At 41.9% G+C, this 72,089-nt stretch overlaps 2 protein-coding genes across 3 annotated transcripts; one reads left to right on the forward strand and one right to left on the reverse strand.

Annotated features, from left to right (window-relative positions):
* Window positions 1-1,959: 1,959 nt before the first annotated feature.
* Window positions 1,960-51,541, reverse strand: pla2g4ab (phospholipase A2, group IVAb (cytosolic, calcium-dependent)). Of its 2 annotated transcripts, none has more exons than XM_014123555.2 (18): window positions 50,995-51,541; window positions 49,320-49,469; window positions 45,378-45,459; window positions 42,039-42,187; window positions 41,801-41,917; window positions 41,372-41,409; window positions 30,265-30,409; window positions 28,749-28,885; window positions 27,432-27,654; window positions 27,226-27,340; window positions 24,862-24,999; window positions 24,653-24,742; window positions 16,755-16,820; window positions 11,644-11,886; window positions 11,029-11,213; window positions 10,644-10,833; window positions 4,680-4,837; window positions 1,960-3,942 (listed from the first exon to the last, which is right to left on the reverse strand). In XM_014123555.2, exons 2-18 carry the CDS (start codon window positions 49,350-49,352, stop codon window positions 3,805-3,807), a joined length of 2,247 nt encoding a protein of 748 aa, XP_013979030.1. In that variant the 5' UTR covers window positions 49,353-49,469; window positions 50,995-51,541; the 3' UTR covers window positions 1,960-3,804. The 2 variants fall into 2 exon arrangements, with proteins under 2 accessions (XP_013979030.1, XP_013979031.1); XM_014123556.2 differs by lacking the exon at window positions 50,995-51,541 and adding an exon at window positions 50,565-50,583.
* Window positions 51,542-54,809: 3,268 nt separating this feature from the next.
* ptgs2b (prostaglandin-endoperoxide synthase 2b) lies at window positions 54,810-60,814 on the forward strand. The gene is made up of 10 exons (XM_014123554.2): window positions 54,810-54,941; window positions 55,297-55,413; window positions 55,523-55,666; window positions 55,857-56,000; window positions 56,533-56,714; window positions 56,939-57,022; window positions 57,131-57,377; window positions 57,958-58,244; window positions 58,471-58,618; window positions 59,542-60,814. Exons 1-10 carry the CDS (start codon window positions 54,878-54,880, stop codon window positions 59,952-59,954), a joined length of 1,830 nt encoding a protein of 609 aa, XP_013979029.1. The 5' UTR covers window positions 54,810-54,877; the 3' UTR covers window positions 59,955-60,814.
* The last annotated feature ends 11,275 nt before the right edge of the window (window positions 60,815-72,089 follow it).

Consider the following 72,089-nt stretch of genomic DNA (forward strand, 5'->3'; position numbering starts at 1 on the left):
TGATATGTACCACACAGTCTGACTGACCTGATATGTACCACACAGTCTGACTGACCTGATATGTACCATACAGTCTGACTGACCTGACATGTACCACACAGTCTGACTGACCTGATATGTACCACACACAGTCTGACTGACCTGATATGTACCACACACAGTCTGACTGACCTGACATGTACCACACAGTCTGACTGACCTGATATGTACCACACACAGTCTGACTGACCTGATATGTACCATACAGTCTGACTGACCTGATATATACCATACAGTCTGACTGACCTGACATGTACCACACACAGTCTGACTGACCTGATATGTACCACACAGTCTGACTGACCTGATATGTACCACACAGTCTGACTGACCTGACATGTACCACACACAGTCTGACTGACCTGATATGTATCACACAGTCTGACTGACCTGATATGTACCATACAGTCTGACTGACCTGATATGTACCATACAGTCTGACTGACCTGACATGTACCACACACAGTCTGACTGACCTGATATGTACCACACAGTCTGACTGACCTGATATGTACCACACAGTCTGACTGACCTGACATGTACCACACACAGTCTGACTGACCTGATATGTATCACACAGTCTGACTGACCTGATATGTACCACACACTGTCTGTCTGACCTGATATATACCACACAGTCTGACTGACCTGATATATACCACACAGTCTGACTGACCTGACATGTACCACACACAGTCTGACTGACCTGATATATACCACACGCAGGTTGATGCCTGCAAGTGTGCAGAGGTTATTGTAAATCTAACATAGGTTATTGTATATATTTATTTCATAGTAAATCTAAAATAGGTTATTGTATATATTTATTTCATAGTAAATCTAACATAGGTTATTGTATATATTTATTTCATAGTAAATCTAACATACGTTATAGTAAATTGTTCTCCACAATGATACTCGTTCTATAGTTGATACACAGTACACTGTATGATGGTAGAGGCCTGTGTGTGTCTGGTTGCGTGCGTTCCTCCAGAGCAGCCCTGTCTTGGTTACTGGGGTGCACCACAGCCTGTCTGTCTGTGTGCGGTGAGAATGACTCAGCACATCAAGAAGAAAACATGCAGGCACATACATGACCCTTACGTGTGGTGTGTTAGAATAACATAATAACACGCCAATATGAAAATCATTCTCACCTCACATACATTAAGAAAGACAGGCAGACAGCACTCTAGGGCGACAAGGCTTTTGAGTGTAGCCTTCAAAGGCCTTGAAGGTTTCTGAATGGCTGTCTGTGTGTCTGCCAGGCATGGCTGTGCTGTGCAGCTAGGCTACAGTAAGCGGAGCACGTTAAAGTCAATCCAGAGGGCGTTAGGCGAGTGGTTTTCATGCCAGAGAGGAGGCACCCTCAGACGTGCACCGCAGCAAACTATCCTAAGCACATAATTAGTACTCTCACATGATGGGAATATTACTTTTGCATGATGATTTAATTGGAAAATGTAATGATTTACTGTGCGATGTGCTTCAACAGGTCTCTAACCAGCCTGTGGGTGGCTACGGTTATGTTCTGTAGCTGGAGGAAGATTCTGCTAAGAAACTGCCTGGGCTTCATTTTATGAAGGTTTCAGGTGGATTATTTTACTGTGGCCACATTGTCCTTGTTGTGATGGGGTTTCCCATAGTAGCAGACCTATGAAAAAGACACAGCCAGATCTAGGTCATTTCCTTTCATAAGCCTAAAATATGTTTTCCAGTCCAGTGAAAGTTACAGTGTGTGTGTGTGTTAAACCTCTGATTTCCGGGATCTACATGGTCGTGAATTCAAGCATCAAGTTGCCATTTTTATAGTGGAAACGTTGCATGACATGAATAGTGTTAGCAAGTACTTGTACAACCTGGATTTCTTTCCCTTTTCCTAGTCACAATAACATGTATAGTGGGTGTTGGACTACTGAGAAAGAAGAAAACGGGGGACTTTTATTCAATTACATGTACGTTGTACATAAACATGGTGTATGTTATTGGTTAAAATAATAAAAATGACATAGTAAGAAAAGCAGAAGTGTATGACTACACTACTTGGATATTCTCAGTTTGAAATCCTTTTAACACTTTATTTCCCATAATTGTAAAAATTGCAAAAAAACAAAAAAATAAGACTGTAGTCCATATTAACTGTAGTCCAAGACAGCTTTACATGAAAAAAAAGACAAATATTTCCTACTCTCCATGTACTCATTCTACCTAAGAGAATAAAATCCATTAAATAAAAAGATGCCACACAGGTGTCCTGAAAAGATCAAGCGGTATGACTGTCATTGCTTGTGCGACGTTGCACAAAGTTCAGTATGAAATGCAATTCAGTATGAAAATAGCCAACAACAATATGACAATCTCTGGGAGACTTAAAGCAGTGGAGGCTGCTGAGGGGAGGACGGCTCATAATAATGGCAAGAACAGAGCGAATGGAATGGCATCAAACACCTGGAAACCAAGATTTCTTGGAAACCATGTGTTTGATGTATTTGATACCATTCCACTCCAGTCATTACCACGAGCCTGTCCTCCCCAATTAAGATGCCACCAACCTCCTGTGACCTAAAAGTAATAAACAATAAGGTTAAAGGGTCAAAGAATGCAGAAATATTAATTTGCACAAAAGAAAATACACAGTAAAAACACACAAAAAACAAGTTGCCAGCTAGAAGTAACTGAAGTTTGGGCTACTGTGATAAAAGATTTCGAAAATCACCTGTTTTACATAACATTGTTATAAAAACTAGGCTTAAATGTGAGCTCAGGCAGACCATGGTCAGCAGACAGTGTTTTCTGTTCTGTGTAAAATTCCACAGCACACTGGATACCCCTTGACCCCTGCAAGTGTAGGTGTAGTATGTCAGACAGTTCTCTTCAGACGCTGCTGCAGGTGTAGGTGTAGTGTTTGAAATTCCATTGTGTGCCGACAAGAGCCGTGAAGCCATCACACCACACCCTCTCCAGGGTTACACCCCACCCCTCTCACCCCACCTCAGCACAGACACACCAGACCATATCTGCGGGGAAGAGTATGGGAGGATGGTGGGGGTGAGGAGGGATCACGGTGGGAGGAAATTACTCTGCCCCCAAAAAAACTTGGTCTGAGTATATAAGGGGAAGCCTGAAATAACACAGTCAGGAAAATAAACACACTCTAACGTGAGAGAGGACTATAAAGGAGGCAGACAGAAAGGCCGTTTCTATGGTGTTGAGTGTTGTTTGTTGTTGGAGCCACTCCCTGCGTTGAATAAACATAATTGAGATGTTTGAGGAATCCAGACAGTTGCACTTGGCGGTGTTTTAGTAGTTGGCATCGAACAGAACCTGATGGTTTAAGGACGCCTCTTCTTCTATGGTTTCCATGGTTTCCTATGAGATCACTTGTTTAGATCAGTAAGAACTGTTTACAACTATACTGTAGGAAAACCCTCTACATTAAAAACACATAATACATACATGAGTAGCACTTGTAAAAATGGAAAGTCAATTAAGGAGCCTAGAGTTTAGTTTACTGCTATTTTAACATCTCTTCAGACTTTATATCACTCAACTTTAGGGTCCATAACAAGTCTTTGTCATGTTGTTCAGTGATATCCACCACTGGTTTCCATGTTTTACACCAAACCCTCTTCATTCACATTAAATGGACAAAACAAACCAACAAAGTTTCCCTAATGAAAATGTAAAAATATTGGAAAATCTCCACTCTCCAATGGCACAGTTTCGTCTGATAGCTTGACCTTGCTCTTCCCAGCATTCCGGCTCTCACTTCAGGGGTTTCTCCCGCGTCTCCCGCTTCAGGAACATTTTGTTTTGGATCTCATTGAGTGAGAGGGACACGGAGCAGCGGGATGGATTCTCCTTCCTGTACATGATGCTCTCCTTAATGGCCTCTTTTATCACCTGGTCAAGAGAGATGTGGAATGGATAAAACACTCTGTATTAACCTACACAAGTGGTTAGTCAAATGACCGTTAACAAGAAATCATAATTAATTTAAATGTGGTTAGAGGTTAGATAAAAAACAATCAGCATAGGCCTACACAGATGTTTGAAGTTCCATGTCCGGGGGACCCCTAGTTACTGACAGATAATTGAGCAAACATTGATGTTTCTGGAATGTTTTACATACATTACATCTGCCTGGCTGAACTGACATTTACATTGTTGCAATGTTGTTTTACATACATTAGTTCTGGCTAACCAAACTGACCTCTTTGTTGAGGGTGGTTTGAGCAGGAATCAGGAGCAGGAATCAGTATCTACCTACATACAGTACTTCTGTCATATCGAGAAACCCCTTTAGTCATTGGCATATTAGTTCTGACCGACTGAACTGACCTTTTGATTCGTGGGATCTTTTTAGACAGCCACACAAAGTGCATAAGAGCCAGAACAACTGAATGTCAATTTGACCTTGATGTTGTAAAACACACCAACACCATAACACACCAACCCCAGAGAAAACTAGTATGGCTCCAGCATTCAAATTGACCTTGATGTTTGAACATTCCATATCGACATACCCGTTTTTAGAGCTCCTAATTTATCTAACTCTTCCAATGACTGTCTGACCTTCTAACATATTTAGAAATGGAGGTACAGTAGCCAGTGGTGAGGCAGTTGAAGGCTGAACGTACCTCGATGTTGTTGAGCGTGTTGAACTCCATGAGGTCGTGGAGCTGTGTGAAGGCCTGGTTGGAGTACTGGAAGTTAAACGTGGAGTACGGCGTCTCAGGGTCGTCGAAGATGTCAAAGTCAGCCATCTCCTTCTCCTTTTCTGTCTCACGAGGAACTCCTTCAAACACACAGCAACAGGATGATATGTACTTCAGAAAGTATCAACACCCCTTGACTTTTTCCACATTGTGTTGTGTTACAGCCTGAATTTAAAATGGATTAAATTGAGATGTTGTGTCACTGGCCTACACACAATACCCCATAATGTCAACGTGGAATTAGACATTTTTACAAATTAATAAAAATGTAGAGCTGAAATGTCTTTAGTCAATAAGTATTCAACCTCTTTGTTATGGCAAGCCTAAATAAGTTAAGGAGTAAAAATGTGCTTAAAAAGTCATGGACTCACAGATAAGTGTTTTTAACATTATTTTTTTAGGACTACCTCATCTTTGTACTCCACACATAAAATTATCTGTAAGGTCCCTCAGTCGAGCAGTGAATTTCAAACACATGTTCAACCACAAAGACCAGGATGGTTTTTCCAATGCCTCCCAAAGAAGGGTACCTATTGGTAGATGGGTAAAAAAAAGGAGACTTCAAAATCCCTTTGAGCATGGTAAAGTTATTAATCACACTTTGGATGGTGTATCAATACATCCAGTCACTACAAATATACAGGAGTCCTTCATAACTCAGTTGGCAGAGAGGAAGGAAACCACTCAGGATTTCACCATGAGGCCAATGGTGACTTTAAAACAGTTATAGAGTTTAATGGCTGTGACAAGAGAGAACTGGGGATGGATCAACAACATTGTAGTTACTCTCCAATAATAACCTGAATGACAGAGTGAAATGAAGAAAGCCTGTGAATACTTTCTGAAGGCACTATATGTCCTTCAGGATGATAGTGACTATGACTAACTAATAATTGGCCATATACCATTCTTTCCTTGTGTGACAGTGATAGCTAATACTAGCCTATATCATATGACTCATTGAGAACTATGGATGTTTCAGCCCAAGCTCCAGGGTGATGGTGAGCTGTCAACCCGTTTTAACAAACGATGGCTAGTCATTTTATTTACATGGCAATTTCTCCTCCACTCGGGGCAATACGAGTGCCTGTTAACATCTTATCTCTTAAACCGTGAGTTATGGCTCTGAATGTCATGGGTTCAATAGAACATCCCTAAAAGATGCACAAAAAACAATATAAGATTCAGAATGGTTGACTCTTTCCTTTTAACAACTCGGAATGAACGCCTTAACTTAACCCTTGAGGTTAGCTTCGATTTCACTGTTGAGTTAGAGCTGGGACGATAAACTGCAAATGATTGACACCGACCATACCGATCACTTATCGCAGGAATTTTGCTGATATCGTTCATTGTGATAAGTAGTCTGTACATGAGAAATGTGAAGTTTGAAATGAAATAAGTTTGCTAATACGGGTGATTGTTAATTGGACAATTGATGGCTACAACCATAGTACTTTACAACCATAGTCCGACGGGCCCCGACATTATACATCGAGTCAGGGCCGGGTATGGCCTGTTTTTCCATCAATAACTAGGGTACGGGCAAGGCTCGGGTATCACTAAATCGATTACTAACATTTTTAAGCTGAGCCATTTGCTTGTGCTCTGCTGCGCAACACAGCCATATCTGACTGAGATCGAAGATCATAACATGGTGTCAGAAGTGCTTCTATCTCAAATATATTTCACAGAAAATAATAATGTTCCTCGAGTTTTGTCAGAGTTTAGTGGTAAAAAGTAGATAACCACTAACTGCTTTCTCATGTCTCATCATTGAGCAGAGCAGCCCAAGTGGAGCCGTTGCTTTGGATACTCACAGACGCAGAGCCACCATGAGCAGAGCGCATGCAGAGTGAGCAGCGCACAGGGAGCGGGTGACAGACAGAGAGGAGCAGCTAATGGATTTACTAACAGAGGAAGTTATTTCTGATTTTGGGTTTCGGGCAGGGTCTGGCAGAAGCAATCGGGCATGGGTAGGGCTTAACATTCATGCCCATGCAGGGCTCTAACTGAGGACGTGGACTAGACAAAATGGCCACACACTACGTAATCTGTTGCCTGCAGGTACAGCAACTATTTCCGTCTGCCTTACGAGGTTGGGTTGGGTTGTTAAAACATGTCTTCTCATGTATTTCCTAATTCCATGAATGAATGATCACTAAATGATGACACACTTGTCACTGACTCTACAGGGAAATACCAGACCAGTGATATGGCCTACTCTCTCTCCTACACAACACAAATACAGCAGAGGATATATACATGTGAGTGTCCCTCGTTCGTGAGGCCCTAAAACACTATAATTCAGTGTGTGAGCTGAGGAGAGAGGCCTGGCCAATGTCTATGTGTGTCCCTGTCTTCCTATGGCCGATGATGTATACCCTGTTTACACACACTTCGCTCCCAGCATAGCAAGAGATTCCCACCATAGCACCTGGTCACAGATCTTCTCCTTATGAGTCACCCCACCAGGCAGCTTTTAAGATACCAATCCCACACACAACCCTCTTTTCTAGCATAAACCTTCAACTTCCTTAGGAGCATATTCCCTATGGGCAAACACAGTCAGTAAGGAGCGTACTCTTATGTATGGAATACACTACCGTTCAAAAGTTTGGAGTCACCTAGAAATGTCCTTGTTTTTGAAAGAAAAGCACATTTTTTTTGTCCATTAAAATAACATCAAATTGATCAGAAATACAGTGTAGACATTGTTAATGTTGTAAATAACTATTGTAGCTAGGACTTATTTTGAATGGAATATCTACATAGGCGTACAGAGGCCCATTATCAGCAACCATCACTCCTGTGTTCCAATGGAATGTTGTGTTAGCTAATCCAAGTTTATCATTTTAAAAGGCTAATTGATCATTGGAAAACCCTTTTGCAATTATGTTAGCACAGCTGAAAACTGTTGTTCTGATTAAAGAAGCAATAAAACTGGCCTTCTTTAGACTAGTTGAGTATCTTGAGCATCAGCATTTGTGGGTTTGATTACAAGGTGAGAAATTGCCAAGAAACTGAAGATCTCGTACAGCGCTGCGTACTACTCCCTTCACAGAACAGAGAAAACTGTCTCTAACCAGTATAGAAAGAGGAGTGGGAGGCCCCGGTGCACAACTGAGCAAGAGGACAAGTACATTAGAGTGTCTAGTTTGAGAAACAGGCGCCTCACATGTCCTCAACTGGCAGCTTCATTAAATAGTACCCGCAAAACACCAGTCTCAATGTCAACAGTGAAGAGGCGACTCCGGGATGCTGGCTTCTAGGCAGAGTTCCTCTGTCCAGTGTCTGTGTTCTTTTGCCCATCTTAATCTTTTCTTTTTAATGGCCAGTCTGAGATATGGCTTTTTCTTTGCAACTCTGCCTAGAAAGCCAGCATCCCGCAGTCGCCTCTTCACTTTGCACACATTTCTAAAAACCTGTTTTTGCTTTGTCATTATGGGGTATTGTCTGTAGATTGATGAGTAAAAAAATTATTTAATCCATTTCAGAATAAGGCAAAACGTAACAAAAATGTTGAAAAAGTCAAGGGGTCTGAATACTTTCCGAATGCACTGTATTATGTTATTTTATGGCTGGTTAGGACACCTACATGAGTGTCAAAAGTTTATTTTTGTTTGAAAGTTTGTTTCTTAAGTCCTTTGTTGTTGTTGTAATGAATTATGTATATTGTGATTTTTTTTCTTCATAATGTATTTAACATTATGTTAAATATCTAGCAGAAAATACACTTCATGACACTGTCATGAAGCATTATGACTATCCTGTGTCATGTTACTTGGACTAAGTAAATACACTTTATGACATTGTCAAGAAGCATTATGACCATCATAATCATATAAGTCAGATAGGCCTAGTCCTGAAATCTTTTTCTGCATTTATCCTAGTCATCAGCAACAGAACATTAAATAAAGGTTAAAAAAACAGTATGCTAGGGCTGTCCCTGATAAATTGTTTCCATATACAGACACATCCTATGTATTTTTATCAAATCAACTATATGCACTGAGCTTGTCTGATGCTTTAAGAAAATTGTTTGATTAAATAATTAAGACACACAAATGACTAGAGGATTGCAGTTGACTAGCATATCATTACCACATCAATAAACTGGTTATATACTCGATAAACTGGTTATAAACTCAGGGGCTACCGAGTGGCGCAGTGGTCTAAGGCACTACGTCACTACAGACACCCTGGTTCGAATCCAGGCTGTATCACAACCGGCTGCGATTGGGAGTCCCATAGGGCGGCGCACAATTGGCCCAGCATCGTCCGGGTTTGGCCGGGGTAGGACGTCATTGTAAATAATAATTTTTTCTTAAGTGACTTGCCTAGTTAAATAAAGGTTAAATAGAAAAATCAACTCACAACGTAACACATTACATAAAAATGGATGCACACGACGTGACAAATAAACTTGAAACGGGGGAACGTTTACTGGTTGCACAGGAGGTAAAGGGGAAGTCAGATGTGTGGAATACATTTGACTAGTTGTGGAAAATACTGGAGATCAAGAAAAATAAGGTAAGGAGCAAGCGCTTCGTACATATTATGTGTGCCAAACAGCTGCTGTTAGATTACAACAATTTTTCTGACCGTTTGGAACAACGTAAACAACACTAAATAAATTGTAAGCATACTACAGAGTCTGTTGTAACATTTTTTTTTTTTTTTGTAAAGCCTCTATTACATCAAAGTCAAAAACAGTCGCATTCATTCGTTAATGAAATTTCCCGAAATGGAACAGTTTAGGCCTATTTATTGTTTATGGTAATTATTATTTTATTTTAAAACTAAAATGCTTGATTGCATTTCACGTCATGAATAACTTGTATGCTGTGTGATGACATGAACAAATAAATGATTGATTGATACAGTAGCCTATATAAGTATTGAAATATAGGCCTACGTAAGTTACGTTATTAAGACTAAAGAGGATGCTCTCTTTGGCCTACAGCTCAATGGTGGTTCAACAAGACTGCTATACTAACCTTACTAATGATAATGACATTACTTATTATTATAATGATGATCATAATAATAGTAATAATAACAATAAGAAGGAGATCAAGGAAAAAGGATGGTTATTATTATTATTATAAATTATAATTTGGAACAGTGTAAACAACATTAAATACATTATAAATAATACCAGAGGCTGGTCTAACAAAACAAGTGTAAAGCCTTTATTACAGCATAGCAAAGATTAAAAACAGCAAGAGGATTGCTGCTCACGGAATCATTAGACCACCAACCAAACAGTAAAACAGGCAACAGAAGCAGGATGTGTCTTATTTATGTAGATATGGATGATTTATAAAGCCAGGCACATTTAACGGTTAGGCTATTGGTTATAGACCTAATTAAGTTGGGGTTTCCTCTCTCCTCACTTTTCTTAGATAATTAAGGCAAGGATTGTTTTCTCATCTCCTAACTCCACTGCTGCCTCCGCCACATTGTTCTCAACACCAATATGCTGTTTAACTTTACCATTATGCACATAGCAACAAGCGCCAATTCAACAGCGCACTGATGTGTTTCAGAACCGTGGATAGCGACCATTTGTTATAAAAACTGTATTTGTATTGCACCATTGTACATAATATAAGTCTAAGACTGATGGACTGTGCCATCCCCACGGCCTCCACAATGGATCAGTCCACTCAACCAGGCACGTATCAGACAGGTGTCTTATACACCATGATTTTCTTTTTCTTTTTTTTTCTTGTATACCAGACTACTGCTCGACTAAAGAAATCTAATATATTTCCCATACACAACCTGTACAGACATGCATATGGTATACACAAGAGTTGTGGACTCGAATAACAGTGACTTGGTCCTACCTCAGTTATACAGTACACATACAGTACTTACCAGGGGCTTTGAACGTCCTGAAGTTGATGTTGACCAGGACAAAATGGATGACAGTGGGGCAGTTCCTTTCCCCCTTTTTTGGCTTGAAGACGTAGCACTCTTTCAGGCCCTCGCGGTCAAACACTTTAGGGTCGATCTTAGGGAACGGCAGTTTGTTCATCCGGGCCCACTTCTCAGCCAGCAGAAGCTCCTATATACCAAACACAAGTCAAAAAGCTAGCCTCTTGATTACTATTGCATAGTTCAATTATTAAAACTTTTATCTTAACACCTTAATAATTACACAGAAATTGCTCACAAAAAAATTATCAATGATAAAATGAAATAAACACAAAGATTTTAAAACCAGGAAGTACTGGCAGGTAGCGCTTGTCATCACAATGACCTTGAAGGGCGGGCTGGAGTCGCTGGGGCGAGCTGAGAAGTCAAAGGAGATGATGAGGTCGACGCCACGCTGCGGCCGCAGGATGAGGGGGTACGGGAGGTTATAGGTCAAACCACTGTCTACTATATGGATCTTCTTACTCTTCACGTCCAGGGGCTCGTAGATATCAGCAAACTCATCGGGGTCTGAGAACGTTATGGAATACGATGCAGAATAAATACAGAACGTGTTAAGGTAGAAATGTTGTGTGGATGGGTATGTGGAGGTGTGGGTGTGTGTGTGTGTGTATGGTCATACTATAGCGGTTTCCATTTGTACACAGTCTGGCATTTAGTAACGTTATTGTGCTGTAACTGTACTGTAATTGAGGCAGTTTTATTATGCACTCAGACTTAAATAAAATCACCACCATAACCTTTCAATAACTCCACCGTAAGTCTATTGAATAGTACACAGCTCCAACAAGAGCTCTATTGCCAAATTCTACTGGATCTAGAATCTGCTTTATTTAGACTGTAACAACAGTCATAGACCTGTCAAACAGGTATATCTGGAATATAGAATCTAGAATGTGTTACATCTAGAACTCCTGGATCACCAGATTTGACATCTGACCTGTGACAGCGTCCACCTCATCCTCGACGGAGGCGCAGGAGTTCTGGTACATGAAGTCTCCGAAGGTGGAGAAGGGCATGTTGGTGTTGAGGTTGAGGCCCAGCATGAAGTTATGGACCTTCCCCGCCCGCCCCTCCCGTGTGTTGAACAGTGAGGAGTCGCTGAAGAGGGAGGTGATCATTCGCTGGACCCAGCTGTTCTGGGCGGTGCGGTGGTACTCATCATCCGGGTTCTCACTGCCTCCTGGAAAGGAGAGATATTGAAATCAGAAAAGATGCAAGGGAGAGAGAAGGGGACAATGTTGATAAAGAGAGGCACATGGGATGTACTTGTAAGCTTACAGGATAATTGGTAGCTAGAGGTGCTTGATAGTCCTTGATCTGAAGTGCACACCTGTAGATCTTGACTTTTCTCCCTGGCACTTACAGTTGAAGTCGGAAGTTTACATACACTTAGGTTGGAGTCATTAAAACTATTTTTTCAACCACTCCACAAATGTCTTGTTAACAAACTATAGTTTTGGCAAGTTGGTTAGAACATCTACTGTGTGCATGACACAAGTAATTTTTCCAACAATTGTTCACAGACAGATTATTTCACTTATAATTCACTGTATCACAATTCCAGTGGGTCAGAAGTTTACATACACTAAGTTGACTGTGCCTGATGTCATGGCTTTAGAAGCTTCTGATAGAATAATTGACATCATTTGAGTCAATTGGAGATGTACCTGTGGATGTATTTCAAGGTCTACCTTCAAACTCAGTGACTCTGCGTGACATCATGGGAAAATCAGCCAAGACCTCAGAAAAAAAATTGGAGGCCTCCACAAGTCTGGTTCATCCTTGGGATTTCCAAACGCCTGAAGGTACCACATTCATCTGTACAAACAATAGTACGAAAGTATAAACATGGGACCACGCAGCCGTCATACCGCTCAGGAAGGAGACGCGCTCTGTCTCCTAGAGATGAATGTACTTTTGTGCGAAAAGTGCAAATCAATCCCAGAACAACAGCAAAGGACCTTGTGAAGATACTGGAGGAAACAGGTACAAATGTATCTATATCCACAGTAAAACGAGTCCTATGTCAACATAACCTGAAAGGCCCCTCAGCATGGAAGATGCCACTGCTCCAAAACTGCCATAAAAACGCCAGACTACGGTTTGCAACTGCACATGGGGACAAAGATCGTACTTTTGGAGAAATGTCCTCTGGTCTGATGAAACAAAAATAGAACTGTTTGGCCATAATGACCATCATTATGTTTGGAGGAAATTGGGGGAGGCTTGCAAGCCAAAGAACACCACCCCAACCGTGAACCACGGGGTGGCAGCATCATTTTGTGGGGGTGCTTTGCTGCAGGAGGGACTGGTGCACTTCACAAAATAGATGGTATCATGAGGGAAGAAAATTATGTGGATATATTGAAGCAACATCTCAAGACATCAGTCACGAAGTTAAAGCTTGGTCGCAAATGGGTCTTCCAAATGGACAATGACCCCAAGCATACTTCCAAAGTTGTGGCAAAATGGCTTAAGGAGAACAAAGTGAAGGTATTGGAGTGGCCATCACAAAGCCCTGACCTCAATCCCATAGAAACTTTGTGGGCAGAACTGAAAAAGCGTGTGCGAGCAAGGCGGCCTACCAACCTGACTCAGTTACACCAGCTCTGTCAGGAGGAATGGGCCAAAATTCACCCAACTTATTGTGGGAAGCTTGTGGAAGGCTACCCGAAACGTTTGACCCAAGTTAAACTATTTAAAGGTAATGCTACCAAATACTAATTGAGTGTATCTAAACTTCTGACCCACTGGGAATGTGATGAAAGAAATAAAAGCTGAAATAAATCATTCTCTCTGCTATTATTCTGACATTTCACATTGTTAAAATAAAGTGGTGATCCTAACTGACCTAAGACAGGGAATTTTTACTAGGATTAAATGTCAGGAATTGTTTAAAACTGAGTTTAAATGTACTTGGCTAAGGTGTACAGTGAGGGAAAAAAGTATTTGATCCCCTGCTGATTTTGTACATTTGCCCACTGACAAAGAAATGAGCAGTCTATAATTTTAATGGTAGGTTTATTTGAACAGTGAGAGACAGAATAACAACAAAAAAATCCAGAAAAATGCATGTCAAAAATGTTATAAATTGATTTGCATTTTAATGAGGGAAATAAGTATTTGACCCCCTCTCAATCAGAAAGATTTCTGGCTCCCAGGTGTCTTTTATACAGGTAACGAGCTGAGATTAGGAGCACACTCTTAAAGGGAGTGCTCCTAATCTCAGCTTGTTACCTGTATAAAAGACACCTGTCCACAGAAGCAATCAATCAATCAGATTCCAAACTCTCCACCATGACCAAGACCAAAGAGCTCTCCAAGGATGTCAGGGACAAGATTGTAGACCTACACAAGGCTGGAATGGGCTCCAAGACCATCGCCAAGCAGCTTGGTGAGAAGGTGACAACAGTTTGTGCGATTATTCGCAAATGGAAGAAACACAAAAGAACTGTCAATCTCCCTCGGCCTGGGGCTCCATGCAAGATCTCACCTTGTGGAGTTGCAATGATCATGACAACGGTGAGGAATCAGCCCAGAACTACACGGGAGGATCTTGTCAATGATCTCAAGGCAGCTGGGACCATAGTCACCAAGAAAACAATTGGTAACACACTACGCCGTGAAGGACTGAAATCCTGCAGCGCCCGCAAGGTCCCCCTGCCCAAGAAAGCACATATACATGCCCGTCTGAAGTTTGCCAATGAATATCTGAATGATTCAGAGGACAACTGGGTGAAAGTGTTGTGGTCAGATGAGACCAAAATGGAGCTCTTTGGCAGCAAGGAGGAGGAATGCTGCCTATGACCCCAAGAACATAATCCCCACCGTCAAACATGGAGGTGGAAACATTATGCTTTGGGGGTGTTTTTCTGCTAAGGGGACAGGACAACTTCACCGCATCAAAGGGACGATGGACGAGGCCATGTACCGTCAAATCTTGGGTGAGAACCTTCTTCCCTCAGCCAGGGCATTGAAAATGGGTCGTGGATGGGTATTCCAGCATGACAATGACCCAAAACACACGGCCAAGGCAACAAAGGAGTGGCTCAAGAAGAAGCACATTAAGGTCCTGGAGTGGCCTAGCCAGTCTCCAGACCTTAATCCCATAGAAAATCTGTGGAGGGAGCTGAAGGTTCGAGTTGCCAAACGTCAGCCTCGAAACCTTAATGACTTGGAGAAGATCTGCAAAGAGGAGTGGGACAAAATCCCTCCTGAGATGTGTGCAAACCTGGTGGCCAACTACAAGAAACGTCTGACCTCTGTGATTGCCAACAAGGGTTTTGCCACCAAGTACTAAGTCATGTTTTGCAGAGGGGTCAAATACTTATTTCCCTCATTAAAATGCAAATAAATGTCTAACATTTTTTACATGTGTTTTTCTGGATTTTTGTTGTTGTTATTCTGTCTCTCACTGTTCAAATAAGCCTACCATTAAAATTATAGACTGATAATTTCTGTCAGTGGGCAAACGTACAAAATCAGCATGGGATCAAATACTTTTTTCCTCACTGTATGTAAACTTCCGACTTCAACTGTAATTGATCAATCAATCAGTCCACACACCTGAATACCCAGGTATAATACTATCACATACAGTATATACTGTAAAGTAGGTATATTCAGTCTGATAGTACAAGGACTGGAGTTGTGACTGGAGATGTGCACCTTTGCCCTTTTTACTTACACATGACCAAGCACCTTCCTTCTCTATCATCTCTCTCTCTCTCCCTATAATCTCTCTCTATCATCTCTCTCTCTATATATAATCTCTCTCTATCATCTCTCTCTATATATAATCTCTCTCTATCATCTCTCTCTCATCTCTCTTTCTAATCTCTCTCTATCATCTCTCTATCTCTCTCTCCACAACACTAACACCTGCCACCTAAAAACAGAGATTGATCACCTCAGAGGCTAGCCACCCACACATTCTTGACCCACAACAGGTTTAACAGAGACAAAAAAATCCTCAGAGCCATTATCTACCAACCACACCCACATTAAAAAATACTACAGTTAACTATAGAATACTACAGTACTTACTATAGAATTCTATAGTAAACTGTAGTATAATGTAGAATACTATACTACACTGTAGTATCCTTCAAACATGTAGTACTTGAAATGTTGTATAAAATGTGTAGTATACTGTAGAATACTATAGTACATTCTACAGTATTATCCACAAAAAAAGCACTCAGGTAAATACTACAGTAATGTCCGCAAAAACACTAGACTTTTTGAACAATATTAAATACTACAGTATTTCATTTGAATACACCAGCCCATTCCCCTCCCCCATCACAATTTGTGCCAGACCATATATTGTGTTCCCTACAGGTTGTAGAAAAGAGCAGAATCTCTGAACTATCTGTTCAGACCCCAGTCCTAACTCCCTACAGGTTGTAGAAAATGTGCTCTTCTAGTATTTCTCCAGTAGGTTTCATGAAGGAGAAATAATCCACTTCTATGTCAAAGATAAAACAAAAACACTACATTAAATACTATATTACAATCTGCAAAAACACTACATTAATTACTATATTATATACTACAGTTTTATTTTACTACAGTATTTATACTATAGTTAACTGTAAATACTACATTATACAACAGTAACTAGTACAGTATTCACTATAGTATTTATACCATAGTAAGTATACTATAGTATTTTTACATGTTGGCACAGAGACAGCCACGCTAGCTACATCTGCAAAGAACAACCACTGACAGCTAGTTGAACCTGATGCAACACGGTTGGTTTAATTGCCAGGGGGTGAAATTAAGTCTGATGCACTCACCTCAACTTATGTTCCAGCATGATGCATAAATACATAAGAATGTGTTATAATTAAATAAAGGAAAGAGACGTAACGTATGAAAAATGCAGCGTCGGGGCGGTGACTTCCCAGAAGCAGTTTAAATATGTCAAAACAGAAGCTGATGCATTGCAGAGATTTGTTTCAACCATTAGACCATACACTTCTTCAGGATTCTGTTTATTTCCTATGAATCGTTATGCTTCATGGGTATTGTAGTCCTCACCTTTCCGAGGCTCCTCGTCATTGTCCATACTCTCCTCCCCCACGATGTGTTGAGGTTTTATCTGTTCTGTGGGAAGAGACAAGGACATCTTCCTCAATCACACTTTCACTGACATCCAAGTCTTCAGTCACCATCTCAAAAACGTAGAGCTTATCATGGCCTAACCGGTGTCACTTATATTAGGCTGTCCAATTAGCTTTCAATTGTTTAGGCCCTACCTTTTTATAAACTAATGGCTTACATAACAAACACAATAAAACAATCTGCGTATAACATAAATCAGTCTGTTCTTGGAATGTGTGTAGGAGTATATGTGTAGTCACTGCACTTGCAAGCTGGTATGTACTGTATTGTTGTGTAGGTGTGGGTGTTGGTGAATTACCGGTATGTGTGTGTGTGTTGGTGAATTACCGGTGTGTGTGTATTGGTGTGTTAAAAGGTAAAATCAAACCTCAACAGCCCATTAACCAAACATCTTCATAAGCCTTTATAAATAGTGACAGGAAGCTGAACATAATCTTTGTTTCCATTGAAGGGAATCACACCCTCATCTGAGAAACCCCAGGAGAAAGTTATTTTGGGAACCGATTGACGGGTGTGATGTGAGTTGGCATCAGGTACAGCTGTCACTCGCGTGTCACATAAAGCTGCGTAATAGGAAACAGACTACAATGGGAGGTGCAGTTGGCCTGCGTTGTGCAGAGCAGACACGACACATCGGAATGGGGACTGTGGGCTAACACATCAAATTGGAACTAAGCCTTTGAGATTAGCACAATAAGTGCCTCCAGGTATCAGTCACTGGGACAATGCTGTATGAGCTGCACTGTAAGTAGATACTAGAAAGATGTACGCAGGGCTCTTAATTAAAAATGTTCAATGGTAGCAGTAGTGCTCCCAACTTTAAAAAGTTAGGTGCACCAGAAAATATAACCTATATGAATTCTAGGTACTTCTGAAGCATACACTACATTACCACAAGTATGTGGACACCTGCTCATCGAACATCTCATTCCAAAATCATGGGAATTAATATGGCGTTTGTCCCCCCGTTGCTGCTATAACAGAATCAACTCATCTGGGAAGGATTTCCAACTAGGCAAATCAGTTAAAAAAAAATTCTTATTTACAATGATGGCCTACCCCGGCCCAAGCCCTAATGACGCTGGGCCAATTGTGCACCGCCCTATGGGACTCCCAATCACGGCCTGGAGTTGAACCAGGGTCTGTAGAGAAACCTCTAGCACTGAGATGCAGTGCCTTAGCCCACTGCGCCACTCGGGAGCCCTATGAACATAAACAGGGCTCTAACTCCTCTAGCTCCACAATGAGATGCAGGTCAGGCAGCAGGTGGATAGCCAGCCTGCCAGCTTAGTGGAGTCTGCCACTTGCACAGTCAGTGTAGTAAGCTCAGCTATCCCCATTGAGACCGTGTCCGTGCCTCAATCTAGATTGGGCAAAACTAAACATGGCGGTGTTCGCCTTAGCAATCTCACTGGAATAAAGACGTCCTCCATTCCTGTTATTATTGAAAGAGATTGTGATACCTCACATCTCAAAATAGGACTACTTAGTGTTTGATCCCTCACTTCCAAGGCAGTTATAGTCAATGAACTAATCACTGATCATAATCTTGATGTGATTGGCCTGACTGAAACATGGCTTAAGCAAGATGAATTTACTGTGTTAAATGAGACCTCTCCTGGTTACACTAGTGACCATATCCCCAGCATCCCGCAAAGGCGGAGATGTTACTAACATTTACGATAGCAAATTTCAATTTACCAAATCAAAATGACTGCGTTTTCATCTTTTGAGCTTCTAGTCATGAAATCTATGCAGCCTACACAATCACTTTTTATAGCTACTGTTTACAGGCCTCCTGATCTGTACATAGCGTTCCTCACTGAGTTCCCTGAATTACTATCGGACCTTGTAGTCATGGCAGATAATATATATATTTTTTTGGTGACTTTAATATTCACATGGAAAAGTCCACAGACCCACTCCAAAAGGCTTTCGGAGCCATCATCAACTCAGTGGGTTTTGTCCAACATGTCTCCGGACCTACTCACTGCCACAGTCATACTCTGGACCTAGTTTTGTCCCATGGAATAAATATTGTGGATCTTAATATTTTTCCTTATAATCCTGGACTATCAGAACACCATTTTATTACATTTTCAATTGCAACAAATAATGCCTCCGAAGTAGGAGTTGGGGCAGTGTTATCCCAGTGCACCGGACCCCTCCAAATCTGCGGCTCTGCGCTTTCTACTCCAAGCAGCTGAGCCCCGCCTAGAGGAACTACGATGTAGGGGACCAGGAACTCTTGGCGGTCAAGAAGGCTCTGAAGGCATGGAGGCACTGGCTGGAGGGTTCCAAACACCCTTTCCTGGTGTGTACGCACCACCGCAAACTGGAGTACATCAGGGCAGCGAAGAGGCTAAACCCGAGACAGGCCAGGTGGGCTCTATTTTTTGCCAGGTTCCAATTCACAATTTCCTATAGGCCAGGCTTGAAGAATGTGAAGGCGGACACCCTGTCCCGCCTCTATGACGCAGAAGAGAGGCAGGGAGAGGAGACCCCCATCATCCCTCTATTCCGCATCATCGCGCCAGTGGTGTGGGACGTGGACATACGGTAGGCCCTGCGTACGGAACCCGCACTTGCACAGTGTCCGGAGAATCATGCCTACGTGCCCACAGGTGTACTGGACCGCTTCCTTTCCTGGGCGCACACGGCGCCTGTGCCAGTTCATCCTGGGATTGGCCGTACCATCGCCTGCCTAACAGAGAAGTACTGGTGGCCCACCTTGGCTAGGGACATTCAGATTTATGTCTCTTCCTGCTCCATCTGTGCTCAGTCAAAGACACCCAGACACCTCCCTTATGGTAAGCTCCTTCCCTGGCCGGTTCCACAACAACCATGGTCTCACCTCTCGGTGGACTTTGTCACTGACCTTCCCCCCTCCCAGGGGAACACCACCATTCTCGTCGTTGTGGACCGGTTTTCCAAAGCTTGTCGCCTCCTTCCTCTGCCTGGGCTTCCGTCGGCCATGCAAACCGTGTTGGCACTCGTCTTCCGGCACTACAGGATCCCGGAGGATATTGTGTCAGACTGTGGCCTACAGTTCACCTCACGTGTATGGAAGGCATTCATGGAACACCTGTGGGTCCCGGTCAGTCTCAAGCTAATGGGCAGGTGGAGGAACCTGCCTACCTCCCTGATCAGGAGGTAGGCAGGTTCTTGAGGTGTTACTGTCAGGATCGGCCAGGGTATGGGTGGATGTTCTACCTTGGGCGGAGTACACGCAGTTCATCTTGATGGTTGTACAGTCGTCTCAAATAAAACTGTGAAGGACCTCGGTGTTACTCTGGACCCTGATCTCTCTATTTACAAACATATCAAGACTATTTCAAGGACAGCTTTTTTTCCATCTAAGTCAAATTGCAAAAATCTGAAACTTTCTGTCCAAAAATGATGCAGAAAAGTTAATCCATGCTTTTGTCACTTCTAGATTAGACTACTGCAATGCTCTACTTTCCGGTGATGGGTTCAGATTTCTAAACGTTAAATAATATTAATCATTAGTTATGCTAGAGACATGAGGGGTGCCATAGTCGAGGGTAAATGCCAGGAGTTAATGGTTATCTGTAGGAAGGTCATGGTGGGTGCAATTAAGCTTGGTATGTGCTGAGTGCAGGAAAAACGATTGCATGTGGCAGTATTGATCAATCAAAAATATCCAATGTATTTATAAAGCCCTTTTTACATCAGCTGATGTCACAAAGTGCTCTACAGAAACCCAGCCTAAAACCCCAAACAGCAAGCAATGCATATGTAGAAGCACGGTGGCTAGGAAAAACTCCATAGAAAGGCCGGAACCTAGGAAGAAACCTAGAGAGGAACCAGGCTATGAGGGGTGGCCAGTCCTCTTCTGGTTGTGCCGAGTGGAGATTATAACAGAACTTGGCCAAGATGTTCATAGATGACCAGCAGGGTCAGATAATAATAATCACAGCGGTTGTAGAGGGTGCAACAGGTCAGCACCTCCGAAGTAAATGTCAGTTGGCTTTTCATAGCCGAGCATTCAGAGTATCTCCTTATCTCTGATAAGGGGAGAGAACCGTGGATAAGGGGGTCGAGGTCATATCAGGTCACGTTAAGGGAAGTGGAACCATTTATTGCCCGTATCACTTAGTTTCCTGACTTGCAATAAAGATACAATGTTTAGCGAGAAGGAGAAGACTCCACCCAAAGTGGGATACATTTACCACCACTATTGTAAACATGCTTTTGTCGATTCCGCTGTTCGATCCTTTGGGAAGAATACACTTGGTTTAAGCTTTCATAGTGTTCATCGAGTTCTTTGATAATTAGAACCTAACACCGACTACCCGGATAAAGCACTAAATACACTTCAGTTAGTGCTAAACACGACTGCTAGAATCTTGACTAGAACCCAAAAATGTGATCATATTGCTCCAGTGCTAGCCCCTCTACACTGGCTTCCTGTTAAGGCTAAGGCTGATTTCCAGGTTTTACTGCTAACCTACCTATCTCTCCGATGTGGTCCTGCCGTACATACCTACACATACGCTACGGTCAGAAGACGCAGGCCTCCTTATTGTCCCTAGAATTTCTAAGCAAACAGCTGGAGTCAGGGCTTTCTCCTATAGAGCTACATTTTTATGGAATGGTCTACCTATCCATGTGAGAGACACATACTCGGTCTCGACCTTTAAGTCTTTATTGAAGACTCATCACTTCAGTAGGTCCTATGATTAAGTGTAGTCTGGCCCAGGGGTGTGAAGGTGAACGGAAAGGCACTGGAGCGACGAATCGCTCTTGCTGTCTCTGCCTGGCCTATTCCCCTCTCTCTAACCCTATTACGGGGGCTGAGTCACTGGCTTACTGGTGCTCTTCCATGCCAACCCTAGGAGGGGGGTGTCACTTGAGTAGGTTGAGTCACTGGCGTGATCTTCCTGTCCGGGTTGGCGCCCCCCCTGGGTTCGTGATGTGGGGGAGATCTTCGTGGGCTATACTCAGCCTTGTCTCAGGGTAGTAAGTTGGTGGTTTGAAGAAATCCCTCTAGTGGTGTGGGGTCTGTGCTTTGGCAAAGTGGGTGGGGTTATATCCTGCCTGGTTGGCTCTGTCCGGGGGTATATTCGGACGGGGCCACGGGGCCCCTCCCGTCTCAGCCTCCAGTATTTATACTGCAATAGTTTATGTGTCGGGAGCTAGGGTCAGTCTGTTATATCTGGAGTATTTGTTCTGTCTTATCCGGTGTCCTGTGTGAATTTAAGTATGCTCCCTCTAATTCTCTCTCTCTCCCTCCCATACCGGAGGACCTAGGCCCTGGGACCTTGCCTCAGGAATACCTGGCCTGATGACTCCTTGCTGTCCCCAGTCCCCCAGGTCGTGCTGCTGCTCCAGTTTCAATTGTTCTGCCTGCGGCTATGGAACCCTGACCTGTTCACCAGACGTGCTACCTTGTCCCGGACCTGCTGTTTTCGACTCTCTCTCTCTACCGCACCTGCTGTCTCTAACTCTGAACGCTCGGCTATGAAAAGCCAACTGACATTTACTCCCGAGGTGCTGACCTGTTGCACACTCTACAACCACTGTGATTATTATTATTATTTGACCCTGCTGGTCATCTATGAACGTTTGAACATCTTGGACATGTACTGTTGTAATCTCAACCCGGCACTGCCAGAAGAGGACTGGCCACCCCTCAGAGCCTGGTTTCTTCCTAGGTTCCTGGCTTTCTAGGGAGTTTTTCCTAGCCACCGTGCTTCTACATATGCATTGCTTGCTGTTTGGGGTTTTAGGCTGGGTTTCTGTATAGCACTTTGTGACATAGGCTGATGTGAAAAGGGCTTTATAAATACATTTGATTGATTGATTGATTGATTGTATGCTGTAGTGTTAAGATCTCCCTTCAATGGAACTAAGGGGCCTAGCCCAAACCATGAACAACAGCCCCAGATGATTATTCCTCCTCCATCAAACTTTACAGTTTGCACTATGCATTGGGGCAGGTAGCTTTTTCCTGGCATCCGCAAAACCCAGATTAGTCCGTCGGACTGCCAGATGGTGAAGCGTGATTCATCATTCCATAGAACGTTTTTCCACTGCTCCAGAGTCCAATGGCGCGAGCTTTACACCACTCCAACTGACACATTTGGTGATATAGGCTTGTGCGCAGCTGCTCGGCCATGGAAACCCATTTCATGAAGCTCCTGATGAACAGTTCATGCGCTGACGTTGCTTCCAGAGGAAGTTTGACTTGGTAGTGAGTGTTGCAACCGACGACAGACGATTTTTACGCGTAACGCACTTGAGAGCTTGGTGGTCCCGTTCTGTGAGCTTGTGTGACCTACCACTTCACGGTTGAGCTGTTTTTGCTCCTAGACGTTTCTACTTCACAATAACAGCACTTACAGTTGACTGGTGCAGCTGTAGCAGGGCAGAAATTTGACAAACTGACTTGTTGGAAAGGTGGAATCCTATGATGGTGCCACGTTGAAAGTCAATGAGCTCTTCAGAAAGGCCATTCCACTGTCAATGTTTGTTTATGGAGATTGCAAGGCTGTGTGCTCGATTTTATACATCTGTCAGCGAAGGGTGTGGCTGAAATAGCCGAATCCACTAATTTGAAGGGGTGTCCACATACAGTACTGTTGTATAGTGTATGTTGTGCCCAAGAAACTAATACAGTATGTAACCATGTAAATACATGTGTTTATTATAAAAAGTGTTGATACAAATACCTGTCATTGAAATTAAAATGTTATTTGTGGAATGTTATGTTTCTACATCATGTAAAAGCACTATTTTCCTATTGAGATGCATTACATTGAATCTTTTTAAGAGCGTCAAGTGCACGTCATCTGTCATTCATTAATTGCTATGATCCTGTACCTTTCTTTCTGTGCCTCCAAATGTTAGGATATGCAGGTAAAGTTACCAGGTTGTTAGCTAGCTAGCCAATGAGGTAACATGACCGAACAAAGTGTAAACGACATCGATGCGCAAGTAGTTTTATAGAACGGCCCACGACATGATTTATGAATGTAAAATGAGGCTAATAAAAACATTAAAAGGTAGGCCTATTGATAAAACAGATCCACTTGCCGTTCGTAAGAAGATCGCATAGCAGCATGTTGCCAAATATATTTATTTTTCTTTTATTATATATGCCTAAATTATAATCATATTAAACGACAAGTCTCTCCTTTTCTGACGTGACTGGTTTATTAGGCTGTAGGTAGGATTCACTTTTAAATTGTTCGATAGACAATCAATCTTGCAGAATGCACGACCAGTGTTTGGCACACACTATAGGCTATAGTCACTACAAAAGATTGAAACATTCTGCCCACATCTCTACAGAAATGTGATCAAATTTGCTGCCCTTGTGCTTTCTTAGAAACTGTCATGGCCCAGTTCAAACATCTCCAAATCATACAGAAAATGAGGGCGTTCTTGTTATTATAAAAGGTGAATGGAGGGTGTTTTTCAGGCGGGATTGTAACACTTGTTTACCAGAGCAGAAATATAGTATGGCTCTGATTTATCAATGAAACATCTTTACGTATATATGTTGCATGCGACAGTTTGATAATTCCCAATCATTTGTTACACACTCAAATCCTAGAATCTCCAAGTACGCCAGAATGAGGCCCCATGTGGCATTAATTCATTGTATTGGTCGCACTTTAGAGATTGGTCACACTTACAGCCCTGGGTATACGTGCTGTATTACTGTGGAGGAGACCAGGATTTGGTACTATATCTACACGGGATGCATGACTTCATTGGGGTCAGGGTTCAGACAAGAGGTTGGGGTTAGGATTGGAGTTAAAAGGGAAGTGTGTGTGGTTTCTTACCAAGCTCTTCCTCCATGGTGCTCCCCCCGACTGTGTCTTTCACCCCCAGAACTCTGTTGAAGAGAATGGAGAAGGCACTGCCCCACACCCCTAGAGAGAGAAGCCACATCAATATAATGTAATGAATCATGAATATCGTGTTTGACAGCTTATCTTGAGTAAGTGCCATGAGGAAGTGCCAGGGATATTCTGTGTGAGTGTTTTCCTACCCATAAGGAAATGTAGTGGGTTCTCCTCATACCGCTTCACAGCGGTTCCCATGAAGAATTTGCTTCCAAAAAGGTCAGGGGTCATGAACGTTCCGTACTTTGCCATTCCAATCTCATATGGGCTGAACTCCACCCAGTCTGTGAAAAAAACAACAGCATCCATGAATCAAAATCCAAACAGTGTATGTATGTCACTAACTAACGCTTTCATTAGGAGAGCACACGGTAAGTACAATGTCATTGGGAAAATGTGTACGCCCTTTCACAAATCTGCAGTAAATATGCATTTATATGTGTATGTGATGGAAAGAGGGCAATCCAGGTTTACAGTAACAGTACAAGTCCAGGTAGACCCTACATGACTACTTTAGTGACACATCAACATGCACACATACTTTAGTAATGTTTACATACGGATTTACTCATCTCATATGTATATACTGTATTCTATTCTACTGTGTGTTAGTCAATGCCACTCTGACATTGCCCGTCCTAATATTTATATATTTCTTAATTCCATTATTTTACTTTTAGATTTGTGTATTGTTGTGAATTGTTAGATATTACTGCACTGTTGGAGCTAGGAACACAAGCATTTCACTACTCGCCACTATAACATCTACTAAATATGTGTATGCGACCAATACAATTTGATTTGATTTGACATATATTTACTATTAGGCACAACACAACACACTGTTTCATACATTACATGTTTGAGTACCTCAGAACAACAATCACCTTTCAGCCTATTCTTGGAAGTGGAGTAAGGAGGATAAGGTTACCACTGTGTCAGCTGGCATTATTTTAGCCTTTCTCTAGAATGGGTGTGAAGGTATTTCCTTGTCACACCAGTGTTAAAAGATGGGGGATTTACAGATAAAACGAGTACCTGACTAACTGAAGCAAAATTCTATTCCAGTTCATCTGCAAAATTGTCACACCCTGATCTGTTTCACCTGTCTTGTGCTTGTCTCCACCACCCACTAGGTGTCTCCCATTTATCTCCTGTATATTTATACCTGAATTTTCTGTTCGTCTGTTGCCAGTTTGTCTTGTCCCTTCAAGTCCTACCAGCGAGTTCCCGTGTTTCCTGTATTCTAGTTTTTGTTTTCTAGTCTTCCCAGTTCTGACCTTTCTGCCTGTCCTTATCCTGAACTTGCCTGCCGTCCTGCACCTGCCTGACTCTGATTTGGATTTTGACCCTTTGCCTGCCTTGACCTACCGATTGCCTGCCCCATGTTCTGTAATAAACTCTGAGACTCGTACTATCCGCCTCCTGTGTCTGCATCTGGGTCTTAGAGTCCTGAAAATAATACACTACAGGCCAAGTTATGGGTCACAGTTCCCAAAAGTCAAGCTGCCATTGAAATTAAGAATTTGTTCTTAACTGACTTGCCTAGTTAACTAAAGATTAAATAAAAATATGCACAGCCTAGGAACAGGCACAGTAGATGTATGAAACATTAATGGAGGACTATTCAATGCTGTCTAATATCTGAAAGCCCCATTTGGATATCAGCCCACCATGACACATCAGTTGGTGGTAAACCAGAGACATTCATTGAGAGAGTTGGGCCAGTTTTTAGAACAGACGCCATGTTAGCTCCTTTCTCCTCCAACTGTTGGTGATGGAACAATAGGACAGAACCTCCGACAGTTCCCTCTGAAATGATCCTGCTGTCAACAAGCAGAACAACTTATTTAATTGATTATAATGTGTATCCAAGTCTGTACGGTGTTGTGGTGTCAACAATTGCATATCTGCTTACACTGGACATCTTCATTGGTTTAGAAAACTTTTCGAAATAAACAGCGCAATGCGGAAGCGTCAATTATCACTTTGCAATGGCTACGGAGGAGAAAGTGGAGCTATCGGAACGTTCAGACAGAAACCACATTGGCCCAACTCTCTCTCTCTATATATATATATATGACTGTGGTAAATTAGTGATGCTACAAGGAAATGTAGTGTACGGAAATTTGAATGTGGGAGATAGGATCTCTGGTGACATATTATGCAAAACTGAATACACATACTCATTCTACTAGAGCCACACACACACACACACACACACACACACACACACACACACACACACACACACACACACACACACACACACACACACACACACACACACACACACACACACACACACACACAGCCCAAATAGGCTCATTCAGAACTTGGACCATCCATTCAAACTACGTGACCAGCACTGCGAACACACAACCACACTACGTGCATGAACTCCTCACAGAAATGCTACGCTTTGTTGAACAACTGAGGGGAGCCTTGGAGCCACACTGGGCTTGTGATCTACTGTAATACACACACATAACGCATACACACTCACTGACCTGCAAACATGAGCTCGGATACGTCCGGTTTGACGTGCAGACAGGTGAACAGAGGAAGGGGACACTGGGCCTCGTTTACCTTCTCATGCAACTCACTCAGCTTTGTGTCCATTCTCTGATGAAAACAGAGAAACACTTTTGGAGTCAGGGCCTCTTGAAGACGGAGAGAGAGAAACAATGAAAACAGATGTCTGCGGTCCTCTCACCGCAGGAATGAGTGTCTCTCCGATGAGCATGCCGAAGATGTCTGTGAAGGTGACGGGCTGTCCGTTGGCCTTCTTGCTCCACAGAGCCTGGATGTAGTTGGTGATGTGCTGGGGCAGCAGCAGTCTTAGAGGGTTACTGCTCACACTCTTCATCAGCTCTGCATTGATCTCCTTAGGCCCCTTAGAGGGGAACTCTGGGTGGGAGAACAGGGTTGACATGTACCTGGGAGGGGAGGGAGGGAGGGAGGGAGGGAGATAGTGAGGGAGAGATAGAAGGAGGGAGAGATAGAGGGGGGAGAGGTAGAGGGAGGGAAAGATAGAGGGAGGGAGCGATAGAGGGAGAGAGAGAGAGCGAGAGAGAGGGAGGGAGAGAGAGATGAGGGAGAGAGAGATAGAGGGAGGGAGGGAGAGATAGAGGGAGGGAGAGGTAGAGGGAAGGAGGGAAAGAGAGGGAGGGAGCGATAGAGGGAGAGAGAGAGAGAAGGAGGGAGCGATAGAGGGAGAGAGAGGGTGCGAGAGAGAGGGAGGGAGAGAGAGAGAGATGAGGGAGAGAGAGAGAGAGGGAGAGAGAGATAGAGGGAGGGAGAGATAGAGGGAGGGAGAGGTAGAGGGAGGGAGAGGTAGAGGAGGAAGAGGGAGGGAGAGAGATGGAAAGAAAGAGAGAGGGAGAGAGAGATAGAGAGAGGGAGAGATAGCGGGAGGGAGAGGTAGAGGGAGGGAGAGGAAGAGGGAGTGAGAGGTAGAGGAGATAGAGGGAGGGATAGGTAGAGGGAGGGAGAGGTAGAGGAGGAAGAGGGAGAGGAGGAAGAGGGAGGGAGAGAGTGAGTGAAGGTGGGAGGGAGGGAGGGAGATAGGGGGAGGGAGACAGAGGGAGGGAGACAGAGGGAGGGAGATAGAGGGAGGGAGAAAGATAGTGATGCAGAAAAACAAACATGGAGATCACTACATAAAAACACTGGGAAAACATTGATGCAGAGGTAGATACTGTAGGAGGAGAAAAGTGGGAGGGAGATGTTTTCTTTATTTTATCTTAGCAAGTCAGTTAAGAACAAATTCTTATTTTCAATGATGGCCTAGGAACAGTGGGTTAACTGCCTTGTTCAGGGGCAGAACAACAGACTTTTACCTTGTTAGCTCGGGGATTCGATCTTACAACCTTTCGGTTATTAGTCCAATTCTCTAACCACTAGGTTACCTGCCCGCCCCATGGAGGAGTGGAGAGGAGTGAAAGGGAGGGAGGAGTGGGAGGGAGGAGAGGAATGGGAGGGAGGGTTTGTGGAAGAGAGCATGGTATAAACAGATGAAAAGATGACTGACCAGGTGGATCCAGAGAGGCCAGCGATATAGGTGGCACAGTCCAGGACCCCAGACTCATACAGGGCCTTCATCACCCCAGAGAACCCCACCATGGCCCTGAAGCCTCCCCCTGAACCCACTATGGCTATCACCGGCACCTGCACAGACAGACACATGCAGGAAGAGATAGGAATGGATTATACAAAAAAATGTATACCCTGTCATAACATGACTCCTTGAGATTCATAGCAGAACTGTCAGAAACCCCTACTTCCTTATGTTATTTCCCTCATTCTGTCTACAGTAGATGATTGTTATTGTATCACTCTACCTCCATGTACTGCATTTTCTGGGCATCTTTCCAACTCTGCACTGGCTTCTCTGAACTAGAGCCACAGTCATATCCGTAGACAATTCCAACAAATATTCAGACAATTCCAACAAATATTCAGACCACGCTGACACAACAACTGCACAGGATTCATCATAGTGTGTGTGAGACAGTGTATTGACTGATTGAGTCTGTAATACACCACAGCATGTGTTTTAAAGGCAGTGTATGGTGTGTGTGAGACAGTGTGAGTTGTTGGCCTATGCCCTCTCACCCTGGCTGTGCCCCTACCCAGTCATGTGAAATCCATCAATTAGGGCCTAATTAATTCATTTCAATTGACTGATTTACGAACTGTAACACAGTAACATTTTTGAAATTGCTGCATGTTGCATTTATATTTTTGTTCAGTATAAATAGTTTTAGACGTTCCGGAGCCTGGAGTGTTTTTTTTTACTTTGTTTTTTCACTCAAACCTCCCACAGGCCACATTGAATGGCCTCCCCTGTTCTAGACAGTAGTATTTACTAGCCCCAGTGGGAATGCAGTGTGGCAGCTCAGCAGCTCTGCAGCAGTACTGTTATGTGGTGGGTTATTATCTCATCATGGCTGGTAGCTTCCGGACCATGTGAGGACACAGGCAGGCAGGAAGGGCCTACAGTAGCTGGCCAGAGGTGAGGGTACACACTACAACCAGGAACACAAGGCCAAAACCAGTCACAGAAACACAGCCCAGTCCAACCAGGGGAGGAATGCAGAACTCAGAAGCTGAACAGGCCCTGAGAGCTCTCGGTCTAAGAGGAAGTTAGCAACGACAAAGTGATCACATGTTGGAATACTAATAGGTCTAAATGTGTGAATGTGGTGCATGTGTATATACAGCATGTAAAAAAGGGTGTTGTTTGCTAATATCAGCTCTTGTCTACAAACTTGACTACTATGCTAAGCAATGCTGCAGGGTAAGCCCACTTTCTATGGCAATATATGTTTTATTTAGCCCATGTCTATTATATTGCCATGCCGTTTTGGAGTGGTTACCATTCTATGACGCATTAAACCTGCAATGCACCCTAATAAATGAGGTATTACATGTCAAACACTGCATTTGAATCTAAGACCAACATTCTAAATTATTTTTTAAAAATGACTGTGGCTGGACATAGGCCGCTCTTGGAGCCTGGGCCCACAGTACTCGGGCATGCCCACCTCCTGAGGGGTGCTGGGGAGGAAGCGAGGCTTCTCCATGTCTAGCAGCTTCTTGATGCCCAACGTCACCTTCTCTCTGCGGGCCTGTCTGAACAGTTTCTCCTTGTCACACAGGGCCAGGCTGAACCGCAGGTCCAAGTTAGTACTGTAGACAAAGACACACAACAGATAAAACAATGACAGAGATATTTCACTGGATGTATAAATATAAAAATTGCGTTGTTAAGGAGTGCAAAGGTGAATTGAGTTATTGCACATACGCATTTCACAGAGTGGGCTTTCCCTAATGGAAATATGGAGATGTTGGGGCGGCAGGTAGCCTAGTGGTTAGAGTGTTGGGCTAGTAACCGAAAGGTTGCTAGATTGAATCCCTGAGCTGACAAGGTACAAATCTGTTGCTCTTCCCCCAAACAAGGCAGTTAACCCACTGTTCCTATGCCATCATTGTAAATAAGAATTTGTTCTTAACTGACTTGCCTAGTTATTATGTAAAGATGTATGATAGAACGGGCCAATAGGATCTAAGTAGCTCATGCTTGGCTCTGCCCACCTTGCTTGTTCTGCCCACTATGACTCATCTGTTCCCATTGGAAATGACAGGCTGTGGTCTATCTTGGTTTGGTTATAAAAAAATATTTGCTATAACCCTGCATATTGGTATCATAAGCAAGACATGTTTATCAAATAAATATTCTTGAAGAATCATATCTGACAAATGGAATAATCTATTATCAATTTCGATTGTTGTTCAAATATCACAAGTACAAAAGATTATTCCTTTTTTTCTCAAAGTAAGAAAAGCTATTCAAGAATTGACTAAATGTATATTTCAAAAAATGCATTCAACAATTTACTGGATTAAAAAATGTTTAATATAGTGATATCTGATCATTCTCTGATATCATGTTTAATTACACCAATAGAAAATTCACTTAGCAACAGAGTTTGGAGAATGAACAGAGCTCATCTTCTGGACCTGAAATGTTATAATATGTAATTGAAAAAATAAAAACCTTTACCATTACAAATGTTGACATAGAGGACAGAGAAGAGCTGACCTCTGATATAATTTGTAATGCCTTTAAGGCGTACATTAGGGGAATGATAATCTCATACTCGGCAAAAGTTAAATATGATTTAGAAATTGAAATTAAAGTTTTACATCTTCCTAAGTCTGAGGGTGGTTTTAACCTTCCTGAGTCTGAGGGTGGTTTTAACCTTCCTGAGTCTGAGGGTGGTTTTAACCTTCCTGAGTCTGAGTGTAGTTTTAACCTTCCTGAGTCTGAGGGTGGTTTTAACCTTCCTGAGTCTGAGGGTGGTTTTAACCTTCCTGAGTCTGAGGGTGGATTTTAACCTTCCTGAGTCTGAGGGTGGTTTTAACCTTCCAGACTTGGAATTGTATCAACTTGCTACTCAGGGCTTTTACTTGCGACATATAGTTAAATGCACTAGAGAGGAACAATGGGAACATATTGAAGATGCTCATGCTCATCCCCAGAATATTTTGATGTATCTATTTTCAAAGGATAGAGCTAAGAACATGAACAACTTCATAGTTAAGAACACTATACAAATATGGAAGAAAATGAAAGATATTCTACAAGAACCAATATTACTTCCTAAAAACACAACCTTATGGAAAAATACTTGGATAGCTTTCAGAATTCACTAATAAATTGGTCCACATGGAAAACTAAATGCATAGAAAACATAAATTACTTGGTAACAGGAAATGCATTTATTTACATGACAGAATTAAAAAGTAATTTCTGACTGACCAACATAGGTTGTTTCAAATACATGCAACTTAAAGTTACATATCACAAAATGTACATTTGAAATCTTTTGGACATCAGAGCAACCTTGAGGGAATCTTATTTTGAGTCAGAAAATGACATTCATATGATTGGGAAGAGAACATATCCAACTGACAATCTCTTAGAAAAAACATAAACTATTCGAACCAAGACTTAAAAATAACTGATGTTGGAACAAGAAGGAGGGAAAGTTGGAGCATAACTAATGAAATGACAGTTAATGAAAATGTACGCTTAATCCAGCATAAACTAATGTATAGAATGTATTATACAAGTGATACAATTCACAAATTCTACAGCACAACGGCAGCGTAGTGTCTTAAGTGTAACTCTAACAATGACTCAATTATCAATGCTTTCTCGGAATGCTATAAAGTCCGGAAGTTGTGGGAGGAGCGAGAAAGTTGACTGTCAAATCAAATCAATCGTTATTTGTCACATGCACCAAAACCAAGGTGTAGACCTTACCATGACATTCTTACAAGCCCTTAACCAACAATGCAGTTCAAGAAAGAGTTAAGAAAGTATTTACCAAATAAACTAAAGTAAATAAAATTATAAAAAAAGTAACACAATAAAATAACAATAACGAGGTAATTTTGTACATGTAGGTAGGGGTAAAGTGACTACGCATAGATAATAAACAGCGAGTCACAGCAGTGTAAAAACAAATGGAGGGGGGGTATCAATGTAAAAAGTCTGGGTGGCATTTGATTAATTGTTCAGCAGTCTTATGGCTTGGGGGTAGAAGCTGTTAAGGAGCCTTTTGGTCCTAGACTTGGTGCTCCGCTTTGCCCCAGTGATGTACTGGGCTACACGCACTACCCTATGTAGCACCTTACGGTCAGATGCTGAGCAGTTGCTATACCAGGAGGTGATGCAACCGGTCAGGATGCCCTCGATGGTGCAGCTGTAGGGCTGGGCGATATGGCCACAATATCATATCAACCGGTCAGGATGCCCTCGATGGTGCAGCTGTAGGGCTGGGCAATATGGCCAAAATATCATATCAACCGGTCAGGATGCCCTCGATGGTGCAGCTGTAGGGATGGGCGATATGGCCAAAATATCATATAAACCGATCAGGATGCCCTCGATGGTGCAGCTGTAGGGCTGGGCGATATGGAATGAAAAATATCATATCATGGCATTTTTTTTTTTATTTTGACGGTATGACGGTGTTTTATGTTTTTGATTAATAAAAGTTCAAAATTTGCTTTGTGAATAGTGTGTGACCCTAGGTTGGCAACACATATATTATACATTATTTCAATGGGTCTTTCTCCATTCGGATTGTTTTACACAGTTCAATTCAAAATAATTTTCTGCATTTCCATCAATTTCTGCATTTCCTGCACTCCTTTGAGCTCATTTCCACACTGCCACGATATGGGCAAAAATACTAGGCCTTATTTTTAACCAAATGTTGCAATTGCGATTTAGATCAAAACACTTGGGTGAACTTTTGGATACCGGTATATAGTAAAATACGGTATACCGCCCAGCCCTATGCAGCTGTAGAACTTTTTCCGAATCTGGGGACCCATGTCAAATCTTTTCAGTCTCCTGAGGGGGTTGTCGTGCCCTCTTCACGACTCTCTTGGTGTGTTTGGACCATGTTAGTTTGTTGGTGATGTGGACACCAAGGAACTTGAAACTCTCAACCCGCTACACTAGAGCCCCGTCGATGTTAATGGGGGCCTGTTCAGCCCACCTTTTACTGTAGTCCACGATGAGCTCCTTTGTCTTGCTCACATTGAGGGAGAAGTTGTTGTCCTGGCACTCTCTGACCTCCTCCCTATAGGCTGTCTCATCGTTGTCGGTGATCAGGCCTACCACTGTTGTGTCGTCAGCAAACTTAATTATAGTGCTGGTGACGTGTTTGGCCATGCGGTCGTGGGTGAACAGGGAGTACAGGAGGGGACTAAGCACGCACCCCTGAGGGGCCCCAGTGTTGAGGATCAGCGTGGCAGATGTGTTGTTGCTTACCCTTACCACCTGGGTGCGGCCCGTCATGAAGTACAGGATCCAGTTGCAGAGGGAGGTATTTAATGCCAGGGTCCTTAGCTTAGTGATGAGCTTTGTGGGCACTAAGGTGTTGAACGCTGAGCTGTAGTCAATGCACAGTATTCTCACATAGGTGTTCCTTTTGTCCAGGTGGGAAAGGGCAGTGTGGAGTGCGATTGAGATTGCATCATCTGTGGATCTGTTGTGGCAGTATGTAAATTGGAGTGGGTCTAGGGTATCCGGGATGATGCTGTTGATTTGAGCCATGACCAGCCTTTCAAAGCACTTCATGGCTAATCATTTAGGCAGGTTACCTTCGCTTCCTTTGGGCACAGGGACTATGGTGGTCTGCTTGAAACATGTAGGTATTAGAGACTTGGTCAGGGAGTGGTTGAAAATGTCAGTGAAGACACTTGTCAGTTGGTCCGCGCATGCTTTGAGTACACGTCCTGGTAATACGTCTGATCCCGCGGCCTTGTGAATGTTGACCTGTTTAAAGGTCTTGCTCACATCGGCTACCGAGAGCGTTATCACACAGTTGTTCGGAACAGCTGGTGCTCTCATGCATGCTTCAGTGCTGCTTGCCTCGAAGCGAGCATAAAAGGCATTTAGCTCGTCTGGTAGGCTCGCATCACTGGGCAGCTTGCGGCTGGGTTTCCCTTTGTAGTCGGTAATAGTTTTGAAGCCCTTCCACATCCGACGATCGTCAGAGCCTGTGTAGTAGGAATCAATCTTAATCCTGTATTGACGCTTTGCCTGTTTAATGGTTTGTCTGAGAGCGTTGTGGGATTTCTTGTAAGCGTCCGGACTAGTGTCCTGCACATTGTAAGAGGCAGCTCTAGCCTTTAGCTCGATGGGGATGTTTCCTGCAGGTAGAAATGAGGTAAAACGGATTTAAGTTTGCCTGCATTAAAGTCCCTGGCCACTTGGAGCGCCGCTTCTGGATGAGCATTTTCTTGTTTGCTTATGGCCTTTTACAGCTCGTTGAGTGCGGTCTTAGTGGCAGTATCGATTTGTGGTGGTAAATAGATGGCTAGGAATAATATAGATGAGAACTCTCTTGGTCGATAGTGTGGCCTACAGCTTATCATAAGGTACTCTACTTCAGGCGAGCAATACCTTGAAAGTTCTTTAATATTAGACTTTGCGCACCAGCTGGTATTGACAAATAGACACACATCCCTGCCCCTCGTCTTACCAGACATAGCTTCTTTGTCCTGCCGATGCATGGAAAATCCTGCCAGCTCTATATTATCCGACTCGTGAAACATAAGATATTACAGATTTTATGTCCCGTTGGTAGGATAGTCCTGATCGTAGATCATCCATTTTGTTTTCCAATGATTGCACGTTCGCCAATAGTTCGGATGGTAGTGGAGGTTTACTCACTCGCCTACAAATTCTCAGAAGGCAGCCAGACCTCTGACCCTTTTTTCTCTTTCTTTTCTTCACACAAATGATGGGGATTTGGGCCTGTTCCCGAGAAAGCAGTATATCCTTCGCGTTGGACTCGTTGAAGAAAAATCATCAAATTCAAGGTGAGTAATCGCTGTTCTGATATCCAGGCAGGTGTTTAGAAGAGTGGTTTGGCGGGTCATGTTTCAGAGGACGCATGACACAACCTTCGCCTCCTGAGCCCGATAGGGAGTTGCAGCAATTAGACAATATCGACATTTGGGAGAAAAAGGGGGTAAAATACAAAACAAAATACAAAAAAAAAATGGGGTCAGAGATTTTCAGATGTGTGCTGTTGAGTGAAATGCAGTAAGATTAGTTTAGGAGACCTACAGTAATAACCATAAACAAAAGCGCACAAAACATATTCACAGTTGAAACAATGACTGGTAAATGATCCAAGACCAGATCAGTTAACCCCAACCATTGTGACAATGAGTTGTCATAATGCTGCATCAAATGTACATGATCTTAGGGACATTGGCAAACACAATGTAAGTAATTTAATATATGTACCCCTAATTGCACCAAATACATCTGTTTATCCTACAGCTATTGTAAGCAGTAATCATGAGCCTATAAACCAGAGTTACACTGTTGGCAATGAGGCGGTGTGCAATAGTAGGAAGACCACTTTATACAGCTCACCCTGCAGATCCAATGTAAATAACATGAGTAAGTCTGCATCTGATAAGCTTCCCAGTAAAGCATTAAAAACAATCAAGCAACCCAGAAAAGTGCTTAAAAATATCCCATATTAACATATGTAGCCTAAGAAACAAGGTCCATGAAGTCAATAACTTGCGTGTAACAGATGACATTCGTATTCTGACTATCTCTGAAACTCATTTAGATAATACCTTTGAGGATACAGTGGTAGCAATACATGGTTATAACATCTACCGAAAAGACAGAAATGCCAACAGAGGCGGTGTTGAGGTCTATATTCAGAACCACATTCCTGTAAAGTTTAGAGACAATCTAATGTCAAATACTGTTGAAGTAATATGGCTACAGGTTAATCTGCCTCACCTAAAGCCCATTCTTGTGGGAAGCTGCTATAGACCACCAAGTGCTAACAATCAGTATCTGGATAATATGTGTGAAATGCTTGATAATGTAGGTGATATCAACAGAGAAGTATATTTTCTGGGTGATTTAAATATTGACTGGCTATCATCAAGCTGCCCAAACTGTAACCAGTGCCTGCAACCTGGATCAGGTTGTCAATCAACATACCAGGGTAGTTACAAACAGCACAGGAATTAAATTATCAACATGTATTGATCACATCTTTACTAACGCTGCAGATATTTGCTTTAAAGCAGTATCCAAATCCATAGGATGCAGTGATCACAATATAATAGCCATATCTAGGAAAACCAAAGTTCCAAAGGCTGGTCCTAATATTGTGTATAAGAGGACATATAATACGTTTTCAAATCAAATCAAATCAAAGTTTATTTGCCACGTGCGCCGAATACAACAGGTGTAGACCTTACAGTGAAATGCTTACTTACAGGCTCTAACCAATGGTGCGGAAAAAAAGTATGTGTGTGTGTGTGTGTGTGTGTGTGTTTAAGTAAAGAAATAAAACAACAGTAAAAAGACATTTGTAAAAAGAGTAGCAAGGCAATATACAGACACCTGTTAGTCAGGCTTATTGAGGTAGTATGTACATGTAGATATCGTTAAAGTGACTATGCATATATGATGAACAGAGAGAAGCAGAAGCGTAAAAAGAGGGGTTGGCGGGTGGTGGGACACAATGCAGATAGCCCGGTTAGCCAATGTGCGGGAGCACTGGTTGGTCGGGCCAATTTAGGTAGTATGTACATGAATGTATAGTTAAGGTGACTATGCATATAAGATAAACAGAGAGTAGCAGCAGCGTAAAAGAGGGGTGGGGGGTGGCACACAATGCAAATAGTCTGGGTAACCATTTGGTTATCTATTCAGGAGTCTTATGGCTTGGGGGTAAAAACTGTTGAGAAGCCTTTTTGTCCTAGACTTGGCACTCCGGTACCGCTTGCCATGCAGTAGTAGAGAGAACAGTCTATGACTGGGGTGGCTGTGGTATGAGAATTTTTAGGACCTTCCTCTGACACCGCCTGGTGTAGAGGTCCTGGATGGCAGGCAGCTTTGCCCCAGTGATGTACGGGGCTGTACGCACTACCCTCTGAAGTGCCTTGCGGTCGGAGGCCGAGCAATTGTCGTACCAGGCAGTGATGCAACCAGTCAGGATGCTCTCGATGTTGCAGCTGTAGAACCTTTTGAGGATATCAGGACCCCTGCCAAATCTTTTTAGTTTCCTGGGGGGGAATAGGCTTTGACGTGCCCTCTTCACGACTGTCTGGGTGTGTTTGGACCATTCTAGTTTGTTGTTGATGTGGACACCAAGGAACTTGAAGCACTCAACCTGCTCCACTACAGCCCCGTCGATGAGAATGGGGATGTGCTCGGTGCTCCTTTTCCTGTAGTCACACAATCATCTCCTTAGTCTTGGTTACATTGAGGGATAAGTTGTTATTCTGGCACCACCCGGCCAGGTCTCTGACCTCCTCCCTGTAGGCTGTCTCGTCATTGTCGGTGATCAGGCCTACCACTGTTGTGTCATCAGCAAACTTAATGATGGTGTTGTGGTGTGTAATGACGAGCAACCAGACGCTGCACTTGACGCATTTATGAAACTACTTATTCCCGTTACTAATAAGCCTGTACCCATTAAGAAAATAACTGTAAAAACTGTTAAATCCCCTTGGATTGATGAGGAATTGAAAAAATGTATGGTTGAGAGGGACGAGGCATCAGGTATGGCAATTAAGTCTGGCAGGCCAACTGATTGGCAAATGTACTGAAAATTAAGAAATCATGTCACTAAACTAAATAAAAATAAACTACACTATGAAACAAAGATAAATTATATAAAGAATGACAGTAAAAAGCCTTTGGGGCACCTGATATGAAATTTTGTGGAAAAAAGACAACTCGGCTCCTTCATTCATTGAATGAGATGGCTCATTCATCACAAAGCCCACTGATATTGCCAACTACTTTGATGACTTTTTAATGGTGAGATAAGCAAACTTAGGGATGACATGCCAGCAACACACGCTTACACTACACATCAAAGTATATCTGACCAAATTATGAAAGACAAGAATTGTACTTTTGAATTCCGTAAAGTCAGTGTGGAAGAGGTGAAATAAGTATTGTTGTCTATCAACAATGACAAGCCACCGGGGTCTGCCAATCTGGATGGAAAATTAGGATAATAGCAGACGATATTGCCACTCCTATTTGCCACATCTTCAATTTAAGTCTACTAGAAAGTGTGTGCCCTCAGGCCTGGAGGGAAGCAAAAGTCATTCCACTACCCAAGAATAGTAAAGCCCCCTTTAGGCTCAAATAGCCGACCAATCAGCCTGTTACCAACCCTTAGTACATTTCTGGGAAAAAATGGTGTTTGACCAGATACAACACTATTTCACAGTAAACAAATTGACAACAGAATTTCAGCATGCTTATAGGGAAGGTCACTCAACAAGCACTTGCACAAGTGCTTGGCTGAGAGAAATTGATGATACAATGATTGTGGGGGCTGTATTGTTAGACTTCAGTGCAGCTTTTTACATTATCCATCATAGTCTGCTGCTGGAAAAACATATGTGTTATGACTTTACACCCCCTGCTATAATGTGGATAAACAGATACTTGTCTAACAGATCACAGAGTGTGTTCTTTAATGGAAGCCTCTCAAATATAATCCAGATAAAATCAGGAATTCCCCAGGGTAGCTGTTTAGGCCCCTTGCTTGTTAAAATGTTTACTAACAACATGACACTGACTTTGAATAAAGCCAGAGTGTCTATGTATGCGGATGACTCAACACTATACACGTCAGCTACTACAGCGACTGAAATGACAGCAACACTCAACAAAGAGCTGCACTTAGTTTCAGAGTGGGTGGCAAGGAATAAGTTAGCCCTAAATAGTTCTAAAACTAAAAGCATTGTATTTGGATCAAAACACTCACTAAACGTTAAACCTCAACTAAATCTTGTAATAAATAATGAGGAAATTGAAATGACTAAACTGCTTGGAGTAACCCTAGATTGTAAACTGTCATGGTCAAAACTATTGATGCAGTAATAGCTAAGATGGGGAGAAGTTTGTCTATAATAAAGCGATGCTCCGCCTTCTTAACAACACTATCAACAAGGCAGGTCCTACAGGCCCTAGTTTTGTCGCACCTTGACTACTGTTCAGTCGTGTGGTCAGGTGCCACAAAAAAGGACTTAGGAAAATTGTAATTGTTTCAGAACAGGACAGCACGGCTGGCCCTTGGATGTACACAGAGAGCTAATATTAATAATATGCATGTCAATCTCTCCTGGCTGAAAGTGGAAGAGAGGTTGACTTCATCACTACTTTTATTTATGAGAGGTATTGACATGCTGAATGCACTGAGCTGTCTGTCTAAACTACAGGCACACAGCTCAGACACCCATGCATACCCCACAAGACATGCCACAAGAGGTCTCTTCACAGTCCCCAAGTCCAGAACAGACTATGGGAGTCACAAAGTACTACATAGAGCCATGACTACATGGAACTCTAATCCACATCAAGTAACTGACACAAGCAGTAAAATTTGATTTAAAAAACACCTTATGGAACAGCGGGGACTGTGAAGCAACACACACACACACACACACACACACACACACACACACACACACACACACACACACACACACACACACACACACACACACACACACACACACACACACACGGATTTAGTACTGTAGATATGTGGTAGTGGTGGAGTAGGGGCCTGAGGGCACACAGTGTGTTGTGAAATCTGTGAATGTGTTGTAATGTTTTTAGAATTGTATAAACTGCCTTAATTTTGCTGGACCCCAGGAAGAGTAGCTGCTGCTTTGGCAGCATCCATAATTAATACAAATACAGTTGTGTAATTACATATCAACAACAGCTTTAAAACATCAAATATTTTCCCATATGGAAACAGACATGTAGTAGACCTCTTGGTCAGCCATGGTGATTGATTTTATGTACTGTAGGTTTCTATGTACGCATGACTGTAAGTCACTTTGAATAAAAGCCTCGCTCCAAGATGGTCTGGTCTGAGACAGACCTCCTGAGACAAACCCAGCCAAGACCTCTGATGTCCTACCTCCAAAACATGCCAAACTTATCCTCCCCTTCATCTGAAGCAACAGCCCTTTGTGATGCAACAGTACAGTAAATCCAAGCCATGTGTTTACTGAAAACAGTTACAGTCTTTAAAAGTAGAAAGAAATGTACTTATCATTCTGGTGTGGGTTAAATAGCTTGATGTGAATTCCTGTGTTTTGTTTAACCTGAGTATAAAGTATTGTTCCACCCAGTGCTACAGTTTGAAGGGTTATTATCTGGCTGTGTGCTTATTTTTTTACATGGAGAGAGAGCGAGATGCCAATAAAGCAATTTGACTTTGAGAGAGGCCTTCAGGTGAACCAGAGAAGCCACAGTGTTTAAGATAGCATCTGTAAACCAGACAGGCTTCCTGACAGACAGACAGACAGACAGACAGACAGACAGACAGACAGACAGACAGACAGACAGACAGACAGACAGACAGACAGACAGACAGACAGACAGACAGACAGACAGACAGAGGACGAGGAGAGGAGAGGAGAGGAGAGGAGAGGAGAGGAGAGGAGAGGAGAGGAGAGGAGAGGAGAGGAGAGGAGAGGAGAGGAGAGGAGAGGAGAGGAGAGGAGAGGAGAGGAGAGGAGAATTAATGAAAGTGTACCTACCAGACCTCCAGGGCCATCTCTAAGTACACATTGGTTGCCTGTAAAAACAACACAAAGACGCTGTGGTTATTGTTGAAGAGAAAACATTGATTAATATGTCAACTGCAAAACACCCTGGGATAGAATACAACATCCACAAGCAGAGGGAGGAGGGATGAGAGGAGGAGGGTGATGAGAGGAGAGAAGGGGGAGAGATGCAGGTGGGTAGGCTACAGTAAGGAAGAGAGGGGGGAGTGAATAGATAGAGGGAAACAAAGAAAAAAGAGGGATATTCAGGAAGAGAAAAAAGATGAGAAGAGAGGAAAAACTCTCATAGATAAGTCATCACTCAACAGACAACTACAGTCTGGTGAGAGTGAATGTATTTCAGACACACTTTCTGCTGTAGGTTAATGTAGTTACTACAGACATAAAATATAGAGAACTTACTTTGCCGATAAGAAAAGGCACCGTCTCCGTCTGACCAGTTTTCAACATTTTAGAGATGTTGTACGACGCAGTCCCAAGTTTCTCATCCATCACGTAATTGGCATCCATTAATGTTATCTGATTGAGTAGTAAAGCACCAACAAACAAGCTTCAGGTAACCATTGTACTGTAGTGGACTGGGCCTGACATAAAATGAGTTACATTTGACTGTTTTGATTTTACTAGACTTTTTGTTCACCTCTAGAAAGTTCTCCTGGTTTGGGTCTAGTATGAAGTCAAAGGTTTCGTTCCATTCAGGGTTGATGTCGTTGTCTATGTGGCGCGTTCGTTTCCTGCTCTCGGGGGAAGTTGGGATGAACAGCTCCACATAGGGGTCAGGAGTGTCCACTGCAGACAGAAACACACAAATGTATGTGTTACATACAGTTCATGAGAAATGGACTACAGGAAACGGAGGGCCAAGCACGCCCCCATCCACATAGACAGGGCTGTAGCGGACAGGTCGAGAGCTTCAAGTTCGTCAGTGTCCACATCACTAAGGAATTGTCATGGTCCACACACACAAACACAGTCATGAAGAGGGCACGACAATGCTTCTTCCCCCTCAGGACCAGAAAAGATTTGGCATGGACCCTCAGATCCTCAAAAAGTTCTACAGCTGCACCTTGAGAGCCTCTTGACTGGCTGCATCACCCCTTGGTATGGCAACTGCTTGGCATCTGACTGCAAGGCACTACAGGGGGTAGTGCGTATGGCCCAGTACAGCACTGGGGCCAAACTCCCTGCTATCCAGGACCTCTATACCAGGTGGTGTCAGAGGAAGGGCCTAAAAATTGTCAAAGACTCCAGCCACCCAAGTCATAGACTGTTCTCTCTGCTACCACACAGTAAGCGGTACCAATGTACCAAGTCTGGAGCCAACAGGGCCCTGACACACTTCTAAGACTGCTAAACAGTTAGTTAAATAGTTTATTAATAGCTACCCGGACTATCTACATTGACCCGTTTTGCACTAACTCTTTTGACTCATCACATACACTGCTGCTACTGTCCTGTTGCCGAGTCACTTTATCTCTACCTATATTTACACATCTACCTCAATTACCTCGTACCCCTGCACATCAACTCAGTACTGGTACCCCATATGTATTTATTTTTTATTTACCCTTTATTTAACTCAGCAAGTCAGTTAAGAACACACACTTATTTACAATGATGGCCTATCCCGGCCAAACCCGGACGACACTGGGCCAATTTTGCACCGCCCTATGGGACTCCCAATCACGGCCGAATGCGATACAGCCTAGATTTGATCCAGGGACTGTAGTGGCACCTCTTGCACTGAGATGCAGTGCCTCAGACCGCTGTGCCACTCGTGAGCAACGGTCTATAGGCAATAGAGGTCGACTGATTATGATTTTTCAACGCCGATACCGATACCGATTATTGGAGGCCCAAAAAACCCGCTACCGATTAATCGGCCGATATTTTCATTTTACATGTATTTGTAATAATGACAATTACAATAATACTGAATGAACACTTATTTTAACTTAATATAATACATAAATAAAATCAATTTAGCCTCAAATAAATAATGAAACATGTTCAATTTGGTTTAAATAATGCAAAAACAAAGTGTTGGAGAAGAAAGTAAAAGTGCAATATGTGCCATGTAAGAAAGCTAACGTTTAAGTTCCTTGCTCAGAACATGGGAACATATGAAAGCTGGTGGTTCCTTTTAACATGAGTCTTCAATATTCCCAGGTAAGAAGTTTTAGGTTGTAGTTATTATAGGAATTATAGGACTATTTCTCTCTATACGATTTGTATTTCATATACCTTTGACTATTGGATGTTCTTATAGGCACTTAGTATTGCCAGTGTAACAGTATAGCTTCCGTCCCTCTCCTCGCTCCTACCTGGGCTCGAACTAGGAACACATCGACAACAGCCACCCTGCAGAGCAAGGGGAACAACTGCTCCAAGTCTCAGAGCGAGTGACGTTTGAAATGCTATTAGCGCGCACCCCGCTAACTAGCTAGCCATTTCACATCGGTTACACAGCCTAATCTTGGGAGTTGATAGGCTTGAAGTCATAAACAGCGCAATGCATTGCGAAGAGCTGCTGGCAAAATGCACGAAAGTGCTGTTTGAATGAATGCTTACGAGCGTGCTGGTGCCTACCACCGCTCAGTCAGACTGCTCTATCAAATCATAGACTTAATTATAATATAATAAACACACAGAAATACGAGCCTTAGGTCATTAATATGGTCGAATCCAGAAACTATCATCTCGAAAACAAAACGTTTTTTCTTTCAGTGAAATACGGAACCGGTCCGTATTTTATCAAACGGGTGGCATCCCTAAGTTTAAATATTCCTGTTACATTACACAACCTTCAATGGTATGTCATAATTACGTAAAATCCTGGCAAATTAGTTCGCAACGAGCCAGGCGGCCCAAACTGTTGCATATAACCTGACTCTGCATGCAATGAACGCAAGAGCAGTGACACAATTTCATGTTAGCAGGCAATATTAACTAAATATGCAGGTTTAAAAATATATACTTGTGTATTGATTTTAAAGAAAGGCATTGATGTTTATGGTTAGGTACATTGGTGCTTTTTTCGCAAATGCGCTTGTTAAATCATCACCCATTTGTTGAAGTAGGCTGTGATTCAATGAGAAATTAACAGGCACCGCATCGATAATATGCAACGCAGGAAACACTAGATAAACTAGTAATATCATCAACCATGTGTAGTTAACTAGTGATTATGTTAAGATTGATAGTTTTTTATAAGATAAGTTTAATGCTAGCTAGCAACTTACCTTGGCTTCTTGGTGCCCTCGCGTAACAGGTAGTCAGCCTGCCATGCAGGCTCCTCGTGAAGTGCAATGTAAGGCAGGTGGTTAGAGCGTTGGACTAGTAACCAGAAGGTTGCAAAAACGAATCCCCGAATCCCCCCTGAACAAGGCAGTTAACCCCCGTTCCTAGGCCGTCATTGAAAATAAGAATGTGTTCTTAATCTGACTTGCCTAGTTAAATAAAGGTGTAAAAAAAAAAGAAAATAGAACATCGGCAAATCAGTGGCCAAAAATACCAATTACCGATTGTTATAAAAACTTGAAATCGGCACTAATTAATCGGCCATTCCGATTAATCGGTCGACCTCTAATAGGCAAGTTATCATTACTCATTACGTATTTATTCCTTGTATAGTTATTTTTCTCTGCATTGTTGGGAAGAGCCCATAAGTAAGCATTTCAGTGACAGTTTACACCTGTTGTTTAGCAAGCAAGTGACAAAAAACCTTACATTTGATTGATTTGATTTACATACAAGTTAATTGAGTGTTAGAAACATACATATCAACAAATAGATGACACTATAGTGTTATGACTTTAATAATATCGCTATTACTTGGCGGCCTTCCATTTCACGACACATTAATTCTTAGTTTTTACAGAAATGACAACTCCCTGTGGTGTGTTTTTATGTTGGAGAATTTGTGATTGTTAACGTGTGAACTAGGAGCATGTAGAATAACAAGTGTTGCCAGACTCACACAGGTCACCCAGTGCTCCCTTGGTGACATTCTCAGCTCGTGCCACCGTCACTCTGAACTTGTGAGAGAACTGCTGCTCCACCTGCACAGAAACACAACACATCACATAACAGACAGTCTGTGAGCCAGGACACACTCCTCACACAAACACAAATCTATCACACTTGAACTCCAACATAGAACTACTTAGGTACAGTGAGTACAATTTCAACTGTGATTTGTGTCCAAACCTGGGCTGTAGATGATAACCTGTGTCTCGTGAGTCCTATCCTTCTCTTACTGTTTTTATTTCACCTTTATTTCACCTTTATTTAACCAGGTAGGCCAGTTAAGAACAAGTTGTCATTTACAACTGCGACCTGGCTAAGATAAAGCATAGCAGTGCGACAAAAACAACAACATAGAGTTACACATAAACAACGTACAGTCAAAAACACAAAATAAAAGAAAAATAGAAAGATCTATGTACAGTGTGAGCAAATGTAGAAGAGTAGGGAGGTAAGGCAATAAATTGGCCATAGAGGCGAAAATAATTACAATTTAGCATTAACACTGGAGTAATATATGTGCAGATGATTATGTGCAAGTAGAGATACTGGGGTGCAAAAGAGCAAGAGGGTAAGTAATAATATGGGGATGAGGTATTCGGGTGTGCTATTTACAGATTGGCTGTGTACAGGTACTGTGAAAGACGATCAGATCCCATACTCTTACTATGGGGCAGACAACTGTAGTTTTGTTGCTTTCTTGTTGTTTTAGGTCATTTGTAAACAGAAGGTCTGATGATGTAATTTTGTCTAATCACCATTCCCCTGGAAGTGAATCTGCAGATCTGCTAGTCTCCACTACAGCATAACAGTGATGAGTGAGGCTTTGCAGCAGGCATAGACTTTCAATAGGAACTGAGCAGCCAATGGGGCTACAGTGGAATATCTCCATGTCCAGACAACAGGGTACATTTGCAGTGGGGTAATATTTGATATGTGTATATTATATTTACCTCACATGCGACCAGTGATAAGAATAAGACTATGCAATTAGCCTATTAAAATGTTTACCTGACTCCTTAAAGATAATTAAAATATGCAAGAGACTATTCCCCCTCAGGAGACAGAAAAGATTTGGCATGGGACCCCAGATCCTCCAAAAGTTCTACAGCTGCACCATGGAGAGCATCCTGACTGGTTGCATCACTGCATGGTATGGCAACTGCTTGGCATCCGACCATAAGGTGCTACAGAGGGTAGTGCGTACAGCCCAGTACATCACTGCCATCCAGGACCTCTATACTAGGCGGTGTCAGAGAAAGGCCCCAAAAAATTGTCAAACACTCCAGCCACCCCAGTCATAGACTGTTCTCTCTGCTGCGGTACGGCAAGCCTAGGTCCAAAAGGCTCCTTAACTGCTTCTAGCCATAAGACTAATGAACAATTAATCAAATGGCTACCCGGACCAATTGCATTTTTTAACGCTGCTGCTACTCGCTGACCCCATGTACATATGACCTCAATTACCTCGACTAAATTGTACCCCACACATTGACTCTGTACCGGTACCCCCGTATATAGCCTCGTTGTTATTATATTGTGTCACTTTTTTTAACTTTAGTTTATTTAGTAAATATTTTCTTGACTCTTGTTTATCTTAAACCTGCATTGTTGGTTAAGGGCTTGTAAGTAAGCGTTTCACAGTAAGGTCTACCTGTTTTATTCGGCACATGTGACAAATTACATTTTATTTGAATTAGTTGAGTTACAGTAATAGGCAACCAAGAAATGTCTGAGAATGTAATTCTAAATAGTATATTTAATTACTTTGTCAAATGAAGGATACATTATACAAGGAATAAACTTAAGTTACAAATCATTAACAAGCATTGCAAGACATTATTCTAAGCATGATCAGAGAGGGAGAATGAGAGAGAAGTCATGGCCTGAAAGGCCATGCCCCAAGAGACCCTGGGGTGGAGAGAGGTCATGACCTGAAAGGCCATGCCCCAAGAGACCCTGGGGTGGAGAGAGAAGTCATGACCTGAAAGGCCATGCCCCAAGAGACCCTGGGGTGGAGAGAGGTCATGGCCTGAAAGGTCATGCCCCAAGAGTCCCTGGGGTGGAGAGAGAAGTCATGACCTGAAAGGCCATGCCCCAAGAGTCCCTGGGGTGGAGAGAGAAGTCATGACCTGAAAGGCCATGCCCCAAGAGTCCCTGGGGTGGAGAGAGAAGTCATGACCTGAAAGGCCATGCCCCAAGAGTCCCTGGGGTGGAGAGAGGTCATGGCCTGAAAGGTCATGCCCAAGAGACCCTGGGGTGGAGAGAGAAGTCCTGGCCTGAAAGGTCATGCCCCAAGAGACCCTGGGGTGGAGAGAGAAGTCATGACCTGAAAGGTCATGCCCCAAGAGACCCTGGGGTGGAGAGAGAAGTCATGACCTGAAAGGCCATGCCCCAAGAGACCCTGGGGTGGAGAGAGAAGTCATGACCTGAAAGGCCATGCCCCAAGAGACCCTGGGGTGGAGAGAGAAATCCTGGCCTGAAAGGCCATGCCCCAAGAGACCCTGGGGTGGAGAGAAGTCATGACCTGAAAGGCCATGCCCCAAGAGACCCTGGGGTGGAGAGAGAAATAAACAGTATAGGTATCTAACCAGTGCAGGTCAGGAACAAAAAAGAGAAAGAGGCTAATAATCTAAGACCCTTTATAACATCTGATCATGTGTAGATAAAGAATCTGAGTTGTTGACCAATACCATGTTGAGTTAACTGTTGAGTTAACTTCCAATCAGATGTCAAAGCTACAAGACGTAAAGACAACTGAACCTCTGCTACCCAGAGGTGTGACAAGATGGGGTTGGTGAGATAACACATAGAATGTTGAATTCCAAAGACAACAGAAAGGAAATCCTTGCATACAGTTGATCTGAGTCACTTCGGGGGCTAGGCCACCCTACACCTTCTTTATCCTATCATGATGAACACTAGGCCTACCCCTAGCCCTGACAGCTGTACTGAGAAGACAGCTGTAATGAGAAGAGAGCTGTAGTGAGAAGAGAGCTGTAGTGAGAAGACAGCTGTAGTGAGAAGAGAGCTGTAGTGAGAAGACAGCTGTAGTGAGAAGAGAGCTGTAGTGAGAACACAGATGTAGTATGAAGATAGCTGTAGTGAGCTGTACTGAGAAGACAGCTGTAGTGAGAAGACAGCTGTAGTGAGAAGAGATCTGTAAAGAGAAGCCAGCTGTAGTGAGAAGCCAGCTGTAGTGAGAGCACAGCTGTAGTGAGAAGAGAGAGAGCTGTAGTGAGAAGAGACAGCTGTAGTGAGAGCAGAGCTGTAGTGAGAAGAGACAGAGCTGTAGTGAGAAGAGACAGAGCTGTAGTGAGAAGAGCGAGAGCTGTAGTGAGAAGACAGCTGTAGTGAGAAGACAGCTGTAGTGTTTTTTATTTTATTTAACTAGGCAAGTCAATTGAGAACAAATTCTTATTTACAATGACGGCCTACACCGGCCAAACCCAGACAACGCTGGGCCAATTGTGCGCCGCCCTATGGGACTCACAATCATGGCCGGTTGTGATACAGTCTGGATTCGAACCAGGGTGTCTGTAGTGACGCCTCAAGCTCTGAGATGCAGTGCCTTAGACCGCTGCACCACTCAGGAACAAGTGAGAAGAGAATTGTAGTGAGAACAGAGCTGCCCACTAATCTAATGTTGATAGATTGAGACCGAACAAATATAAGGTTTTCTACTGAAGTAATACTGCTTTATCAGAAACACTATGTGGCCAAAGATAGTCTTATCGAGAGTAGTAGGTTCCTTCTTATTACTGGAACACATGACTCACTGGCCTTAAGGTGAAGTTGTAAGAAGCTGTTTGTTACACTACCAAAATACCAAGTAAATGTATGCAAAACATGCAGTATAGTAAATACCTAAGAATTTGAATGTAACCGGACTTACGATAATGTACTGGTAGGGGTCTATGGAAGACATGGTTGGCTGGTGGGAGAGTTGGTGTCAGCTACTGTAGGAGGAGAGTCTCTGTCCAGTCTCCAAATGTGTCCTTGAACTTATGAAGATCCTCCAGGAACACTGAGTAGAATCTACAGACTGGGGACACACAGAGCATCATAATGTAAGGGATGGTGTGGAAAGACAGATATGACATATGGTAACTTGTGGCAGAGTTAGTGAAACAATAGCTTTGCTTGACAGTTGTATACTGTCCTAGTCCAATGACACATTGCTGGTGAGTGAAACTGTTTGAAACAGTGATGATGTAAAATACTAATAACTTGAAATAACTGGTTATCAGCTACTGAAATAACTGGTTATCAGCTACTGTAGTGAGTGTAGGACCAGGGAGAGGGGATGTACTGAAGCCACAAGACTGAGATAGGCCTGTGTGTGTGTGTGTGTGTGTGCGTGCGTGCGTGTGCGTGTGTGTGTGTGTGTGTGAGAGAGATAGAGGCCTATGTGACTCAGCGAAGTGAGAGATGCTACCACAGCCTAATAATTTGTGTGTGTGTGTGTGCGTGTGCGTGTGTGTGTGTATTACAATAGACCACAAGCCCAGTGTGGCTCCAAGGCTCCCCTCAGTTGTTCAACAAAGCGTAGCATTTCTGTGAGGAGTTCATGCACGTAGTGTGGTTGTGTGTTCGCAGTGCTGGTCACGTAGTTTGAATTGATGGTCCAAGTTCTGAATGAGCCTATTTGGGCTGTGACGTGGTGACCTGCATGTGTTCCACATTTCTAAACGATCCATCCACAAAGCAATAAGAGCTGAATGGATTGGACTGGAACACAGACCGCTTGGCCTGACCACTGAGTGGGCTTTTGGTTGTTTTGGTACAAGAAAGCTGTGCCAATGTGCTTAAATATCTGGTCTCATCATTAAATTAGTATTCAATTACAATAATGGTTATTCATTCAAAAGTCAATTCAATGACTGAATTGTGATGTTCCTAAACGCAAGGCCATGGACTTAGGCATACCTGTAATCAACAGGCTTAATTGCCATGTTGTAACACTTGTGTTATTACTATGCAATAAGGTATCCTCTGTTCATAGACAATGGCTGGACCCACTGACTGCATCAAATTAATGTAATAACAAAAGCAAAGGGAAAATAATAACATTTTACATGGCAAGACACAGCAATGAAAACAAATTATGCACCAATCCATATAATTCTTAATAACCTACATTTGCCAAATATCTTCAGTGGGATTGATACATTGATGATGATTTTCATAATGTCTTTCAAATGAGAGTTCAACATGTGAAAGTGTTTAAAAACGTTTTAAAACTAAAATGTCTTACTTGCTGATTTAGGCTAGTCTATTCTTGTAGAAGTTAACACAATCATTTGAAAATTAGAATAATATATTTCCAATTCTGATCGAATAATAATCGAATTATATAGTGGTCTAATAAGACAATTTACTGCCGTTGACTTGCCGTTTACGGAAAGACCAAGTTAATGCACTGACTCGACACACCACCGCGCACAGCAAGCTTGAACAGCGCGGTGTCCAAAGTTAAATAGGCTACACCAACATACAGAACAGGCTTTACGTGTTTGTATTGTAACAAAGATGCAACACTGAGGAATGCCAGTTACTTGTCCACCTACCTTGAGAACAATATCAGCTCATAAATCCTAGGAAATATGTCATCCACGCCTGAAGTATGGCTCCACTGTACACCGTATACGATGAGCCGGAGGAGGTGCTAAACACCGCCTCTCGAAAAACGTACACACCTCGTAGCGGAACTCAACTTTAAGCTTTGGTAATTTAAGAAGTCTGAATTTGTGGGGAGCCTAATCGAAAACTGAAATTTGGCGCATGGGTTGTATCAGAGACATTGTTCGCTACTTATCTGACCTCAAAGGCTGCCCATGAGAGTCGAAAGATTTGCAGAAAATCCCTGAGAGAAGTATGATGCAACCTGCGGATGTTTCCATTTTTTCTACTGAGCCATTTACTTTATCTTCGTATTCTTATCTTTTATTATTGTTGCATTGTGCAAAAGGAACCTGCAAGTAAGCATTTAGTTGGACGGTGTATACCATGTGTATCCCGTACATACGACTAAAAACATTTGAAATGTGAAATTTTGGTATGCGACGTATGTACGCAATCATTTCTACAAGTACAACCCCCCTTCCAGCTTGGTTCTGCCAGCAGCACAAACGATGTCGTAATTTATATGGTAATAGAAAACCTTCAGATTAAAAGTCCGCATTTCAAAACATTGCATTGTCGATGACTCATACAAAGTATATTACATTTTAGTCAATGTCTTTTTTTATTGTGCTTATAAGTAAATGCAAGAAGGAATTAATGAAAACAATGTAAAATATTTATGAAAAATATGGTTACATTTTGTATAAGAACGATATTAATCAAATACAATGTTGACTGGTATGTTCACAATATTGGGTTGTAAAATAACTATTCTTTAAACTGAGGTAAAAGTGGGCTTGACAATAGTCTACTCAGTAGTGTCTCTTCTAACTACTGCCAATTCATTTATTCTGTTCTGCATGCAGCTATGGAACCTTGACCTGTTTAACATGACATGCTACCTTGCCCAGGACCTGCTATTTCGACTCAATTCAGTTTCAATTCAATTTAAGGGCTTTATTGGCATGGGAAACATATGTTAACATTGCCAAAGCAAGTGAACTAGATAATAAAGAAAAGTGAAATTAACAATAAAAATTAACAGAAAAGACTAAACTCACAAATGTTCCAAAATAATAAAGACTTTACCAATGTCATATTATGTGCAAATAGTTAAAGTACAAAAGGGAAAATAAATAAAAATAAATATGGGTTGTATTTACAATGGTGTTTGTTCTTCACTGGTTGCCCTTTTCTTGTGGCAACAGGTCACAAAACTTGCTGCTGTGATGTATTGTTGTATTTCGCCCAGTAGATATGGGAGTTTATCAAAATTGGGTTTGTTTTCAAAATCTTTGTGTATCTGTATAATCTGAGGGAAATATGTGTCTCTAATATGGTCATACATTGTGCAGGAGGTTAGGAAGTGCAGCTCAGTTTCCACCTCATTTTGTGGGCAGTGTGCACATAGCCTGTCTTCTCTTGATAGCCAGGTCTGCCTTTTATCAGTAGCGAATGCTCACTGAGTCTGTACATAGTCAAAGCTTTCCTTAAGTTTGGGTCAGTCACAGTGGTCAGGTATTCTGCCACTGTGTCCTCTCTGTTTAGGGCCAAATAGCATTCTAGTTTGCGCTGTTTTTTGTTAATTCTTTCCAATGTGTTAAGGAATTATCTTTTTGTTTTCTCATGAATTGGTTGGGTCTAATTGTGTTGCTGTCCTGGGGCTCTGTGGGGTCTGTTTGTGTTTGTGAACAGAGCCTCTTCTCCAGGTTCATATCTTTGTAGGTGATGGTTTTGTTATAGAAGGTTTGGGAATCGCTTCCTTTTAGGTGGTTGTGGAATTTAACAGCTCTTTTATGGATTTTGATAATTAGCGGGTATTGGCCTGCATACATTATTTGGGGTTTTACGTTGTACACTGATTATATGTTTTGCAGAATTCTGCATGCAGAATAGCCAACAACAAAAAAACTCACCGAATTCCAAAACGAACAAAAACGTCCCAAACTGACATTATAATATATACACGAACTCTACCAAACTGTTTTGGCTGGGAAGCCCGCCTTAAGGAGTCACCAGCACTCCGTGTTAAATCAATTGCCCAGCACAAGAGACCAGATTTAAATTCTACAGATTCTTTTGAGTAATTCCAACAACATATATTAATGTGTAATTAAAAGTGTATTTCTGCAAATATACACAATAGCTTTCAACATACCCGTATTTGTGTATTCTTTCAAGAGAACTGCTGGTATAAATAATTAAATATTAAAAATAAAAGTACCTGAAATGATGCATAATTTTTTCAATAGTGGTTGCACCACAGCGTTGGTTTTGCCATCATCATTTCCTGCTGCTAAGAGAACGGTAATACAGTTTCGGTATGCTCTCTCTGATACCAACCCACTCTTGTATGATCACTGCAAGTAAAGTATCTCCACGCGAGGTCGCGCAAAGACTGGTTGTTTACTGGTTATTTGCTAGTTGATCTTGTGATGTTGTTGTGATGTAGATGTTGGCTGGTGGTCTGCCAAAAATATTTAGAGATTAGGCCTACAAAGTGTTTCCCCCCAAGCACCCATACCAAGATTTACTTGAAAAGTCTGACAATATGAGGAGCCTATAAAATAAATGTGGACATTATTCGTTGACAAACAAAATTATTAGAATTGAGATTCAGACATTGAAAGTAAGATTAAATTAGCAACATAATACATAAAACAATGAAATAACATTAATTTGGCGGAATTCAGCAGTCACATTACTGTAATATATATATTTATTCTGTAACCTCAATAACAAAAAATGTGTGGAAATCAATAGGAAATCAATTAAATCAAATAGTCCTTTATTATCATTCCATATAGGGGAGAGTAAGATAAGTTGAGCTATTTAAAAAAAAAATTCAGCATTACTTTGCCAAGGGAAATATAGTATTCTTTCTAACAAATATATCTATATATATTTCAGGATGTTGTGTATCCCTGGAAATCATCAGAATGAATGTAAACATTACAGTGGTCTGTTGGCACATCGCACCCCGGGTATAAAGTATTAGTCATTTTTAATAACCCTCTTAACATAGGCCAGGCCTTGTTGTTCCCTCATATCCCAGCGATATTGCCTTGCATGATGCTTGGGATGAAAACATTTCAATTGGCTCAACCTTTGGCTCAGTTTACCCCAAGGTCATTGGCTCAACCTTCCCTAAGGCAAACATTTTGACTATATTAGCCCACACAGCTACAAGGATGAGCTTTCATGCTAGCTTTAGGACCTCATATATAGAGACCCCAACTGATGTATAGAACAATCTTAAAATGATCTGTTTTGGTTTAGAAACAAGCATCAAGAAACCTCTAACACAATAAATTAATTTGACTTGGTGAAAATCTGTTTTTTGGACCTAACTTGCTTACAACTTTTTCTACGTGGTTTCTTCCTTCACATAATATATGAAATGATAACCTTTTCCAACACATTTGGTCAAATTATTAATTTGGGGTATGGTTTCCTATAAACAAGGTTAGCTTAATTTACTTTGTCTCTATTTACCCCACTCTTCCCCATCATTAGGTCTATGAATAATTGTGAGTAATTGCTGATTATTTCCTATAGCTTAATTAATATTCATTTGACTGAGATTGTTTATTATTACCAAAATTGGTGTTAAATCCTCATTACAAATATTTCCACTGGTCAGTTCTAAATCGTAATCTATCGATAAAGACCAGAGGTTGAGCCAATAGCTCAGTCTGTCAAATTCACGCCCACATCAAGTATTATAAAACGTGTCCTCGCCGCACACAGGTTCATTCACAACCTCAGAGTTGGATACCTCAAACGGAAGAGAAAAACAGAGTTGCGCTGTCGAGAAAAGACATTGGAATGAACGGAATCATATCCGCGCTTCTATTTCTGCCTCTGGGCATAATATTTGTCTGCGAAGGAGGTAAGAACATGATGAGATATAAGTTATTAAACTTTGATTCAGTTTAAATGTGTTCGTTTGAACATATCATATGTGCAACGTGTTAACAAAATGTGTCTAAAAATGGTATTGACTCTTCTAACCATTATTCAATCAGCTATCGAAGCATTATGAGTTTCTTTTTATGCTATATCAAAAAACATATTTTGGATTTGATAGCCTAGGCTATATTTGGATATATAGGCCTATCTATGTGAATGATTTGATACAGTATGTAGGTCTATATGTACATAGAAATGATCAGATAATGACACGTTTTTGTGATCATAATTTTTATCACACTCAGTCTAACCTAACCAAAAATGTGTCTATGCAGGCAACCCTTGCTGTTCGCAACCATGCCTGAACCGCGGCGTGTGTACTGCCATGGGCTCAGAGGACTATGAGTGCGACTGCACACGCACTGGATTCTATGGCCACAACTGCACACAACGTAACGTACATCCAATATATACCGATAGCTGTATAAAAATCAACATCAAAACAACTCAATCTTTTCTCTCTAGACTCTTAATTAATATGTTTTTATTCGGATTTGACAGCTGAATTTTTCACGTGGATTAAAGTGTCTCTGAAGCCTACCCCGAACACAGTGCATTATCTCCTCACCAACTACAAGGCGTTCTGGAACATCATCAACAGCATTTCATTCCTCAGGGATGCTATCATGAGATATGTTCTGACATGTGAGTTGAGTTCAATAATGTCATAGTCTTCATTAGCTTTACTCTCTTGCCATTTGACAATGTCAAAACTATTGATGTGAAGTTTTGCTTTGTCAAAACTATTTGATAATTAGGGTTACAATAACATAGAAAGTCATCCCTGTTTATTTTGAGTTCATGTTAATCAATTTTGTTCTCGCTCTCTCTCAAGCCCGCTCTCATCTGATCGACAGTCCACCGACCTTCAATGCGGACTATAATTATAAAAGCTGGGAAGCCTACTCCAACCTGTCCTACTACACACGCACCCTCCCTCCTCTGCCCAAGGATTGCCCAACCCCTATGGGAGTCGTAGGTAATTCTCTCTCTCTCTCTCTCTCTCTCTCTCTCTCTCTCTCTCTCTCTCTCTCTCTCCAAACCTGTTCTCTCAGATTTCTTTTAAAAACCTCCATTACATCATGCACATGCCTGACAGTCCTTGTAGCGTAGAGTTGGCTGCTTCGCGGAGGTTTTCGATGATGCAAAATCACAGCACAAATTCATACTCACTGAGCCACACCGGCATTCTAGTGGCATTCCCATGCAGTGATTGTAGCATACTAATTGTAATGAGAAAGGATGTTTCACTGATTTCAACACAGAGATTTTGCAATGGCGGATATAAGGCAACACTTTTTGATACTGTTACCTCACAGAGGCTTGCTTTTGGTTTGGTGGACATAGGATCAGGTTAGGTTGTTTCCATGCAAAATGTTCATTTGAAAGATATATAAAGAAAAACAATCAAACCATAACTTAGTCATGATTAGTAATTCATTCCAGGTATAAGCTCAAATTGAAAGGGAGGTTCTCTAAATTGACAGAAATATTGTATTTCCCCCATGCAGGTAAGATAGAGCTACCTGATGCTAAGATGCTGGCTGAGAAGCTCCTGATCAGGAGGAAATTTATCCCCGACCCCCAGGGTTCCAGCCTGATGTTTGCTTTTTTCGCCCAACACTTCACCCACCAGTTCTTCAAATCTGACCAGAAGATGGGGCCGGCATTCACTAAAGCCAAGGGCCACGGGGTGGGTAGAGTACATACATATATGCATAACTACACAGCACAGCACAGCACAGCACAGCACAGCACAGCACAGCACAGCACAGCACAGCACACAACAGCACAGCACAGCACACAACAGACATGCACTGAACAATACAACATGGTTTCACCCAGAGAGATGGAGTTAACTGAAAGAAGATGTATGTATATAGGCCTATGTGACTGATTTCGATGCTTGTTTTCCAGGTGGACCTTGGTCACATCTACGGGGAAAACCTTGAGAGGCAACACAAACTGCGGCTCTTCAAGGATGGCAAGCTGAAGTTTCAGGTACTGAACAGATCTTGTCAACCATAAACCACCTTGAACATCACTGAACTTATACTGTTTGTCACAGCTCCAGCTGACGGTCTCTTCTCTCACCTTTGCTCTCTCTAGGTGCTGGATGGAGAGGTGTACCCACCTACGGTGAAAGAGGTAGGGGCTGATATGCACTACCCTCCCCATGTCCCTGAGTCTCACCGCTTCGCTGTGGGCCATGAGGCGTTCGGCCTGGTGCCTGGTCTCATGATGTACGCTACTATCTGGCTGAGGGAACACAACCGCGTCTGTGATGTCCTGAAGGAGGTCCACCCGGACTGGGATGATGATAGGCTCTTCCAGACATCGCGTCTCATTCTCATTGGTGAGTAGTCTAAGCGAGCAGCATGTGGAAAAAAGAGGTGTAGGACTTGCTGCTCATAATTATATGATGGGGTTATACTCATGTGGTCAGATCTTACATAATATCTGAATTAACATAGTGTATTGTAACTTGTGCCCATCAAATACTGTAGGTTAGCTGAATTTGCAAACAGCTGTTTTTTGTTTCTAAAATAGAGACATCTAGATCCAATATTTGATTATATTGCGAGCTAATGAACCGAAGTATGACCCCACTACCTCTGGATGGGTCTGACTACAGGGATTGGTATTCTCCTTCACATGAACTTCTCTATAGTTAAGTGTTAATGGCTGCTTCCTAAAGTTGTCGGTCGGTCACTTTGTTAATATGGCTGATGTGTCGGCAGTTCAGTGGTACCATACAAATAGGGGTAGGTGAGAATTGATAATACTGAGACATTATTTTAAAATTGACTTTATGGAGGTTTTTAATAACTTCTAACTAACTGCTCTATCTTGTAAAAGGGTAGGTGAAGAAATAAATAATATAACGAAAACAAAAGACTCTAACTAATTGTCCCTCCCCTTGCTCCTTCTTATAGGTGAGACCATCAAGATTGTGATTGAGGACTACGTGCAGCACCTGAGCGGCTACAACTTCAAGCTGAAGTTCGACCCAGAGCTTCTCTTCAAAGAGCGTTTCCAGTATCAGAACCGCATCTCGTCAGAGTTCAACACCCTGTACCACTGGCACCCACTGATGCCTGATGCCTTCCACATCCAGGAGCAGGTCTACTCCTACCCACAGTTTGTCTTCAACACCTCTGTGGTCACCACACACGGCATCTCCAACCTAGTGGAATCCTTCACCAAGCAGATCGCTGGACGGGTAAGAGACTCTCTGCGTGGGATTTAAGTTGTGGGCTCTGAGTGGCCAGTTGAGGTGGCCGAAGTATGGGTGGACGATGTTGCATGTTATTGTGTTTTAAGCAAACTTAATCCAACTATTTTACCTCAGTGTTTACTCTGAGGGAATGTCAGTAATTCAAAATAAAGAGAAACTCATTGTTGTTTGAGGCTGGTCGACTTACTTCCTATCCCTTGTCCGTCCTCAGGTTGCTGGAGGTCGTAACGTCCCCCCTGCAGTGATGATGGTAGCTCTGAAGTCCATAGAGAACAGCAGACAGATGCGCTACCAGTCCCTCAACGCCTATAGGAAACGCTTCTCCATGAAGCCATACGCCTCCTTCGAAGACCTCACAGGTGAGAGAACCACCATTAGCATCACAGCTATAACATAAACACTGATCACCCTGTAAGCATTGAGATTGAGTTAGATGATTATGTAGTGATGAATTCGTGTAATTTCCGTTTAACAGTAGAAGGTGTAACATCCTACTATCCTGTTTGGACAGGAAATCATTAAAACCAGTTAAGACTGGTACTAAATAACTCTAATAACTAAAGGTGTCTCTAGTTGTTACTGATACTATATCATAGTTCACATTTGCATTTTAACTGTGACATTTTTTTAAACTTTTTGAAATAGTAAAAAAACTGGCCTGGGGAGATACAGTAGATCCTGTATAGGGATAGTAAGTACTCCAATAAGTTTTATATTGGAGTAAACCTACAGTGGGGCAAACAGATGTGCACTTTCGTTCCAGAATGCAGTTAGTGATGGCAGAGTGCCAGGTCTAAACAGAGGAGTGTTTGGGGGGTTGACAGGCTCTGCACTGCCTCACAGAAAGAGGAAGATTTTCTTTAATAAGAGTGTGAGAATTAACCAGAAGGGTTTCTGTGTGTGTGAGAGATACAGTGTAAAAGAGTGAGATGTTTGGAGGACTTTTAGATTGAATCTGTTTCCATGTATATTGTATTGCATCAAGACTGTCAAACGTACTCTCTAAATCCTTGTGAAACAGCTCTCAAACTGAGTAGAGTAACTAACGTAACATTTCCTTTAGAAGCCAGGTTGAGTAGAGTAACTTACGTAACATTTCCTTTAGAAGCCAGGTTGAGTAGAGTAACTAATGTAACATTTCCTTTAGAAGCCAGGTTGAGTAGAGTAACTAACGTAACATTTCCTTTAGAAGCCAGGTTGAGTAGAGTAACTAACGTAACATTTCCTTTAGAAGCCAGGTTGAGTAACTAACGGAACACTTTCCTCTCTGTGTGTTTCCCAGGAGAAAAGGAGATGGCTGCAGAGCTGGAGGAGATGTATGGGCATGTGGATGCTGTGGAGCTCTACCCAGGTCTGCTGGTGGAGAAGCCCAGAACCAATGCCATCTTTGGGGAGACCATGGTGGAGATGGGTGCCCCCTATTCTCTGAAAGGCCTGATGGGAAACCCCATTTGCTCACCAGAGTACTGGAAGCCCAGCACCTTTGGCGGGAGCATCGGCTTTGACATCATCAACACCGCGTCCTTACAGAGGCTGGTGTGCAGCAACGTCAAGGGCCCCTGCCCTGTGGCATCCTTTCATGTGCCCGACGTAGAAGACAATAGATCCAATACCATCAATTCCAGTACAGCACAGTCGGGGAGCAACGATGTCAACCCCACAGTACTTCTGAAAGAAAGGACCACTGAGCTCTGATAAGACATCAGCTGAAATAGTTTCTGGAATAAAACTTTTAAATGTATTTTAAATGTAACTTTTTATTTATTTATTTTAATATTTATTTAATTTATTGCATCCTGGAATCTTTATTGAGAAATGTTATTGAGAAATGTTTTCTTCTGCCTCTGATTGTTTTGACATTACTTTTGTAAGTTCAGAGAAAACCAATCCTTTTAGTTGTATTTATTCTAAGAGCTAATTTAAAGATGGAATCCGCAGCAGGGGGAAACAGCGCCATTGGCTGCCACATTGTCAGGGTTTTTGGTGCAGAGCAGCATGGTACATATTGGGCTGCAGCAGCATGGTACATATTGGGCTGCAGCAGCATGGTACATATTGGGCTGCAGCAGCATGGTACATATTGGGCTGTTCTATCACGTGTGCAGTGATGTCCGAGGGGGAAAAAAGGGTTGTTGTTTGCATTAATGTCTTTGTTGTTGTAATATCGTGAATGGATGTGGCTGTTTCACCATTAAGGATTCCAGTTTTAATAAATGATGTTCTGTTATTGACCTCAGAAAATAGCACTGGCAATATTGTTTATGTATGTAAGTTGACTTTGTTTTAAAACTGATACTTGAATTTAACACATTTAGTTTACAACCTGATACGTTATGTTCTGCCTTAACTGCATGTTACAATGTTACATTCCACCTAACTGTTTTCTCCTCGGTGCAAGGGAAAATATAGCAGGTAAAATACTGTACCTAAAGCTAATAGATACAAGTCATTGTACTATGATACTGTAACCCTTAAAGTATTTTCTTAGTGTGTTGTTAAAATACTTGAGCTGACTCCTTATTGTTTTAATAAAACACCATCTAATGAAATACAAACATGACTCCCTCATCTTTCCACATTTACGTAATGACCATGCAGCCCTATTCAGATTCAGTCCTCTTGCTGCATTACTGTGATATTCTCTGCTGACTCAAGTATTGTTGTTTAAGAGGGCACTGTGCACTGCAGTAGAGGCTGGTGAGGGGAGGACAGCACATAATAATGGATGGAGTGGAGCAAATGGAATGGCATCAAACCATGTGTTTGATGTATTTGACACCATTCCACTCCAGCCATTACCACGAGCCCGTCCTCCCCAATTAAGGTACCACCAACCTCCTCTGGGGTACTGTGTACTGTGTACTCTCTGTTTAGCGACTAATAGCGTTCTAGTATGCTCTGTTTTTGGGTAAATTATTTTCAATGTGTCAAGTAATTATCTTTTTGTTTTCTTGTTTGGGTGTAATTGTGTTGCAGTCCTGGGGCTCTGTGGGGTCTGTTTGTGTTTTCTCTCTCTTTCTCTCTCTCTCCATTTTTGTCCTCCATATCTGCTGCAGAAGTTTGTTTTACATTGGGACACACACACACACAGTCTTGTACAACTAACATTGTGGGGACACACTTTCAAAATCCAATTTCCCCTTAACCTAACCCGTACCCTAACCCTAAACCTAAGGTTACCTCCTAACCCTAAAACGAACCCTAGCTCCTAACCCTAACCCTTGTTACGTATACGTCAGGAAGCGGGTGCAGAAGGAGAGTTTCACAATTAATAAATGCAGATTAACAAAACAAGAGAACGTAAAACAAAACTGTCTGATGACTGAGGCTACTGAGGGCTAAATAAAGGGAAGGTAATCAAGGTGCTGATTAGGTCCAGGTGTGCATAATGATGGGGTGCAGGTGTGCGTAATAATGGTTGCCAGGGCCGGTGGTTAGTAGACCGGTGATGTCGACCACTGGAGAGGGGGAGTGGGAGTAGGCGTGACCAGGGGCGAAAATCTGATATCAACTTTGGAGGGGACAATTACATGAAATTTTCTCAAGAGCAATTCCTGAGGGGGACACCAAAAGTAGTGCTGTAACACATAGCCTACGTTTAATATGGTAAATGTATATTGAGGAACCAAAGAAATAAGGTGTTTGCCGTACTCCTAACTACCGGTACCCAAAACTACACAACTAATCACAACAGCAATACCATTGCCTTTAACAAATCTTAGTTCAGTCACCAGTTTAAGTTGAGAGTGGGGGTATCCATGGCATTTTCCAATTATGTTCCTATTATACAAGTAAAAAAAATTGAGAACCTTTCATAATGTTGCCAAACAAAGACTCAACAAACTTAGCTGAGACTCCCTGTCTCTGCCAGTCTGTCCCTGCATATCTGTCCCCAACTCTGCTGTCTGTGTGCCATCTGTTGCCTGCTCTGCCTAATGACATCATTGTGAAACATTTCCATTAGAATTTAATTTCTTTCTTATGAACATTTTATCAACTAGTCTTTGAGATATTAGGCTACTAGGGTTCTTACTTTGCGTTTTGGTGTACTGAAAAATACTCTGATGTCCGTCTTTTATTTTTCTGCCATTTTTCTACCTGGCTGGCTGGCTACACACACACACAGTGTGTAGGTTATTTACAGTAGGAGATGGGCTTCTATCATCTTATCTTTTATCATTCTATTTGGGCTTCGATCTAAAAGGTAGCTAGCAAATGTGAAACGGATTAAAATGACAAGAGTTGATAGCTGTATGAGTTCACCATTTACACAACATATGCTGCAACCTTTTGTAATTTTAATAGTCTGTTTCATATTGGCTGGCTTCCAACAATAGCTGAATTTGCGAAGCTAGCGAGCACCAATTCCGTTTCAGTGGTGTTTGCTATAATCTTTGCTACCCGGGTTAAATAAAGGTGAAATAAAATAAATAAATAAAAGTTCCCTTGCGACAATTTAGCTTTTGCAACGAGACCATTAAATATATTTAAGACAATGGTAGAAGAGAGTGTAGTTCTGTTCAGTTTGGACTTCAGTTTATCGCTAACCTTATCACAGGGACTTTGAAGCACTAACTTACATCATCTGCATGCTGATCTTGGAATAAATTGACGATAGCAAAGATTCCATCTTTGACGAGGCCACATAAATGGAATAGGTACTAGCTAGCTTAATAGTTAATATTTGCCCGCTAGCTCTGCATATTCAGCTAGTGTGTGTGCGCGATTGACTGGATTAACCTCACGTCAGTTACGTTCATTGAGTGCCTTTCAGACAGTGGATACCACCCCTCTGTTACCTTGCCAAATAAGGAACTGGCAGTGGATCTAACCATTGTGAGGCAAAGGGTGGGGGGGTCGCAATCTTTTGAAACTTAAAAACGCGCTATTAAGTGTCTATAATCAGCACAATTGCTTTCATTGCGTATTATTAATATTATTTAAATGACATAGTTATGTTTCAGTGATACATTGGGGGGGACAAATCATATTTTTCCCAGGATGGGGGGGTCGTGTCCCCCCCGTCCCCCCCGGGATTTCCGCCCCTGGGCGTGACAACCCTAAACCTAATTCTAACCCTTTTGTTTCTAACCCTTGTGTTTCCACATGTCCTACCTACGGAGCTGGGAAAACGGCACAGTACGCTCCGGACAACTACAGAGAGCGTGGGAGAGGGAGAGAGATTCTGTTCAAGCATCTTCATTACAATGGATCAAAGCCTGCAGACAAAGTAAATATGTTAAATCCCACTGGAAAGTGTTTCAGTTCTCAGGACACAAGGGCCACTACATCTTACTATGTAGAGACAATCGTCCATGCTCATGCTAGATATGGTGAGTGCTTCGTACATAGAATCTGTTGGGGATTATACTTAAGCAATAAAGCACGGGGGGTGTGGTATATGGCCAATATACCAAGGCTAAGGGCTGTTCTTAGGCACGACACAAACCCCAAGGTGCCTTATTGCTATTATAAACTGGTTACCAACGTAATCAGAGCAGTAAAAATAAATGTTTTGTCAAACCCGTGGTATACGGTCTGATATACCACGGCTGTCAACCAATCAGCATTCAGGGCTCGAACCACCCAGTTTGTAATATGCCATAAAACCATGACACCCACATGGGCTCAATGACCTTCTCTATCCATTCTGTAATGTTCTGTATAAAGTAGCAATATAGTGTTAAACTAATGATAATCCCAATCCTGAAGTAACACACATAACATGACGAAAGGCCCAGTCATCCAGCAGCAGTGTCACTGTATTAAGCACCGCATTAATCACCACATTAATCACTGCATTAATCACTGTCTTAATCACTTCCTTAATTACTGCATTCATCACTGTATTATTCACTGCATTAATCACTGTATTAATCACTGCACCATTCACTGTATTAATCACTGTATGAATCACTGCATTCATCACTGTATTAATCACTGCATTAATCACTGTATTCATCACTGCATTAATCACTGCATTAATCATTGTATTAATCACTGCACCAATCACTGTATTAACCACTGTATTAATCACTGTCTTAATCCCTGTCTTAATCACTGCATTAATCACTGCACCAATCACTGTATTAATCACTGTCTTAATCCCTGTCTTAATCCCTGTCTTAATCACTGCATTAACCACTGCATTAATCACTGTATTAATCACTGCACTAATCACAGTATTAATCACTGCACCAATCACTGTATTAATCAATGTATTAATCACTGTATTAATCACTGTATTAATCACTGTATTAATCACTGTATTTATCTTCGGTCCTTTCATCCTAAACAAACATGGCTGTTAGTCCAGGCTGTCTGCTATGTCTTCACCTTCACCGTGAAGACATAGCAGCACACACAAGGGAAGATGACGCACACGCACGCACGCACGCACACACGCACGCACGCACGCACGCACGCACACACACACACACACACACACACACACACACACACACACACACACACACACACACACACACACACACACACACAAAGACAAATCAGATTGAATGAGTCATGAGTCATGTGCATCAGTTGTCATCCCATCCTAAAGCTGTCCCCCTCATAATCTATAGTCCTCCCTAACTTCAAAGAGCTGGGCGTAGGATGGTCTGTCATATGTCGTTTCACTTGGCCCATCACGGCAGGAAAATGACCGGATTGCACGTGCAACATTATTTGTGTTCCCCTTTCCGAGTGGCCTGGGGTTGAGGCTGCTGCAAAGGGCCTATGTGGCCCAGGTATGAGCTCTGTGAGGAGCGAGCAGGGGAACACATCTTCCATTGTGTGTGTGTAATGAGCATGAGTGAGTGGGCCGTGAGCGGTGGTGCGGGAGAGTATCAGGGAGATAGACCTGTGTGTTTTCCCTCCGACCACTCTTCACATCCGCCTCCGCGGATGCCGTGCAGTGGGGAAAGTGTAATGTGCTGGTCCACTGGTGGTGGGTAGCTACCTGAAGCATCCCCGGCCACCGGATAGGGTACCGGGAATTGGACACCTCCACCATAGACTTCTATAATGATGGCCTGCACACACACAACGGCCTGGCAGGGAGATGGCACTGCTGATTGGCATAAATGTTAATGATGCAAAACATAAACACACCAGCAAAGCACACATGATATGGTGACAGTTTCTGGCTGACAAATCAGTTTTGTTCGTTGTTATAATGACAGCTTTTTGTGCCGTGTGTTGTGGTTAGATGTGTGAATGTATGTATGTATGTATGTATGTATGTATGTATGTATGTATGTATGTATGTATGTATGTATGTATGTATGTATGTATGTATGTATGTATGTATGTATGTATGTATGTATGTATGTATGTATGTATGTATGTATGTATGTATGTATGTATCTTCACATACTGTGTGTGTGTGTGTGTGTGTGTGTGTGTGTGTGTGTGTGTGTGTGTGTGTGTGTGTGTGTGTGTGTGTGTGTGTGTGTGTGTGTGTGCACATCTCCATGTCACGGGCATTTGTTTATGTGTTTGTTTTGAATGCATGCTGTAGCTGGGCACAAACTGGTTGAATCAACGTTGTTTCAAGGTCATTTATCAATGTATTGTGACATGGAATCTACGTGGAAAATACATTGGATTTGAAAAAAGTCATCAACAGGATAACATTTAGACCACAGGATTTTGTTGTCATGGTAACCAAATTTCAACATTCATCTACAAGACCCTGCTAGGTAAAGTCCCCCCTTATCTCCGCTCACTGGTCACCATAGCAGCACCCACCTGTAGCACGCGCTCCAGCAGGTATATCTCTCTGGTCACCCCTAAAGCCAACTCCTCCTTTGGTCGTCTCTCCTTCCAGTTCTCTGCTGCCAATGATTGGAACGAACTACAAAAATCTCTGAAACTGGAAACACTTATCTCCCTCACTAGCTTTAAGCACCAGCTATCAGAGCAGCTCCCAGATCACTGCACCTGTACATAGCCCATCTCTAATTTAGCCCAAACTACTACCGCTTCCCCTACTGTATTTATTTATTTTGCTCCTTTGCACCATATTATTTATATTTTAACTTTGAACTTTCTTCAAATAACAAATCTACCATTCCAGTGTTTTACTTGCTATACTTTATTTACTCTGCCACTATGGCCTTTTTTGCCTTTACCTCCCTTATCTCACATCATTTGCTCACATTGTATATAGTCTTATTTTTTCTACTGTATCATTGATTGTATGTTGTTTTACTCCATGTGTAACTCTGTGTTTTTGTATGTTGTCGAACTGCTTTGCTTTATCTTGGCCAGGTCGCAATTGTAAATGAGAACTTGTTCTCAACTTGCCTACCTGGTTAAATAAAGGTGAAATAAAAAAATAAAAAAACAGAAAAACCTTGTTTATGTTTAATTTGTACCTTTAAAACTACATCAGATCTTCAATGTTATATCCACTATCAGAAAAAAAAACTATTGGCTGGGCAGGACTTCCTATTGGAGAATTGATTTATCTACATCTACTCTGTTCCCCGGATGCCGAAGACGTGGTTGTGGATTAAGGCAGCCCTCTGCACCTCTCTGATTCAGAGGAAGACACATTTCAGTTGAATGTATTCAGTTGTACAACTGACCTGGTATCCCTTTTCCCTTTCCCTTCGGTCTCCCATCCAGGATTTTAACCAAGCCCAGTTCTGCTATCGTGAGACTGATCGTTTAGCGATCCCACATAACATGAAATAGACTTACTGCTGCTATCAAAGTCATCCCAAAGGGAAGGTTTAACAGAGCAAATTAAATGTGACTATACTCTATCATTAATATATTATAACTTACACTATTTAGGATTATATACAGTGCCTTCAGAAAGTATTCATACCCCTTGACTTATTCCACAATTTGTTGTTACAGCCTGAATTCAAAACTGATTAAATATATAGTTTTTTCTCACCCATCTACACACAATACCCCATAATGACATGTTTTTAGAAATGTTTGGTAATGTATTGAAAATGAAATACAGAAATACCTAATTTAGATAAGTATTCACATCTTTGAATCATTACTTTGTAGAAGCACCTTTGGCAGCGATTATATGTCTGTATCAGCTTTGCACATCTGGATTTGGGGATTTTCTCCCATTCTTCCTTGTAGATTTTCTAAAGCTCTGTTAAGTTAGATTGGTAGTGGCGGTGAACAGCAATCTTCAAGTCTTTCCACAGATTTTCAATGGGATTCAAGTTTGGGCTTTGGCTGGGGCACTCAAGGACTTTCACATTCTTGTTCTGAAGCCATTCCAGTGTTGCTTTGGCTGTATGCTTAGGGTCATAGTCCTGTTGGAACGTAAATCTTCGTCCCAGTGTAAGGTCTTTTGCACTTTGAAGCAGGTTCTCATCAAGGATTTTCCTGTATTTAGCTTCATTCATTGTTCCCTCTATCCTTACCAGTCTCCCATTCCTTGCCGCTGAAAAGCATCCCCATAGCATGATGCTGCCACCACCATGCTTCACGTTAGGGATGGTGTTAGACGGGTGATAAGCTGTGCCTGGTTTTCTTCAGACATAGTGTTTTGCATTCAAGCCAAAGAATGATCAAAGGAAATTGGATGCACCTGAGCTCAATTTGGAGTGTCATGTATGGCAAAGGGGTGTGAATACTTATGTAAATTAGATATTTATGTATTTCAATACATTTGCAAAGATTTCTTCATTGCTGTTCACCGTGATCCCCATCTTACTTAACAGAGTTTCAGAAAATCTGCAAGGAAGAATGGGAGAAAATCCCCAAATCCAGATGTGCGAAGCTAATATATCGCTGATATATCGCTAATATATCGCTGCTAATATATCGCTGTGTAAACAGGTGTGTTTTTTATTTATTTTTAATACATTTTCAATTCAGGCTGTAACACAACAAAACATGGAATAAGTCAAAGGGTATGAATACTTTCTGAAGGCACTGTAGCATTTGCAAAGTCATCAACAGCTAAAAAAAGACAACCAGGTGAGGGGAGTTCTTTACTAATTAGTGACCTTATTTCTTTTCCGGCTGGCAGATAACTTAGTGGTTAGAGCGTTGGGCCGGTAATTGAAAGGTTGCTGGATTGAATCCCCGAGCTGACAAGGTAAAAATCTGTCGTTCTGCTCCTGAACAAGACAGTTAACCCACTGTTCCCCGGTATGCCGTCATTGTAAATAAGAATTTGTTCTTAACTGACTTGCCTAGTTAAATAACCATATCAACAACCATATCTCAAACATCAGAGGGAGACAACCATCAGAAACAAAAAACATCTCTCAAATATCAGAGAGAGACAACCATCTCTCAACTATCAGAGAGACACAACCATCTCTCAACCATCAGAGACAACCATCTCTCAACCACCATAGAGAAGCAAGCACTATGGCAAATGGAGAGAGTTGTCGTAGGCAACAGAGTGTGGTGCCGTCTGTAGGTTACGGAGTGTGTTGCCGTCTGTTAGCTCTCAGTCAAACTGCGGAAATGTAAAACTGTAACTCACCTCTACAGTTAACAGTATGAATTAATTCAGATATTTTTGGTTAAGTTTAGGTATTAGGGTTAAATTTAGATTTTCATTGTGACTGGTTAAGATTAGGGCTAAGGTTGAAGTTTAGGTTAAAACAGAAAACTAGTGCCTAGCACTGAGATTGAACCTGCGATGTTCAGAGCCATAGATTGCAGATTTACTAGATGGTACAAGGCACCCGCGTTGCCACTAGTGGATGGTTGGAAATTGCCATGGAAATACGACAAGCCATCCCATAACTTCACCATTCCAATAATACCTGGACACCATGTAGTCCACTGGAGTTGGTCACAGAATGAAGTAAGAGGATGCAGAGAAATCAAGACTATTACCAGAAAGAGGGTTGAAAATCAAACAAGGAAGAGGAACACACTAGAATCAACTGGTGACAATGGAGAAAATTCCCCCAAAAATCCACATACAGAAGTTTCCGGTTTCATGTTAACTTGACAAAATAATAATAAATACATTGGAAATCTTACTCACTAGAGCTCTTACATGTAAGTAGTTCTGTAAGCCTGTCCTTTCAGACTACCGGTATTCCTACTTTGTGAATAGGTCAGATTGTGTAATGAAAAGCCAACAAATCTCTCAATCAATCAATAATTCATCTGCTTGATTGTCATAAAGCAAACAGGTTGCTTCAAAGTCAGGTGCTCAAATAGTCTTCTGTCATACCCACATCATGACCACATTCAAGGCCTATACTTAGACTGCTACCGGAAGACTAATGTCTTAGTGACAGAGAAGTCCAAACAAGGAAACAGAAAAGAATGATTGGGTTGTCGCTTTAAAAGATGCATATGATCCTCTGTGGATAAGTCATGCTCTCTGCTGAATGATTGTTTTTATTTCTGTATAGACAGATGTAATTAGGCCTATATACCTTTAGCAAATTTATTTCAATTGGCACCTATCAACTACGATCTAGTGTTGTGAACACGGATAACAAATAACATATGTCTAGATCATTCTGGTGTATCCACTGTGTGTACAGACATTTTCTGACATCATTATGACCATCGCAAGATAGCTCATTATGACGTCATGTATGAGCATTCCAATGATTGACTCTGTGTAAATGGCAATGATCACCTGCTGGACTTTCCTACAACTATCCCCATGATGCTCTATGTACAATCAAAGAATAAACAACGTTGATGAATATGAAACCACACTATGAGTGAGTACAGTAGCAGGCTTTATTCAGCTTTGTTCAGAAGTGACCTACAGTAGGTTACACTACCATGTAATTGCTGAGTCAGAGCTGTTTCCTATCTACTTGCTCTACCCAAACATGAATCAGTTGGCTCTGTTATTCAGCTGCGGGCCCAGTTACGTGCTGAATTCAGATACCAGTTAGACTACGGGTAGCTGCATTGTGTAGAACCTGAGCCAATCACAGTGTAGGACAGCCCAGCAGCACTGCCAAATACTTTTCCTCAATCAGTCTGAGCCAGTCCAGCAGCACAGCCAAATATTGTTCCCCACTCCAATATAGATACATTATAGACCAACAACTCCATATCAAAACCACACTTCCATTCACAGAGAAGGAAAACTACTAAGGGAAATCTGGCCAAAATATAACATTTTGTTTTTCTTTGTCATTTCCTGCTGTTTTTGTGGCTTAAATTTGATCAGAACTGAGCAATGATTGCATAGCGATTGAAGGGGAGCAGCTTAAATTGGGGCTTGAACCAGGCTTGATGCCACAAGGCAAGTACACCAGCACCTGTGACATAGGGATTGTGTATCCCCCTGGCCACTGAAGCCTGGTCCCTTAGGCAAACAAGTTGTGCACCTTTGATAAAGATTAAATACACTTTTATTTGCCACATGTTTCGTAAACAACAGGTGTAGAGTAGACTAATAGTGAAATACTTACTTTATGGGTCCTTTTCCAACAATGCAGAGTTAAAGATAAAACACATCTAAATAGAAATAGTGACAAGAGGAATAAATCACAGTGAATAAGGAATAACAATAACAAGTAAAAATAACATGGCAATATACAGGGAGTAGAAAATAACATGGCTATATACAGGGAGTAAAACATAACATGGCTATATACAGGAAGTAGAAAATAACATGGCTATATACAGGGAGTACTAGTACTAGTAGATATACTAGTGATCACACTTGACACAGTGGACCTACCTTAAGTATACATTCCACAGTTGCAGTAGAATGTACTTGTTAATCTTTTGCGGTTTCATGATAGGTAGTGCAATGTGGTTGTTTTTTATGCTTCTATGGTTAGGAAAATATTGGATTTTCTTCATGGTGAGATTAAATTCATTGGCAGTAATGACTGAAAGTGTGTACAAATCTTAGAAAATGTAGCTATGTGGATATTGTATTGACATGTTTTGTTATCTTAACTTTTTAGGGCTAGGGGGCAGTATTCCAAAATTTGGATGAATGACGTGCCCAAAGTAAACTGCCTGTTACTCAGGCCCAGAAGCTAGGATAGGCATATAATTGGTAGTATTGGATAGAAAACACTCTGAAGTTTCTAACACTTTTAAAACAATGTCTGTGAGTATAACAGAACTGATATGGAAGGTGAAAACCCGAGGAGAATCCATCCATTCATTGTTAACTTTGTGTATTATTAATTAACAGCTTCTATCCGCAAGCCATAAGACTCCTGAACAGCTAATCAAATGGCTACCTAGACTATTTTCATTGCCTCCCCCCCTCTACACTGCTGCTACTCTCTGTTTATTATCTATCTAGTCACTTTAACTCTACCTACAGTATATGTACATATTTTATTTATTTTTTATTTTTATTTATTTCACCTTTATTTAACCAGGTAGGCAAGTTGAGAACAAGTTCTCATTTACAATTGCGACCTGGCCAAGATAAAGCAAAGCAGTTCGACAACATACAAAAACACAGAGTTACACATGGAGTAAAACAACATACAATCAATGATGCAGTAGAATAAAAAAAATTATAAAAAAAATAAATAAGACTATATACAATGTGTGCAAATGATGTGAGATAAGGGAGGTAAAGGCAAAAAAATGCCATGGTGGCAAAGTAAATAAAGTATAGCAAGAAAAACACTGGAATGGTAGATTTGTAGTTTGAAGAAAGTTCAAAGATAAAATATAAATAATATGGTGCAAAGGAGCAAAATAAATAAAATAAATAAATACAGTAGGGGAAGAGGTAGTAGTTTGGGCTAAATTATAGATGGGCTATGTACAGGTGCAGTGATCTGTGAGCTGCTCTGACAGCTGGTGCTTAAAGCTAGTGAGGGAGATAAGTGTTTCCAGTTTCAGAGATTTTTGTAGTTCGTTCCAGTCATT

This window comes from Salmo salar, chromosome ssa10 (assembly GCF_905237065.1).
Source record: "Salmo salar chromosome ssa10, Ssal_v3.1, whole genome shotgun sequence".
Classification (NCBI taxonomy): domain Eukaryota; kingdom Metazoa; phylum Chordata; class Actinopteri; order Salmoniformes; family Salmonidae; genus Salmo; species Salmo salar.

Coding starts and splice junctions, on each gene's coding strand:
- pla2g4ab (XM_014123555.2), bottom strand. CDS start 49,352: ATGTCTTCCATAGACCCCTACCAGTACATTATC. Junction 42,188..45,377: donor GGGAGCACTGGGTGACCTGT/GTGAGTCTGGCA, acceptor TTCTGTCTGCAG/TGGACACTCCTGACCCCTAT. Junction 10,834..11,028: donor ACTCCAGCCCGCCCTTCAAG/GTCATTGTGATG, acceptor TTTGGTATATAG/GAGCTTCTGCTGGCTGAGAA.
- ptgs2b (XM_014123554.2), top strand. CDS start 54,878: ATGAACGGAATCATATCCGCGCTTCTATTTCTGCCTCTGGGCATAATA. Junction 56,001..56,532: donor AACCCCTATGGGAGTCGTAG/GTAATTCTCTCT, acceptor TCCCCCATGCAG/GTAAGATAGAGCTACCTGAT. Junction 57,378..57,957: donor ATCGCGTCTCATTCTCATTG/GTGAGTAGTCTA, acceptor TCCTTCTTATAG/GTGAGACCATCAAGATTGTG.